Source organism: Hemicordylus capensis, chromosome 7 (assembly GCF_027244095.1).
Source record: "Hemicordylus capensis ecotype Gifberg chromosome 7, rHemCap1.1.pri, whole genome shotgun sequence".
Lineage (NCBI taxonomy): Eukaryota > Metazoa > Chordata > Lepidosauria > Squamata > Cordylidae > Hemicordylus > Hemicordylus capensis.
Window position 1 is genome coordinate 22,642,566 of NC_069663.1, and position 55,230 is coordinate 22,697,795.

A 55,230-nucleotide genomic window follows, 5' to 3' on the forward strand; every position below is an offset into this window, starting at 1 on the left:
GAGTCTTTCTTGGCTGGAAAAAAGAGGGTCATACTTTCTTCTCCCTCTGGATCCGTGCCACTTCCCCTCTTTGCCTCCACATAGGAACACCTAGATCCATGCATCATGTTGAATTTGCGGGTGCTCTCGGTTGACCAGTTTACAGAAGTAGCCGATGGAAAAATACTTATTCCCATGCATTTCGATGATAGTTTTTTCAAATATTTTGAAAATATTTCAAGGACTATTTCCACTGCTTGGGGCTTTGACAAGAACACACACACACACACCCCCTCAGGCTCTTAGTTCCTTGAAGAAATCTTTTTTCATCAGCTGATTTTGTATTGTTGCCGGAACCATCTCAGCTGACATTGAGCCTCTGTTTCGTTTTGGGTTGGCCACTTTCCCTGTCTACAGCAAGAGTAGAGAGGTAATTTTTGAGGCAGGCAGCAGAATAGATAGATAGATAGATAGAGAGAGAGAGAGAGAGAGAGAGAGAGAGAGAGAGAGATATTCATGACTATGGCATTTTTCTTAGCTTTCTTCCACAGCTGAAAGATTATAGCAACATAGGGAGCTTCTGCCTACGGAGTTGGACCACTGGTCCATCTAGCTTAGTATTGCCTACTCTGACTGGCAGTGGCTCTCCAGGACTTCAGGCAGGATTTTTTCTCAGCCCTACCTAAAAACGCTGGGAAATGGACCCAACGCCTTCTGCATGCTACAGAGCTACGGCCTCATCCCCAGGTGGCAGAGTTGCCATTCCCCCCCCTCCCCACCACCGAAATTCTAGGTTTCACCCGGATTTTAAGCATCTCACCCAGATTTGCCCAGATTTCAGATTTCATTTAATTTTTTTAAAAAAACAAACAGCTAAGCTCTAGCCCTTGTAGAAGCAGAGTTCTGGAGCAAAATGTGCTGTCACTATTCTGCTCAAAAATTATTTCCAAGCCAATTTACATAATATGCAAATTAGGCACCCAGATTTGGAAAGCCAAAATGTGGCAACCCTACCTGGTGGCCAGGTTAGAGACTTAAAGGGGTGGGATGGGGGGGAGTTTGTTTTCTTTTTTCTTTCAGGGGAAATATTAATCCCCCCCAGGTCCGTCCCGTGTCCCCCCCCCCCCCCCCGCCCCAGGCCTTTACATCTCTCGGCCAAGCTAGGAAATGCCTCTGAGATTCTGGAAAGTGATGAGACAGTTCTAAGAAAGGTGTGCCAACAGCCTGACCCTAAACCTTGCAGATTAATTATTGGACAAATTCTCCATCGGACTCTGGGCTTGGTTCCTTATCAGCCTGGTTTGAGCATGAAACAGAAGATTCAAAAGCATATTTCAAGACCAGCCCGGGCAAGTTTTTGAACACGAGCCGTTGCCAAGAAGGGCATGAGTCGAAGTGGACTGCGAAGGCAAAGACATCCAGAAGTCCCTTTGCACATCACATGCATTCACCCTGATCACAACTGGGTCATCAGCTTCAGTAGGTTCATTGCCAGAAAGCTGGCTGATGGTTTTGATCATCGGTTCCGGTTGTATTTTCTCCAGTTCAGTGATAGGCCTTTCGGGTCAAGGAGACTGGTGGTAGTGCCCACAGTTTCCTCAATACGGACACTCCTTAGAAATACTTCCCGATAAAACCCGGCCGCGTACCACAGAAGGCACAATTGCAATAGTAGAAAGTTTGGAATGGGTTTGTTTTTATTGTTTTTATTCCACCTTGTGTTTTACAGGTGTTCAATTTAATCTTGCTTTTAGTGGTTACGCTTTGAGCCACCCCGAGCAGTATTGTTCTGGGGGCGGGGGGAGGGGATATAAATATTTTAAATAAATAAATAATAACCCTTGTTTCCCCACAGTGGCCCACCTGATGTCCCTGGGTAGCCAGACAACTTCTAGTCAGATCAGGAAACTGAATCGAGACCATGGCCCCCACTCCAACCTAAGTCCTATCTCCGACACAGAAGCAAAAGGAAACACGTCTCTGAGCTTCTACCCCAAGCCTGCTCAACTTAGGGCCCCCCAGCTGTTTTTTGGACTACAGCTCCCATAATCCCCAGCCACAATGGCCAATAGCCAGGGATTATGGGAGTTGTAGGCCAACATCTGCAGGAGGGCCAAAGCTGAGCAGCCCCCAATCCATTGCCTCTCTTTGCTGAAGTAAGCAGAAGCGCATGTAACACAATGGCAGAACAAAATGGATTCACTGGCAACGACAGAATTGCAAAGGAGACTTTGAACTCATTGGGTATTTTATGTCAATATTGGTTTACAGTAAACACGATCCTCCTGGCTCATAAAAACACTTCCCCCTAAAAAGAAGTTATATAGTTTAAGAGGGGGGAAATACCGCAGTATAATTATGGCGTATACCCTGTTAAGGAATGGGAAAGGTCACTTTTTGCTCATTAGATTTTCCATCCTTCCCCCATCCTGGTCATGTGAAAAATGAAGTCATAATTAGACTTGCAAGAGATCACAGGCAAGGTTGATCATGTCCACTTGGCAATTCCACAGTCCGGGCTGGTTTTCACAATCAATCCAAGGTCGAAAGCCAGAGATCCAGGAGGCATGCTTGCTCCCGCAGAGAGGATGTCATGGAAACCCAGAAAAGGTCTCGCCGTCTGTTTGCTTATCACTTGTGCCATGTCTGCAAAGATTAGAACCCAACTGAAATGGCGTTTACCTGAGATCGGCAAGCAAGTTCAACTCTCAAAGGACTGATCTCAGGTAAGTGCTGGCTTGCTGCCATGCCAACCAGAGATGGGGGAAGATCCCTCGTCTCATTTCTTGAGAGTGAACCTGGCCCCTTAGTGTGACGTTTCCACAAAAACAGCCAATCCCAGCATTTTTCGAGCCAGTCAGCGCCATGACATTCCTAGTGATGCAGGTGTCCAGGAGAGAATGAAATGGAAAATGCCTTTAAAAACAACCTTTTGCCCCTATAGCTTGGATTTAAAGTAGGCCTGCTCAACTTAGCCCCCCCCAATCTGTTTTTAGACTACAACTCCCACAATCCCCAGCCACAGTGGCCAATAGCCAGGTATTATGGGAGTTATGGGCCAACATCTGCACAAGGACTGAAGCTGAGCAGGCCAGATTTAAAGAGATGGAAATCTTGAGAAACACTAGCTAAAATGGTAAAGGTAAAGTGTGCCGTTGAGTCGGTGTCGACTCCTGGCGACCAGAGCCCTGTGACTTTTCTTTGGTAGAATACAGGAGGGGTTTACCCTTGCCATCTCCTGCATGAGATGATGCCTTTCAGCACCTTCCTATATCGCTGCTGCCCAATGTGTGTTTCCAATAGTCTGGGAAACATACCAGCGGGGATTCGAACTGGCAACCTCTGGCTTGCTAGTCAAGTCATTTCCCCACTGTGCCATTAGGTGGCTTGACCAGGGCAGGGCGGGGGGGTTACTCAAGGGAGTTCCATTGCAATTAGAAGGACAAGTTAGGAATTAGAAGTTAATTAGAAACTAGCACCCTTTTAATGTCCATGGGACTGCTTTAACTCATTTTCCTCATCCTGGTCTTCCCTGAAATAGATTGATCTTTCTAGCTGTTGCCAATGTCTAGCATAATAGGATCATAACTGCACCCCTGCTGGGCCAGTCCAAAGGTCTCTCTAGTGGTGAGCCCGATGCCTTTGGGAAGCCCACAAGCAGGAGAGGAAGGCAATTTCCCAGCAACTGGTATTCAGTGGCATAGTGCTCAGCCATTTCAATCAGCCTTCATTCTTGGTGTCACCTTCCCATGTGCTAACCTGCGGCACGTGCTCTTAAATCAATGTTCCAAAGTCAGAACAAAACCTGCGGTTGCAGAAAGCAGGGTGTGTGTGTGGGGGGGGGGGGGGGATCAGCATATAATTCTTTTAACAGGGATTTTAATCTGCATCCTCTCGTTGCTATAAAAACAGGCTCCAACCAAAGAATTTACTTTTCCTGGATCTCGCTGTCCAGTGGGCTAGTGCCCCCTGGCGATAAATTTATGGCACCTCATTGGTAGGAAACAGAGAAGGGACACCGTGCCATCTAGTGGGCTGCAGAAGCCCTTGCAAGACACACTGACCACTTTAAGAAAAACAAACATCCGTGGAAACCGTAGGAATGGGATTGAGCCATAGGAACATAGGAAGCTGCCATATATGGAGTCAGGCCATTGGTCCATCTAGGGGTGGATAGGGCCAGTTACTCTCCCCCTGCTAAATAAAGAGAATCACCACATTAAAGGGTGCCTCTTTACCAAGTTAGCAGGGGCTCCATCCTTTTCCCAGAGCAGCTCCGTCCCCTAAGGGGAATATCTGACAATGCTCACACATCAAGTCTCCCATTCATATGCAACCAGGGCAGACCCTGCTTAGCTAAGGGGACAAGTCAAGCTTGCTAGATGTTTTCTTTGTCACTCAAGTGGAGCAAGGGGAAAGGAAGCCCTTGGGCAAATCTACGGCAAATCTAAGTCTCCCATTCATATGCAACCAGGGCAGACCCTGCTTAGCTAAGGGGACAAGTCAAGCTTGCTAGATGTTTTCTTTGTCACTCAAGTGGAGCAAGGGGAAAGGAAGCCCTGGGGCAAATCTATGGCAAAAAAGAAGGGTTGTCCTCAATTTGGAATCTGATACAATCAGCAAATCTGGAGCAGAAAATTAAGATAGAGACCAGCTTAACCACAGTTTGGAAATTTAGCTGATGCTTCAGTTTGGCTTACGGGCAGCAAACCCCTATGAGACAACTTTCTGTTCCCTTTTAAATGTTCCCTTTTTAAGATCGAAGATGTGGGGGCAGTCATAATGCAATCATTAACTGGATAGGAGACCTTTAAAACGAATGGTACTGTCGATCAAACAGGCTGGTACTGTCGATCAAACAGACACATGTACCGAGTGCACAGACACCCGGTATACCCGTACAACATAATGTCTGAATCGGGCTAGTCTGCTTGCAATCTAGACTGCACAGGACCAATGAGCAAGTCACAAAGGCAACACGCATTGAAGAATAGGCTTTTTATTGAATAAAAATACTCTGCAAAAAAAGGTATAAGGGCATATTCTGTCTTGCTGGTGCCACTAATAAGAGAGTGCCCTGTGTTATGACTCAGATGCCAAGCTTTGTAATTACACAGTAAGTTTTGGTCTTTTAAAAAGGCCCTAAGAGCCAGGTAATACTAACATGCTGTGAGAGTCAGATAACCCACAAAGGTAACTGTTCATAAGTTATCTACTCACATAGAGCAGTAAAAAGTCAGAAGAGAACTCGCAGACGATTACTAGATTCATGATCAACACGTACTGGAAGCCTTTTACAAGTGGCTCCTTCAGACTTCCATTCATACCTCTCCTGACAGCACCATTAACACCACTCACACAAGCCATTATTTATGCATCTGAGCCGGCTTGATTAAAGCATGGACCCACTTGCAATAGATGCCTCTGGCTTTAATGGGATAACTACTTCCTCCCGAGATGAAGTGAATGAGCACAGAGGAGTTCCAGAACTTGCAGGGTGGATTTGCACATTCATCACCACTCTTGCTACAATAACGGGAGACCCAGTCTGCCAGCCCTCCATTTAAAGGGCCCCTCCTGGTTTGTTTTTTCAACTGAAAACCTGCAGTTTGGCCAACCACAGAGTAGTCTTCAAGTTTCCTGACTCTACCCCTTGGATGGCCTCTCTGCCAATAAATTCCTTTCCATTAAATTCATTTAAAATGAAATCAGAAGCAAACAGAGCCTCTGTAAGTTATATTCTCTCCTACCAAAGCGGCCACTGAGAAAGCCGTACCTAGTACAGAGTGAGAAATATATGGTGCTTCTGTCCTACCCACTCTCCAGATGGCCAACAACAGCAGAAGCTGCTAAGCAGTTTAGTATCCTACCCCCAGATCAACCACTGCCCCATAAATCAGACAGGCACTTTAAATCTGCAGTGGTCTACTGTCACGATGGGAGAGAGCCATAAGAACCACCAAATGTAGAATTCTTAAACTGTTCCCACAGCATCCGTCAGCCACAATTAATTGAAGAAACTCTCCCAATAAAACTCCAATAATCCAATCCCACCACACCTGGGAGAAATACAGTAGGGGTGTGCAGAACGTTCCGCTGTTGGGACATTCCAACTGGAGATGGGCCGTTTTGAGTGTCCTGAGCTTAGAACAGAACAACCCCATCCTGAATCAGAGCGTTCTGACTGTTCCGAGAGCCATTTTGGAATCCAAAATGGCGCTCTTCTGGTCTCTGCGCATGCACAGTGGCCATTTGCATAGTCGGCAGGGGCCAAACAGATTCCAAAGTGGTGCTCATAACCTTTTGAGCGTTCCAAGAGCGTTCTATCGGAACAACTGGCTCACCCAGTTCTTCTGACGGAACGTTCAACAGATTTTGCGTTCCAACAGATTTTGCATTCCAAGCTAAAATACAGTCACACTGGGTTTTTTGAAGGCCTTTGTGCCCCAGAAGTTATCACAGGTAATTTTGGTGGAGTTGTTAACACGAGAAGCTCAGAGAGACTTAATAGCACATTAGTCTGGACGGGATGGGCCAGTACAACAGGAAACCAGGAGAACTGTGAGTGGAGCAGAAGGGAGCGTGTAGCCACCAATCATCTAAGGGTGCTTGGTGGTGTCCAACTTAATCATAGATGAAGCCCGGCTCTGGAGGGTAGCAGAGGGAGCCCTGGACCTCATCCTCCAACTCATAGGCTCTTCCGAGGACTCTCTGGGCATCTTGAGCGAAGCTGTCCAGGGCAGTATGTAGCAGGTAATAAGCCGCCACAAAAGAAACACCTCCAGCAACCAAGTTGTCCAAGAGGGGCACCTTGTTCTTCACCAACCGGGCGGCCACCTGCCCATATACAGCCGCTTGGCTTAGGATGGCCTGGACGGTATTCTCCGAGAGATCCTTCCCTAGAGCTGAGCACACCTGGTCTTTTAGTTCTCTGTGGGGCTTAGAAGCAGTGACGGCCAAGGCCCCCAAGGACTCGTCGTCCAAGCCGAAGCTTCTGTGGTAGGAGAGGAGGGTTCTCATGAGCATGGGGATGTTGAGGTGGATGGGGAGGCCCGGTAGTGCCGAAACAAAGCACGCCAGCAGGGCCTTCTTCCAGATGTGCCGGTGCAGCGAATCCTTCTTCTTCTGCACGGCGGCCGCGGTGACGGAGGGGAAAGAAAGCAGCAGGGCGTGCCGCTTGTGGCCCTCCAGCTCGTCCGCCAGCGTATCCTGCAAGCGCTGGAAGTCAAATTTGTGCAGCTCAAAGCTGGAGACGAGGAAGACCTTGGGGGAAGCCAGGCCTTCATTCCGGAGCTGGTGGATACAGTCGGCCTCAATCTCCCGCAGCACCTGGACCTCCTGGAAACGGGCCGGCCTCCGCCGCTGTGATGCCCGCAGGTCTTGATCCACTTTGGAACGGACAAAGTAGAAGCGCTTGCCCATGGCGCCCACGGCACGGGCTAGCTCGGCGTGGTTCTGCCGGAAGCGCTCCGAGGCTACGATGATGAAGAAGTCGTAGCTCTCAAACCCCACTTGCCGCAGGTACTTCTCTGCTTGGAAGCAGGGGGTGCCGGTGCCCGGCAGGTCCCAGAGCCGGACATTGGGCAGGTGAGGGTGCTGGTAAGGTGTGGGTGAGGTTGTGGTCTCGATGACACCTGTAAGGGCAGCACGGTGGTCACCATCATTCAGCCCCAGCAGAGCATTGATGAAGGTGGATTTGCCAGCGCCGGATTCACCCGTCACGGCGATCTCCAGCGTGGTGGTCTCTAGGGAATCCAGGAGCGATTGGACCTGACCAGAGACCTCCACAACCACACGTGATTGGATCATGGTGCCCATCTCTCGGAGGTCCAGCTCCGGGATCTCTAGGGCTGATGCTCTCCTATAGTGCAAGAGAAACAGAAAGGAGTAAATGCAATATCTGTTCACATCTGCTAGCTTTTCTGCCCCGCCATGAGCTAGCGGCTAAATCACAAGGCCCCAATTCCTTTCCAGAGCTCCTTAAGGGACCAGGAATCCTGACCAGCGTCCCCTCTAATAGGGAATTCCAGGCGTTGTTGACTACAACTCCTAGCATCCCCAGCTGCGATGAGCTTTGGCTGGGAATTATGGGAGTTGTAGTCAACAACATCTGGGACATCTACATGTATTAATTTCTTTGATCACTCAAAGAGCATTCAAAAGCAACCTACAACAAGTCTGACAGCACAGATTAACTAAAACAGGTCAATAAAAAAGGAAGATCAGCACACTGAAAATACAATTTAAGAAATGAGAGGACAGAAGTTGAAAATAGCCAAGAAATGTTATTCAGCCCTCCAACTGTTGCTGGATATAAAATTCCCATCTACCCTAACTACTGGTCACTGTTGCTGCGGATGATGGGAGTTGTAGTCCAACATGAGCCAGGGTGGTGTAGTGGTTAGAGTGCTGTATTAAGACCGGGGAGACCCGAGTTCAAATCCCCATTCAGCCATGAGACTTGCTGGGTGATTCTGGGCCAGTTACTTCTCTAACCTACTTCACAGGGTTGTTGTGAGGAGCAACTTAAGTATGTAGTACTCTGGGCTCCTTGGAGGAAGAGCGGGATATAAAATGTAAAAAATAATAAGTAAGTAAGTAAGTAAACAAACAAACAAACAAGAGCTGGAGAGGGGAAGTGGTGCAGTTGAAGTTGTTCCCACCCTTATTCCCCAGATGTTATGGGACTAGTCTATAACCCATCATCCCCAGTCAACATGGCCTGCAGGGGATGATGGGATTTGTAGTCCTAGACCCTCTGGAGACCCAAGGTTGGTCAGAACCCTTTCCTGCTAGACTTACCCCCCTGCAATCAACCCAAGGCATTTCTTGGTGCCAAAAAAGCAGAAACAGAAGCACCAGTAATAAAAATCCATTTTTCCTCCATGCCAGAGGCTTCCGCTGCCCTAAGATCTTACAGACTCATTGCGACATAAGCTTTCATAATAAGCATCTGATAATGACCTGGACTCTAGTCCACGAAAGATCAGGCCACAACCAATCTGCAGCCATTAAAGTGCCACAAGACTCTTCGTCGCTTTCAGGTCCCCACCGCCCGCCGGAAACCCCAAAGCTCAGCATTTCAGCTGCTCTTGGCCGATCCTTTCCACTCTTTATATACTCACAACATTTCCTAAATTGATTCTCTTGGCAAAGCAGCAAGATGAAGAACTGTAGGGAGAGGAGAACCTTCGCCCCGTCGGTAAAAAAGCAAAAGAGAAAGCATCTCATGGAGGGAGGGAGGGAGGGAGGCGGAGCTCTCAAGCAGGAAACGTTTTGGCTGCTTCAGCCTGCGTGGGAATCACAAATAGCAGCCTATGGAAGCAGCTTATGCAAAGGACAGGCAAGGCAGGGCTGGATCCGATCAGCTACGGTGCAGCCCCATTAACTATTGTGAGTCAGGTCACAACTGCTGCAAACAGGATTCCAGGAGAGTCAGCCTATCAGAGAGAAAGAGAGGGAGGTCACTATGATAGATACCAGACTTTGGAATGCTCTCCCAGTGGCCATTCGCTCCTCGGACTCCTCCACGGCTTTTAGGAAGCTTGTTAAAACTTGGCTTTTTCTCCAGGCTTTTGCATAATCGTTTTTACTGCTGCTTCTGTGTGTTTTTACCTGTGGTATTGTTTTTATGCTAGTATTTTATAGATTTTAAACTTGGTCTGTTTTTATGTATTTTTAGCTTAATATTTTTATTGTATGTTTTAACTTTTGTAAACCTCCTTGGGGTTGTCTTTTAACGAAAGGCGGTGTATAAATGCAACAATAAATAAAAATAAAATAGTGACAGTGGCAGAGAGGGGCTTGAGGTTCACTAGGTTGCCTCTGTCTTCTAAATGCTTTTTCAGGTGAAAGGGAGTTGGAACCCTGATGCTCTTAAATCATTTTTAAAATTGTAACGTGTTCTTATCTGTTATGATTTTTTACTTTTTATGAATTTTAAATGTGCTAGATTTTGTAAGGTAAGGTAAAGTGCGCCATCAAGTTGATTTTGACTCCTGGTGCCCACAGAGCGCTGTGGTTGTCTTTGGTAGAATACAGGGGGGATTTGCCATTGCCTCCTCCGCGCAGTCTGAGAAGTTGCCTTTCAGCACCTTCCAATATTGCTGCTGCCCGATATAGTACCAGCAGGGGATTCGAACTGGCAACCTTCTGCTTGTTAGTCAAGCATTTCCGTTTTAATTCTGTACACTGCCTAGAGATTTTGATATTAGGCGGTATATAAATTCAATAAACAAACAAATGTCAGCCCTGCTGGATCAGGCCCAAAACCCATCTATACCTCTGCTAACTGAGCAAAAAAGAGACACCTTTCAAAGTGGCAGTGAGTTCCTATTTTATTTAGCAGGGGGAGAGCAACTGGCCCTCTCCAGCTCCAGCACATCATCCCTCCAGTGGCTGCTGCCTTGTGTTTCTGTTTAGATTGTGAGCCCCTTGGGGACAGGGGACCATCTTATCTTATCTTATTATTATTATTATTATTATTATTATTATTATTATTATTATTATTATTATTTTCTATCCTGCTCTTCCTCCAAGAAGCCCACAGCGGTGTACTACATACTTGGGTTTCTCCTCACAACAACCCTGTGAAGTAGGTTAGGCTGAGAGAGAAGTGACTGGCCCAGAGTCACCCAGAAAGTCTCATGGCTGAATGGGGATTTGAACTCAGGTCTCCCCGGTCCTAGTCCAGCACTAACCACTACACCATGCTGGCTCACTTCTGAACTGTTTAGAGTTTATCTGAGGAGTGGGCCTGGGTGCAGGTCCCTCGAATGCAGGGTACAGATCGGGTGTTCTACTGTTGAAACTAATGTCCTTGCAGGTATGTGTAACTGTTCACACGTACATGTCTGGACCTGCGAGCACTGTATGCAGATGGTGCCGCATGTAACACAGAGTGTAGGTAGGACAGGAGAACAGGGCGTGTGTGTACGTGTTATTTAATCATAGGTATTGTGCATTGTATTTCTCAACTTGGCACGCTTACTTGCGAGTAAGCCACCTTGAATTAGGAGCCTCACTCCCAAGTAAACGTGCAAGGGTGATCCAGAGGCATCATAGCGCACCAACAGGTGAGAGGCCCCCACCCCGGGCCCTGCCGTCGCCATGACTACGCGGCCTGGCGGGAAGCTCAGCGAACGGAGAGAGAGAAAAACGAGAGTACGTGACAAGGTTCTCATACGCCTGAGTGGGCGGGCCCGGGACCTGGGGAGGCGGGGGTCCTTTTTCATTGGAGGACAAAGCGCCGCCTCCGTTTCCTACTGGCTGTTCCGCATCGAAGATCAGCTTGGGCGGCAGCGGAAGGAGAGGCTGTTGGAAAGGAATTTGCTGCGTGCAGAGGCCTTTGCAGTATTTTGATACGTTCTTGCAACGGAGGGAGGATCCAACGTAGAATTAGCAGCCTGATTACTCCGGAGTAGTCCTATTGATTTTAAAAGTGTTATTTCTGAGGTTCCTAGCCTATACTCAATTTACTCATGTATTGAGAGAAAAATATAGTCAGTCTCTCAATAAAAATTTCCAGGATGGAGAATCAGCATAGTCCATAAAATAACAATCATGAAATCCATAAAATAAATATTTTGGCCTTTGACCATAATAAACGATGGTGGTCATAAAACCATTAAATCAAGCAGTAGCACCGAAGTGCTAATTGCAGCTCTGATGGGAATATATAACCGATTTAGTGTGCGTGTGTTTATTTTAATTGCACTGTATATGTTTACGTTATCTGCCTTGTAGAATGTACTGTGAAAAGGCAAAGTGTAAATATTCTTTGGCGTGTGTTCCACTGAGTAAACAGCTTTAATGGACTTGATCACGACAGCAATTAATGCACCACTGAGAGACCTTAAAGGCCAAGTTGAAGACAGATCATCCTGGAGAGAATCTACCTGAGTGGTTGCTAAGATTCGACACCGACTTGACAGCAATCAATCAATCAATCAATCAATGGCACTTTGAATTTGGTGATAATAAGCTACTTGCAAACAGGGGAAGCAGTTTAGTAAATATCAGCCCTTTGAATTTGTCCGGGGTCTACAGCAGGCTTTACTGTGGGATTACTGTCAAGTCAATTTCAACTCCTGGTGGCCACAGAGCCTCTTTGGTATAGTACAGGAGGGGTTGACCATTGCCTCCTCCCGCACAGTATGAGAGGACGCCTTTCAGCATCTTCCTATATCGCTGCTGCCAGATATAGTACTAGCGGGAATTCGAACCGGCAACCTTCTGCTTGTTAGTCAAGCATTTCCCCGCTGCACCACTTAAGGTGACTGTGGAATTAGGAGGGCTGAAATACTGCAAGTTACGGGGCAGATCGGATATTTTGTATTTGCCCAAAAACCCGATGCAAAAAGTGGAATTTTTTTTACCCCGGACATAAATCAGACTAAGCTCTATTGTGCAATGAAAAACCCGAATTGTGTATGGAGTGCTCCCCGATACCTCGCAGGGACTTTGATGTAAATCTGCACGATATGTGAACGCACACCTGCCCTTCCAAAATAAAATCAGCATCTGGTAGGGCTCCTGGAAACAAACTGGCAACCAAAGAAGCTCACAGAGAATTATCTTTCCTATAATAAGCTTGGGAATAAGCCCTGTTGTGTGAATAGGTCGCTCACACAAACACGTGTATGAGTGTACAGACATCTGTACACTCATACAGCATAATGTCTGAACTGGGATTTAGAGTGAGTCAGTTTGGCACAGTGGCCAGCATCTCACAGCACAATTGTTGGGAAACACTATTTGGAGTGGGAAGAACAATACCAGACTCCAACATGTTCACACTTGAAGCAAACACTCAATGTCACAAAAGGTTCACACAACAACTTTGGGTTTTTTAAGTGAAATATACAGGTGGCAAAAAACTGATGTTCCCCTCGCCTGAATCTGCAGCTGGAAGCAACGGCTTCATGTTTTTTTCATAATAAGGCCAGCCCAATCCGCGGAGACAACAATTGAGGGGTGTTGTTTGTGTCCAGAGTGGAAAAGTACAGGAAAGGACACACCGTCATCAAGAGAGGCATGCTGCCAAACGAATGTCCTGGCTTTCTCCCCCCCCCTCCACCTTTCAGGCTTATTGCGACACTTAATAGATACCCGAATGCTAAAAGGAAACTTATGTGTTGATGGCACCCATAAAATGCATCTAATAGTAAGAAAACAGATATAGAGAGTCATGAAACGAGGTCCTTCAGCATCAAATCACTCATCTCAAGTTCTCTGACCACCCACCGCTGTTTAGAACTGGTCAGCTGAAGGTCTGTATTCACAAGATGTGTGGTGTGTGTTTTCAAAATAGGGATTTATTTATTTGGCACATTTCTAGACAGCCCCATATACAAATCTCCAGGCGGTTTACAGTTTAAAACACAACAATAATTAAAACAGTAACACAATTAAAACAATTTGAAATACTGAGAAACACTTTTAAACTTTAGATTAAAAACCTGATCGCACACAGGTATGTTTTCAGATTTTAAAACATTCAGAGAAGGGGAGGCTCTAATTTTGTTAGAGCCTCTAACTAATACTGGGGGGGGGGTATTTGGATTGAGGCTGCAGGCGCTTGGGGGGATGGTTATAGCCTTTATCCCACGCCATTTGCTTCTGAATGTCTGAATCGGGATAAAGAGAGGGTGACCAGAGCAATGCTGGCAGATGGGGAAAAGGGCAGGGCTCCAGTTTTCCCTTGAACTGGGATTCCCAGATGTTCACTACAACTTCCAGCATCCACAGCTTCAATAGCCTCTAACTATAAGAATTGTGTGGGAGAGGGATTTTAGCAGGCACAGTTTTTCTTTTCCTTGCATGAGAAATTGCACCCAGCAAATTATCTTTCCTGTGCAACTAATCATGGGTACAGAAGGGCACATCTTCCCTTATACACCATCCCCACCTTGCAGGTTCTAAAGGTGGCTTTTACAGCTGTGTGGCAGACAGAAATTCAAACGGTGCAGTTTTTTTCCTGACTTGGTGATGCTGCATTCTTGAAGAGAGTTTCATGGAGCACACAGCTGTTAAGTCTTGGGAGCAATGGTTCTCAGACCTGGGATGCTGTTGGACTGCAGCCCCCATCATCCCCCACCACCACTGCTTTCAGCCAGGGTGGCAGGGGGTGATGGGAATTCTGGTGCAACAAGAACTTTAGGGTAACCTAAATTCACTAGCCAGTATTTTTTTTTTAAAAAAAAAGCTCATACTTACAAGCTTATACTCTAAAGCAAGGACTCTCAAACGTGGGTCCCCAGTTGTTGATAGACTACATCTGTTGTGTTCAGGGATGATGGGATTTGTAGTCCAACAACATCTGCAAATAAAAATAAGCATGTACATCACTCTGAGCTCCTAAGAGGAAGAACAGGTTATAAAAGTAATAAATAAAATAAATAAGTGATAAATAAAGTTGTGAACCCTTGTTCTAAAGCAGGGATGGGCAACATGTAGCTGTCTAAATGTTGATGAACTACAATTCCCATCATCCCAGCACAATTTTTTACAGTTGATGATAATGGGAGTTGTGGTACAGCAACATCTGGAGACCCACACATTGCCTGCATCTGCTCTATAGTCCTTATGCAAACATAGGAAGCTGCCGTATATGGAGAAAACAGCTGTATGCCAGATGAGGCCGGAGGTCACTGTGGCAGGGGATGATGGGAGTTGTAGTCCAACACCTGGCGACCCAAAGTTGGGAACCTCTGGATTCAGCCTTGGCAATGCCCCTTTGAAAAGTGTTCACAGCTGAACTTTGCCTCTTCTTTCCTCCAAGCCTAATTTTAGACCACAGCTCCTTTCTCCCATTGACACGAACGGATCCGCTCCCAAAATAAACTGCGGGTACGTTGCCTCACTTGCTCCTGCCTTCCTCTGCCACACCTGCTCTTTTGCCAAAAATAATCACCCCGCAGGGTAAAATTAGAAACTGAACTCATGGCCAGAGAGCAGGTGAGGGGAACTGTGGCCACAGAGAGGTCTTCTTGGTGAAAAGGAGGAGGGCTGGTCTTGTGGTAAAGTAAAGTTGTGCCATTGAGTCGGGTGTCGACTGCTGGCGACCACGGAGCCCTGAGGTTGTCTTTGGTCGAATCCAGGAGGGGTTTACCATTGCCTCCTCCTGCTCAAGGTGAGATGATGCCTTTCAGCATCTTCCTATATTGCTGCTGCCCGATATAGGCATTTCCCATAGTCTGGGAAACATACCAGTGGGAATTCGAACCTGCAACCTCTTGCTCCCTAGTAGGGGTGTGCAAACAGGCTCAAAACTGAATCAGTTCGATGTCGAACCAGTTCAGTTCGAAGGTTTGGGGTCGAGCCAAACCCCACCAGGTTTGGCTCGACCCCAAACCGAAACACACACACCGCATTTGGGGGTTCAACGAGCCTTTAAAAACAATTTTTTTCTTTTTAAATTGCACCCTCCAGGGGACTTCTCCACACTGGGGCGAGGGGATTCCGTGGAGGTTCCTCCTCCCCACCGCCGACCTTCCTCCCTTTAAAATTCACTCGGTTCAGGCAACTTCAGTCGTTTCCGGGCCTATTCCCTGGCGCGGTGGCCATTTTGGAAGTGATTGGACCCTGCATACTCAGGTCATGACCCAGGCCACACAGGGTCGGCAGCCTCCAAAATGGCTGCCAGGCAATAGGCCCAGAAAGGGCCGAAGATGCCCGAACCGGGCAAATTTTAAAGGCTGGCGGGGGGAGGGGGGAACCTCCACGGCCATCCCACCGGAGAAGCCCCCTGGAGGGGATAAGTTTTAAAAACTTTTTTTTTTTTTTTTAGGAAAAGTCTCATCAAAGCTGACCAGACCAAACCAGGGGGGGTTGAAGGGGGCCAAAACCAAACTGGCCTGGTGCAGTTTGAGTTCGGTTCGAACTCGAACCGGGCCAGGTAGTTTTGTAGACATCCCTATTCCCTAGGCAAGTTACTTCCTTGCTGAGCTATTAGGTGGCTTCAGTCTTGTGGTAAAGGTAAAGTTGTGCCCTCGAGTCGGTTTCGACTCCTGGCTTCTACAGAGCCCTGTGGTTGTCTTTGGTAGAATACAGGAGGGGTTTACCATTGCCTTCTCCCGCTCAGTATGAGATGATGCCTTTCCGCATCTGCCTATATCGCTGCTGCCCAATATAGATGTTTCTCATAGTCTGGGAAACATACCAGCAGGGATTCGAACCGGCAACCTCTTGCTTGCCAGGCAAGTCATTTCCCACTGTGCTTAGCAGCAAGCATGAATTGTCTCCTCTGCTAAGCAGGGTTCACCCTGGTTTGCATTTGAATGGGAGACACTTGAGCAGTACGCTGTGAGATATTCCCTTAGGGGATGGGGATGCTCTGGGAAGGGCAACCCCATCACACGCAGAAAGGTCCTAAGTTCCTTCCCCGGCGGCATCTCCAAGACGGGGCTGCGAGAGACTCCTGCCTGCAACCTTAGAGAAGCTGCTGCCAGCCTGTGAAGACAACACTGAGCTAGACAGACCAAGGGTCTGACTCAGTATACGGCAGCTCCCTATGTTCCGATAAGCGGACGTCACTCCCCTTGCGTGTAAACGCGCCGAACGGAAAGACACCCCATTCCCTCTGTTCCATGAAATTTCCAGACGCGGCTCAAGCCCGTCCAGACAGAGAGTGGCAGCGGCAGCAGCAGCAGACAGTCAGCCCCGCCCCCAAGCCTCATCACTCCACCCTCCTGCGCGTTGACGGACAAGCCCAGGCGAATCCGGATTGGGTAGCAGAGCCCAGCCAAGTCGAGAAGCTTCTGCAAAGTGTCAGCGCCCTTGGTGGGCGGGGGAGGAGAGTGCACCAGCGGGCAGGGGGTGGAGTGGGCTGGGATTGGAAGCCTATAAAGTCCGGGGAGGGGGGCGAGGAGAGCCAGGAGGACGTGTCCGCCTGCACGGTTTGTAAATTGCTCGATAAAGCTGACTGCGGAGTGGAAAAGGTACACAACTTCTCTTTTTTTTTCTTTTTGCGTGCATGTGGAAAAGGTCTTGGGAAAGCACCAGTTGTCCCCTTTGCTAAGCAGGGCCTGCCCTGGTTTGCATTTGTATGGGAAGCTACGTGCGAGCATTACGAGATATTCCCCTTAGCAGAAGAGGCCATAGTTCCGTGGAAGAGCATCTGCACGTTTACATGCAGAAGGTTCCAGGTTCCCTCCCTGGCAGCTCCAGATAGGGCTGAGAGAGACTCTTGCCTGCAGCCTGGGAGAAACTGCTGCTGCTGCCGCCAGTCTGGGTTGGCAGTACTGAGCTAGATGGACCAATGGCTTGACTCAGTAGAAGGCAGCTTCCCTAGGTCCCTAAAAGCCAAAGTTCGCTTTGCTGCGTAGTTGCTGCTGCTGTGCTGACTGTTTTGTTTGTGCTTTCGGAGTTGGGCGGGTTCCACCGGATCCCGATCCGCTTTCTGCTCGGTGGAAGAGATCTAAGTGGTCGCAAACGGTTTTTGTTTTCGAGGTTTGAGCCTTGCCGTTCTTAAGCGAGGCTGTTCTCGCTTCTTCCTTCCTTCGGAATGGCTGGATTCGGACTGGCGCGGGAGCTGAGCTCCTTTAGAGGAAATAAACGAGTAGAGCAGAAGAGTGCCTCTGAGCGTAGTGCAGAGTGCCTTCCTTTCACCGCGGAGTAACTGCGCCTCTGGGACGAGGAGTAAAAGCTTCTAGGGTAGAGAGTGAATGGCTGAGCTCCGGCGCCTCTCGGGTGTGTGGAAACGAAGCGCTGGATTTGCTGGATGGGAAGATGCTCCCCTTCCCTCCTCCCAAACACACACAAACAACCAAACCCGAAAGCGTGGGGAAACGTCTGCGTCACTTTTTAGAAGTGGGGTAGAGAACAGACACTGCCCACCTCTTTGGCTGCTTCTCTGGGGTGCTCAGGGCAGTACAATCCGAATCGTGTTTAATTCGAAGTGAATCCTATATACTCCTCTAAGGTTGAGGCTGCGGTCCTGTGCCAGCTTTCATGAGAGAAGAAGATCCTCTTCTTGCACACAGTGGGACTGCTTAGGAGTGAACACACACCGGACTGCAATGCTATGCGTCTAATAGAATTCCGTGGAGCTTGCTTACTCTCGGGTAAACAAGCTTAAGATCGGCTGCGATCGTATTCGCCTTGCCTGAGGAAGGTGCACCACTGAGGCTCGGAGCTCCTCCGGTGGGTCTGATTACTCACAGCCTAAGTAATAGAGGGAGGGGCCGGGGAGGAGCCGGGACTCCTGGGTTCACGCCCAGCTGTGCTTATCTAAAGTCCAAGCATTCCGTTCCCCTCCTCGATTATTAACCCTTCCAGTTCTGGGCTGGCTGCAAATCTTTGGAAAACTTCAGGCAGAGGCAGCCTATCCCAAGCCCATCCTCGATTCATTCCAAAGATGGCCTTGGAGGGGCAGATTCGAGTTGGGCCATGTTTAACCCTTTCACGCCCTGCAGGGAGCACAGTAGCTGCTTAGGAACCAGGGGGGTAACTGGTGCAGAAATGATAGTGCTCTGCCTCCCCGTCCCATGAGCTGAAGAGATGTGTGTACCTGCAGATCCATAAATTGCCTCTTCCTACATTGGTTCATCTGCTGCCATACCCTCAGTCAGAGTGGAGGGAAAGGGTGTGGAAACTTCTCATTCCCACCCATTTAGGGGTGAAGTGAAGATGTGGGAGGTTGCCAACTGACTTGAGAAAGATACCCCGTTGTGCTTCTTAAGGTAGCCAACTTACCAGCAGTCGGTAGCTGGAGTCTGGCTTCAGAACAGAGAAAACCGGACGCTCCTCTGTTGATGTCTACAAACTGAGCGGCTGTGAAAGGCACAGTTAGAGATGCTGGTTGAAAAGATGGCAACTGAGTACAGAAGCGGTGGCGGGGGGGGTGATAGGTGGGTTAACCCACAATCGCATGGATTAACCCCAAATCCCGTGGATTAACCCACAATTCGCGACAGGTCTATTGACCCTGCTTGAACAGGCTTCAGATAGTGGGGATCTGGTTTCCCCAGCTGTGGGTTCCATTCTGGTCCAGCAGTTCTTAACATGCTTTTGCAGAAGGAAGCCTCGCTGTGGGCTCCACCCTGCTAAATATTTTGTAGTGCTGTTGCCTAACTCTGCCCTTCTTTTGGAGGAGTGTGTGGTGGTATTGCCCCGTGGGGCATGGATGGGGCAATAACTTTCTCCCCTGGCTGTCAGTTCTCCTTTGCCCCAGTTCATGTGGTCACAGGCGATGGCTCAGTACTGCTCTGTAATGACTTGGGGGTGTTCAATATAGTGGATTCCACTGGATTCCGGTGGGTGGTTGGGTGGACACCTGGCTCTTAACTTGATCTTTCTACCATTTGGAAATGGATCTGCTCTCTCTTGAAAGTTCAGATTTCGTTCCACCTCCAGCTGAAAACATAGGTTGGGGTTCAGGAGCAGATTTGCTGGGAGGGCGGATTTAAGTGGACCCGCCCCCCAAATAGGAGTAGAACTTGTTTTTCTAGAGTGATGTGTGGTTTGTTCTTCTTTTTTTACCCCACCTTTCTAGCTCTCGGGGTAGAAACCCACCATGGCACAACAAAATCACATTTTTAAAACAAACAAACACCACCACCAAAGGAAACTCCAAGGGAGAAATTCCTTCCCACATGTTTATTGGCAGAATGAAGAGGTGCTGGGGCTCAGCTCTGCCCAGAAGCCCCAGGCAACCCAGAAATCACATTGTGGAGAGTGGGGTGACTTGCTGGGGAGAGGCGGGCACTCTGCTTATGCTCAGAGGCTCTTTTCCTGCATGTGCCCCGAGCATCGTTCTAACCGGGTCCTGACTGAGGCTGCTCAAATTGCATGTCTTGCTTTTTCTGCTCCCTGTGGCCGTTGGGGCGCCTGGGAGGGGAAAGAGAAGCTGGCCAGATCAAGTGGAAGTCGCTCCTTTGGCTGCCTGCTGGTCTCCTCCTGGCGTTCTGTGGCTGCTGCAGTCTTCTGGCGGCCTCGGCTGCAGCCCTCCCAGAAGAAGGCTTCTAGAAACATCGCTCTCCCCAAGCAGGGTGGGGAGGGAGGGAACCGCGCCATCCGGTGCTTCTTGGAAAGGCTGGCTGGCGGGCGGTCTTCACCCCCAGCTCTGTGGCTCTCTTGCGGACATGGGCACAGCCAGGCACGGTGCTGGGCGGGGGCTTATCTTGGGCAACAGCTGTGCCCTTCGGATTTCCCGGTTGCCTTGTGCCAGGCGCTTTCCCGGATCCTGAGGATAGAAGCCGAGAGCGTGATCCACCCTAGCCACCCGGGGGACTTCTTGCACCCAATCTCTGTGGCCCCTTCCCCTAGGTGTGGAAACTTGGGGCTTTGTTAAAGCGGCTCTTTGGGCCCCAGATCTTGGTCTGAGATGCAGATTCTCGCCTTGCCAGCCGCCAGGGATCTTTGGGGCTGTGGTCGGGAGCCTCCTCCCACAAAACGTGCAGAAATGAGAGCAATTTTAAAAACTGGCTTAAAGAAAAGTTTTTGAATACTTGGTATTTTCGGTTTTGGATTGTAATTTGTGTGCCAGTGTTGTAACTGGGTATTTTTTTTGGGGGGGGGGTGTTATGAGCCACCCAGAGGACAATTTATTATGGGGTGCCTAAACAAATTTATTATTATTATTATTATTATTACTACTACTACTACTACTACTACTACTTCTTATTGCTGTGCACAAGTCTGCCCCTGGGCCAGGAATACACAGCCATCTCAGTTCGGTTTTGGTAGCCCGAATCGTGTTTCCAGCTGTGAATCTTCTAGCATTTTATCTTCAGGGGCTGGTGTCTCTTCCAAGAGCCAGACCTTCCCCCGCCCCTTACTGCGGATATCCTGGCTAGAGCGAACTCTTGCTAGCCCGGGGTTCTTGACCTTGGGTCCCCAGATGTAGTTGGACTACAACTTCCATCATCCCCGGCCACCATGGTGGCTGGGGGTGGTGGGAGTTGTAGCTGAGCAATATCTGGGGACTCACGGTTGAGAACACCTAGGCTAGAGAGACTAAGCATGCGCAGAGTGTTTTTCCGTTGCCAGACTCCTTTACGTCTGGTTTGGGATTTTCAAGTTTCTTTAACATGAATGTAGGGTTGTGACATTACTTTCCTTCCTTCCTGCTGCTGCTGCTGCAGTTAAAATGTGAAAGTCCTGGCTGCTCTAGCCCTCTCTGCTTCCAGATTCTCTGGGCTCCAGCTGTGTTCCCTGTAACAGGGATTCCCAGATGGGGTGGACTACAACACCCATAATCCCCAGCCAGAGGCCATTGCAGCTGAGGATGCTGCGAATTGCAGTCAGTCACAGCTGGGAATCCCTTTTACAGGGAATACCAGGCTCCAGTTAGCTGAGGGAGGAGCCCCTTTTGCTCCACCCCACACAGTTATGGGGTTCTGCCTTCTCTGCTTCTAACATGCTATATACAGCAAGGAGCCTATCTTGCTGTGAGCTAGCAATGGTTGACTTCTAGGACTCTCTCTCTCTCCTCTCTCTCCCATCCCAGTCTTAGGAAAGACTTTGCCCTCCTTACTTCAATTGAGTGGTTTTTAACGTGGCAGAATCTGTTTTAGATCTTGTGCTGTCTTGGTTCCTGGGGGGGGGGGCAGTTTGGGGTTCAGGCAGAGGCTGGATGACCCTGTGTGGGCAATGGAGTATGAGATTCCTCACCTAGACCTGGGGGTGGACTAGATGACCTCAAGGTCCTTTCCAGTTCTGGCACTCGGTGTGATTGATTCTGTGACTACACTACGAGGAATATTTATATCCCGCTTTTCAACCAAGGCTCCCATAGTGATTTATGTAGATATATATAAATAAATAAATATGGCTCCCTGTCCCCAAAGGGCTCACAACCTAAAAAAGAAGTATAAGATAGACACCAGCAACAGCCACGGGAAAGATGCTGTGCTGGGGACGGATAGGGCCAGTTGCTCCCCCCCTGCTTAATAAAGAGAATCGCCACTTTCAAATGGTGCCTCTGCTCCATGGCGCAGCGGGGAAGTAACTTTCCTAGGGAGCAAGAGGTTGCTGGTTTGAATCCCCACTGGTATATTTCCCAGACTGTGGTAAACACCTATATCAGGCAGGAGCGATATAGGAAGATGCTGAAAGGCATCATCTCATCCTGAGCAGGAGGAGGCAATGGTCAACCCCTCCTGTATTCTGCCAAAAACAACCACAGGGGTCTGTGGGTGCCAGACACTGGCTCGATGGCACAACTTTACTTTGCTCAGTTAGCAGGGTAAATGATCCTATCGCATCTTAAAGACTAACACTTAGAACCAAGGACACACACACACACACACACACACTCTCTCTCTCTCTCATCAGATACAGGCATAATGGTTAACACTGGAGAGGGTTTTTCTCCAAGGGTGGGTTGCTTTTTATTGCTTTATTCTTTCTAAAATGGGATGCTTTAGGAGAGAACCTGTGTTGATGGAAGCGGTCCTCTGGAGCATGGATTCTCAACATTGGGCCCCTAGATGTTATGACTTCAACTCCCATAATCCCCAACCAAAGGCTGCTGGGGCTGAGAATTATGGGAGTTGAAGTCCAATAACATCGGGGGGGGCAACATTGAGAATCCCTCCTCTGGAGTACTCTGCCGTGCCTCAGTCTACCATTCCGTTGCAATGGGTCCAAGAAGCTGTGGCTTTTTAGAAGCATAGTCTGCAAAAGAAATCCCTCTCTTACGTGCACACGGGTCTCTTCTCCACCCCCACATGACCTGTAGGATCTACAGCAGCCTGTTCTACTCCCCCCCCCCAAGCTCTTTTTGGCATACAACTCCCATAATCCCCACCCTCAGTGGCCAGTAGCCAAGGATTATGGGAGTTGTAGGCCAACATCTGCAGGAGGGCCGAAGTTGAGCAGCCCTGGTGTACAAGCTGTCCCTTCCTGCCATATGGCAGAGATACTTGAAGGACACTCACAGTGATGCCCAGGATTGTGGCCCGTGGGCAGGGGCTGCAGCTTGGATTCCAGCCCTCTGAGCTGGCTTCTGGCAAGGGGTGTGTGTGTGTGCGCGCGCGCGCACGTGTGAGCTATGTCTGCAGCATCTGGCTTCCAGCTGTTTATTCACAGCTGGGTGTGCAATTCCAAAACCATCCAGTAGGGGGCTACAGGAAATTTTAAGACGCCATGCCTAAATCCTCTGCATTTAGGTCAATTTTCAACTGCCTTTGCTGATCTCTCTTCCTTCTTGCCCTACCCTGCAATTCCCCCCACCCCACCCTGCCGCAAATCATGTGTATTTTTTGCAAATCTTTTTGTTTCCTAAAGCTCAAGATAACATATGAAGTTGAAAACTCAATGTTACCCCCAGCTAGTATCAAAACCCACTTTCCCTTAGCATTTTGCACTCTGAAGCCCAGACGTGGTTGGAGGGTGCCTCTTTAAAGGCACAGGAAATGCAGTATGATGATGTAGACATCAAACTTTGATAAAAACGTTCCTATAGCCCTAAGTAAAGGTAAAGTGTGCCGTCAAGTTGATTTTGACTCCTGGTGCCCACAGAGCCCTGTGGTTTTCTTGGGTAGAATACCGGAGGGGTTTCCCATTGCCTCCTCCCGTGCAGTGTGAGATGATGCCTTTCAGCATCTTCCTATATCTCTGCTGCCCGATAGTAGCAGTGGGGATTCGAACTGGCACCCTTCTGCTTGTTAGTCAAGCATTTCCCTGCTAGTGAGCCTGAAATGCAGATGTGCACATAGCTTCTTTCTCCAGCAGGGGGCACCAGTTCTTCCCGTATCTTGCGGGGGGTGGGTGGTTTTTTCCATCTCTGGGGTCCTTATTAACGGACTTTCCCGTAGTGGGGCTGAAAAGATTCTGGTCTTTCTCCCCACAGAGTGGGATCAGTGTTGGATAACTGCGGCATTCTGTGAGTTTTGTGTTTAATGTGTGTCTCTCTCTCCCCCCCCCACTTTTTTTGGCAGCCAAAATGTCTAAGGGTCCAGCTGTAGGCATTGATCTGGGGACCACCTACTCCTGCGTGGGCGTCTTCCAACATGGCAAGGTGGAGATCATTGCCAACGACCAGGGCAACCGCACCACCCCCAGCTATGTGGCCTTCACAGATACGGAGCGCCTCATTGGTGACGCTGCCAAGAACCAAGTGGCAATGAATCCCACCAACACGGTCTTTGGTAAGATTCCGGGGGCGAGTCCTTCTCTTGGCCTCCAGGGGGCGCTGTCCCCATTCTGGGCTTAGGTAAAGGATGCTGATTCTTTGCTGAAACCCAGGAGAGGCATTCTTCCCTCCACAGAAACAGGCTCTATTCTGTCTCTCGGCAGTGCTCTTTATAGGAATATGAATACGGCGAATATTTATAAACCGCTTTTCAACAAAAGTTCCCAAGGTGGTTTACATAGAAATAAATAAATAAAATGGTTCCCTGTCCTCAAAGGGCTCACAATCTAAAAAAGACACATAAGGTAGACACTGTCAACAGCCACGGGAGGGATGCTGTGCTGGGGACGGATAGGGCCAGTTGCTCTCCCCCTGCTAAATATAAGAGAATCACCACTTTAAAAGGTGCGCCTATAGCCTGGGGAGGCGTACTATATACGAATGAGACCCCCCCCCCCGCCCCGGCTCTAAGCATCCTGTAGACCCTTGGAGAGCAGGTCCCATACTCCCAGCGCTCAGGAGAAGCACCTCTCTTGATGCTCCCTGCCTCTCTTCTTCCCAGATGCCAAGCGCCTCATTGGCCGCCGTTACGATGACCCCGTGGTACACTCCGACATGAAGCACTGGCCTTTCCACGTGATCAACGACGGCGGGCGTCCCAAAGTCCAGGTGGAGTACAAAGGCGAGACCAAGTCCTTCTACGCGGAGGAGATCTCCTCAATGGTCCTCACCAAGATGAAGGAAATCGCCGAGGCCTATTTGGGCAGGGTGAGTACCCAGAGGAGCCCAGGGGGTTGCCTTCTGCGGAGTCAACCTCCCATCACCCCCTGCCATGCTGACCTTCAGGCAGGGGGCGATGGGAACAGTAGTCCAGCAACATCTGAGGGCCCCCGTTTGAGGACCACTGTGAGACTGGGGGTGGGATCGCATCGAAGGCCCTTCTGCCTGTACACGTCTTCTGTGTGTGCATGCACCGGGCCATGGGCTCAGCCCTTCAGTGCCTTGCAGAGACTGTGGGTGACCCTTAAATAGGACATTAGCACTAAGGGCAGTCCTTTTTCTTTGCCTTTATCCCATTGGTGGTGGTTTCGTTAGTCCACAACAATCCAACACCTGGGGACTCGGGGTTGGAAGCTCTGTGTTTTGCGAACATAGGAAGCTGCCATACTGAGTCAGACCCTTGGGCCATCTAGCTCAGTATTGTTTACCCAGACTGGCAGCGGCTTCTTCAAGGCTGCAGGCAGGAGTCTCTCTCAGCCCTGTTTTGGAGATGCTGCTAGGGAGGGAACTTGGGAACTTTTGCATGCAAGCATGCAGGTGCTCTTCCCAGAGTGGCCCCATCCCCTAAGGGGAATAGCTTAGAGTGCTTGCACATGTAGTCTCCCATTCAATTGCAAACCAGGGTGGACCCTGCTTAGCAAAGGGGATAATTAATGCTCACCTCCTCAGCTTGGTCTGCACTAGAGCAATGCAGCGCAAAATGGGAGCGTCGCGGTATATACTGTGCTGTAGCACTTACATTTATATACCGCTTTATAGCCAAAGCTCTCTAAGCGGTTTACAATGATTTAGCATATTGCCCCCAACATTCTGGGTACTCATTTTACCAACCTCAGAAGGATGGAAGGCTGAGTCAACCTTGAGCCCCTGGTCAGGATCGAACTTGTAACCTTCTGGTTACAGGGCGGCAGTTTTACCACTGCGCCACCAGGGGCTCTTACCACTGTGCCACCAGGAACTGTAGAGTTCTATGTGATTGGTCCCTGCCCCAAGGAGGCTCCAATTTACATTACGATATGCACTGACCTTCCTTCCTTCTCCTCCTCCTCCTCCTGTCTGCCGCAGACAATCAACAACGCGGTCATTACGGTCCCGGCCTACTTCAACGACTCGCAGCGGCAGGCTACCAAAGACGCTGGCACCATTTCGGGCCTCAACGTCCTCCGAATAATCAACGAGCCTACAGCAGCTGCCATTGCTTATGGGTTGGATAAAAAGGTGAGAGGGGTTCTCTTAAAGGCGACCCACTTTGGCCAAGGTCCCAGGAGATGGATGGAGGGGGCAGGCTGGGAAAGAAGCGCATTCGGAATTCTCGGCACTTCCACAAAACCCGAATCCCGGGATTCCGTAGGAAGCGTCTTGAGAGTCCTGTAGAGAAGCGGTTTATAACAATACTGTATTGATCCAAATAAAAAGTGTCTCTGAATTTAAGATGACCCCCTTAAAAAGTCACGGTTAAATACTGGTTATGCCTGCATTTACTGGAAAGGAAAAGGACTCTGAATTCAAGGCAGCCTCCCGATTTCTAATATTAAAAAAAAAATTGTCAAAACCTAATCCTTGGAGGAAGAGCGGGATATAAATGTTAAAAAATAATAAAAATAATAATTGGCGGGGTCCTCAGAGAAGGGTCTCCAGAGAAGATCTCAAGGTCTGGGTAGGGACATATGGGGCAAGGCGCTCTCTCAAGAAGCCTGGTCCCAAGCAGTTTAGGGTTCATCTGACCCAGTTCTTAACTCATTGGCTAACCCCCTGTCCCCGTTTTCTAGGTGGGGGGCGAGCGCAACGTCCTCATCTTTGACCTGGGCGGTGGCACCTTCGACGTCTCCATCCTGACCATCGAGGATGGCATCTTTGAGGTGAAGTCGACGGCCGGCGACACTCACTTAGGCGGAGAGGACTTTGACAACCGCATGGTGAACCACTTTGTGGCAGAGTTCAAGCGCAAGCACAAGAAGGACATCACCGATAACAAGCGGGCCGTTCGGCGGCTGCGCACGGCCTGTGAGCGGGCCAAACGTACCCTCAGCTCCTCCACCCAGGCCTCCATCGAGATCGACTCCCTCTACGAGGGCATCGACTTCTACACGTCCATCACCCGCGCCCGCTTTGAGGAGCTGAACGCCGACCTCTTCCGCGGCACCCTGGAGCCCGTGGAGAAGGCCCTGCGCGACGCCAAGCTGGACAAGGCCCAGGTGCACGACATCGTCCTGGTGGGCGGCTCGACTCGTATCCCCAAGATCCAGAAGCTGCTGCAGGATTTCTTCAACGGCCGAGAACTCAACAAGAGCATCAACCCCGACGAGGCTGTGGCTTACGGAGCAGGTAAAGAGCCGTCCTGAACGTGGAATCCCGGATGGGGGTTCTCCAGCTGAGGTCCCCAGCAGTGTTCCCTGTGACAAGGATTCCCAGATGTTGTTGACTCCAACTCCCAGAACCCCCAGCTATTGCTTGGGGATTCTGGGAGTTGTCGTCAACAGCATCTGGGAATCCCTGTTATAGGGATCACTGGTCTCCAGATGTTGGACTACAATGCCCATCATCCCTGTCCACGGTGGCCAGGGAAGATGGGAGTTGTAGTCCAACCCATGGAGACCCAAGTTTGAGAACTTCTGCCATATGAGCTTTGGAGCAGATGTATGTGTTTGTTTTTGAGTATGTTTGTCTCACAGCAGGATCGTTGAGAAACAAAACAGCTAGCAGCAATGTTCCCTCGAACCGGAATTCCCAGATGTTGTTGACTACAACTCCAACAATCCCCAGCCAAAGGGGATGCTGGGAGTTGTAGTGAACAGCATCTGGGAGCCCCTGTTAGCAGTAACACTGGCTAACAATGGAACAGTATTTCAACAGCCAACATATGAGATGGAATTACAGTTTAGAAACTCCAGAAGCCAATCTTAAACAAACAAACAAAAACTAGTATTAGGCTAGTCCAAGAGTCCCCAAATCTTGTTGAACTACAACTCCCATCAGCCCCATGCAAAGACCACTCTGGCTGGGGTTGATGGGAGTTGTAGTCCAACAACATTTGGGACCTCGGCCTTCTGGAAGAGCCGCACCTTAGCTCCGCACTGAAAGGAAAGGTTGTGCCCTCGAGTCGATGTCGTATCAACTTCTGGTGACCACAAAGCCATGTGGTTATCTTGGTAGAATAAAAGAGGGGTTTCCTATTGCCTACTCCCATGCAGTATGAGATGATGCCTTTCAGCATCTTCCCATATCGCTGCTGCCTGATCTAGGTGTTTCCCATATTCTGGGAAACACACCGGTGGAGATTCGAACCAGCAGCCTGTGGCTTGCCAGTCAGGTCATTTCCCCGCTGCGCCATTAGGTGGCTCCCACACTTAAAATATGGGTAGTATTTGTGGCTGGCCTAGGGGTCCTGCCGAGAGGGCCCTTCACAAAACATGGGGCCCCTGCTTTAAAAGCCCGGTGGAGTCAGGGAGAAGCGAGCGGCTTGGAATACTCCGAGATGGCCTTCAGGAAGCCGGGACATTAAGGCCCTTCTGCTCTCTGCCGGCAGTCACAGGGATGGAGGCATTTCTTTTTTCCCACTCTCCTCTGGCCAAACAGGTTTGGGGAATGCGGCAAAGCTTGCCCAACCAGTGTTTGGCCCGACAAGGCTAGGATGAAGGTGCAGCAACCCCTCTTCTGAAGTGGGCTTCCGTTTTCGGCACTCTGGGAAGAGCAGAAGGTTCCAGGTTCCCTCCCTGGCAGCATCTCCAAGACAGGGCTGAGAGAGATTCCTGCCTGCAACCTGGGAGAAGCTGCTGCCAGTCTGGGAAGACAATCCTGAGCTAGATAGACCAGTTAAATTAAAACATTGGTTAAAATGAATGACAGCAAAAAGTTAAAACATTACAACAACTTAAAGCCTTAAAACAATATTTTAAAAGCATGTTAAACTATTAAGATTGATTGATTAACAGTAATTAAACTGTTAACAAAGATGGCCGCAAAGGGCTCACAGTCAAAGAAACCTTAGGTAGACACCAGCAACATCCACTGGAGGGATGCTGTGCTGGGGATGGATAGGGCCAGTTGCTCTCCTCCTGCGAAATAGAAGAGAATTGCCCTTTTAAAAGGTGCCTCTTTGCTGAGTTGAGCAGGGGTCTGTTGGCTTGGTTGGAAGTTGACCCATAGCACTTTTCCTCCTCCAGCCGTCCAGGCGGCCATCCTGTGCGGGGACAAGTCGGAGAACGTGCAGGACCTCCTCCTGCTGGACGTGACGCCTCTCTCCCTGGGCATCGAAACGGCCGGCGGGGTGATGACCGCCCTCATCAAGCGGAACACGACCATCCCCACCAAGCAGACGCAGACGTTCACCACGTACTCGGACAACCAGCCCGGAGTGCTCATCCAGGTCGATGGCTGGGAACGTTGGGTGGGCAAGGGAAAGGGAGCTTTAGTGCAAGAGGACGGGGCGTCTGGCTGCTGGGACGATCATGGGACAATAGCTGAACCACCATAAAAAATAGTTATTATTTAACATATTTATATACCGCCCAAAACGCAAGTCTCTGAGCGGTTTACAGCAAAACAGTGATTAAAACGTTAACAACAATTCAGAATTTTGAAACAAAGCTATTCGAAACCATCAAACCAGTATCTAATTAAAAGCCTGGGTGAAGAAATGCATCTTGTCTGCCCTTTTTAAAGTTGTCAGAGATGGGGAGGCTCTTCTTTCAGCAGGGAGCGCGTTCCAAAGCCTCAGGGCAGCAACGGAGAAGGCCCATCCCCAAGTTGGCCGTGTAGGAAGTTGCTTGATCCCCCGTCAGATCATTGGTCCGACTTCTCAGTCTTGTCCACACCAGAGGTCCCAGCTTTGGGTCCCAAGAGATCGTTGGACTACAGTTCCCATCATACTTGGCACTTTGGCCCTCGTGGCTGGGGATCATGGTAGCTGTAGTCCAACAGCATCTGGGGACCCCTGGTCTAGACTGACGGGCAATGGGTCTTCAAGATTTCAGGCCGGAATCTTTCCCAGGCCTGTCTGGAGATGCTGCCAGGGGTTGAACCCGGCCAGTCAAGTTTCCCCGGTCAGGCAGTGCTTGTCTTACTCTGGGGAAGAGGGCTGTTGGGCTTTGCTTCCTAACTGCTGGGCCATCCTTTGCAGGTGTACGAGGGGGAACGGGCCATGACCAAAGACAACAATTTGCTGGGGAAGTTTGAGCTGACAGGGATCCCACCCGCCCCTCGCGGCGTCCCCCAGATCGAAGTGACCTTTGACATTGACGCCAACGGCATCCTCAATGTGTCTGCCGTGGACAAGAGCACCGGCAAAGAGAACAAGATCACAATCACCAATGATAAAGGTGAGTACCCCAGGGGCATTGGGTGGAGGCATTGTGCCTTTCGCCTCTCACGTGCTTGGCGTTTGGTCTCCGTGCCTTTTGAGCTTGGCTTCGGGACGTAGGAAGCTGCCTTATGAGTCAGACCATTGGTCCGTCTGGCTCGGGATTGTCTGCACAGACTGGCAGCAGCTTCTCCAAGGTTGCAGGCCGGAATCTCTCTCAGCCCTATCTAGGGAGGGAACTTGGCACCTTCTGCATGCAGGTAGGCAGGTGCTCTTCCCAGAGTGGCCCCTTCCCCTAAGGGGAATATCTTCCAGTGCTCACCCATGTAGTCTCCCATCCAAATGCAAACCAGGGCAGACCCTGCTTAGCAAAGGGTATGATTTCATGCTTTCCTGCCACAGCTCTCCTCCTCCTCCTCCTCCTTCCTGACTTGACATCTCCTTCCCCCCCCCCCCACACACAGGCCGTCTCAGCAAGGAGGAGATTGAGCGCATGGTCCAAGAGGCGGAGCAGTACAAGGCCGAGGACGAGGTCCAGAGGGAGAAGATTGCGGCCAAGAACTCTCTGGAGTCGCTGGCCTTCAACATGAAGAGCACGGCGGAGGACGAGAAGCTCAAGGACAAGCTGTCCCCGGAGGACAAGCAGAAGATCTTGGACAAGTGCAACGAGGTCATTTCCTGGCTGGACAGGAACCAGGTGGGTTTTTCTAGACCGGCTGGCTGGTGCTGGTGTGGGGGAGACCTTGCAGGTTAGTCCCCCTAATCTGGTTTCTTTCCAAACAGCAAAGGCCAAGAGCTGAAGGCAAATATCACTCCACGAGACCTTTAGTGTAAACAGCAAGGCTGTGTATGGTATTGAAGAAGATCTACTTTCAGGCTATCAGTAATGTGCACCCCTTTTTGGCATAGCTGAGGAGTGGCCAGCTGTTGGACTATAACTCCCATCATCCCCAGCTGCAATAAATTGAAAGCCTCAGTGTGGCCATGCCTGGCGCAGCAATCCGACCTCCTGTGCAGCTAAGAAACAGTCGTGGCCTTGTTTACTACCGGCATCTGTCATGGCTGCTTCTCCCCCAGTTTCCTGGGAACTGCAGCTTCAGAACTTAAGACCCCACAATTCCTTGGTAAGAGGAACAGAATTATTACTGGGTTATTACTGACCCAGTCAGTAGCATCCGTGAGCTTCCAGAGTTGGCTAGTTGAAGGCAGGTCTTGGCTTTCCGTTCAGTCCCACCAGGGGGCAGCAGAGGCAACTAAACAATGGACCTTGCGTATGGCGCTTGAAGATAGAATTCACAGTATATGACTTGAAGGTTGGCTCGGGATACCTGATAAGGAGGATGTCTCTGGTTGGCCAACAGGGAAACTAATTCTTAGCTCCGTGGCTGCTCTTACCTTGCAGACAGCACTGCTTGTTTGAATTCTGAATCTCGCCCATTATTCCAAAGGCCAGTGATACCCAAACTCTGAAACTTGGATCAGCAAGACTTCTTTAGAACATAAGAACATCCCTGCTGGATGAGGCCCAAGGCCCATTTAGTCCAGCATCCTGTTTCACACAGTGGCCCACCAGATGCCGCTGGAAGCCACAGGCAGGAGTTGAGGGCATGCCCTCTCTACTGCTGTTAATCCCCTGCAACTGGTACTCAGATGCATCCTGCCTTTGAGGCCAGAGGTGGCCCACAGCCCTCCAACTAGTAGCCGTTGATAGACCTCTCCTCCATGAAGTGATCCAAACCAAACCATGAAGTGATCCAAGAATGATGTATGCTGTCCTGAGTCCTTGGATGAGCAGTTGGATACAAAGTAATAAATACAGGAACACAGGATGCTGCCAGACGGAGTCAGACCCTTGGTCCATCCAGCTCAGTATTGTCAACATTGACTGGCAGAAGCCCCCAAGGTTTAAGGCAGAAGCCTTTCCCAGCCTTACCTGGAGATGCCAGGGATTGAACCTGGGACTTTCTGCATGCAAAGCAGATGCTTTGCCACTGAACTGCGGCTCCTCTCCCATCAGACCACTGTTTAAAAGAAAGGTGTGAGAGGTTAGTTTCCTTCTGATCTGGCAACTGCAGGAGTAGCCCAAGAAGGCCCATCTAGTCCAGCATCCTGTTTCACACAGTGGCCCACCAAACGCTGCTGGAAGCCTACAGGCAGGAGTTGAGGGCGTGCCCTCTCTCCTGCTGTGACTCCCCTGCAACTGGGACTTGGAGGCATCCTGCCTTATTTGGTTGGGGCAGCTTGTCCTAAGCCTCAGGAGAGCTATTTGAGAATCTCTGCTGTTGCCTCTCCTCACAAGAGAAAGCTTGGCTTCAAGAGCTGTCCAACAAGCCACTATAAATACTTGTGGATTGCCAGTGGGTATTTTACAGCTGCTTAAGGCAGGTGGAATTACAGATTTATGTTAGCGGTTGTGTGGGCAAAGAACCTCCCAGACTTTGAGACAGGCATTTACCACGAACAAACTGAATGAAGAGTCATTCCCTCTTCTCCGGGAACAGTCGTTCTGTGAGAAGAGTTGGAGAATCTAACAGAATTCTGAGCACCCTTGCCAAACGACGCTTCCCAGGGTTCTTTGGGGGAAGCCACGGCGGGTCTGAAGTAAGATTCTTATAGTGTGGTTGTGCCCTTAGTTTGTAAATATAGGGAAAGTGGAGCAGTGTTCCCTCTTAAGGTGTGTGCTCGTGCTCACATGTTTTTTTTTAATGTGCGCTCAGTTAATTTTAGATCCCGCTCAGGTTTAAATCGGGAAGGTCCCACTCTGAATCTGTGGGTGTGCACATTGCCTTAACACTGCCACCCAGAACAAAAGTCATTACGCACACAGATGAGACAAATGAGAGAGAACACTGAAGCGCAGTCAAGGGGAAGCCACAAAGATGTTGGTTAGTAGCCTTTGGGGAACTGGGTCTTGCGTAGGGTTCCAATCCTGACAAAGCATAAGAGAAGTCCGCCTGGATCAGGCCAAAGGCCCGCGTGGTCCAGCATCCGCTTGCGTGTGTTGGCCAGCCGCTTGGGAAGCCCACGTCGGGTGGTGGGAGAGGGCAACCCATCCCTTCCTTGGTGCTCCCTGGTGTTCCGGGACATGCCCCTTCAGATCCAGATGGAAGTTGATAGCAACCAAGGCTCATGGCCATTGATGGCAAAGTCCCTTTTGGGGCCGTTGAAATCCGCAGCAGAGTTCTTGTGTGGCTAGTGCCCAGGACTACCTGCCACATGAGCCTGGAGGCTGCTAACGTCTTCCCCTCTTTCCCCCCCCCCCACCTCCCTCTCTCTCCTCTCAGATGGCAGAAAAGGACGAGTATGAACACCAGCAGAAGGAGCTGCAGAACGTCTGCAACCCCATCATTACCAAGTTGTACCAAGGGGCCGGGGGCATGCCGGGCGGGATGCCAGGTGGCTTCCCAGGGGCCGGAGGGGCTGGCAGTGGAGGTGGCTCCTCTGGCCCCACCATTGAGGAAGTGGATTGAGCCCGGCATGGCGATTCAAAGGAAGGCGCGTATGCAGTTCTGCTTCTCTCCCGACCACCGCCTCCTCCCCCCCCATGAGTCCATGGAGCTTCTGCCCTCTTCTTCTCGTTGCTCCTCCCCTTCCTGCTTGTCTCCTTCCGCCAAATAGAGACCCCCTTGGTGGTGGTCACAGGAATAAATTATTGCACTTTTGACATCTGCCTCCTCGTTGCCAGTGTGATTTTTTTTTCCCCCCTCTGTTGTAAGGCAGCTTTGCGTCAAAAATACCAGCTCACAGATACAAGCTCACAGGCCCAGATGCTGGTTACTACAACTCCCAGTATCCTCAGTGGCAGCAGTCTTTGGCTGGGGGTTATGGGAGTTGTAGTCAATCATACTTCGGAATTCCTGTTGCAGGGAACACAGGAAGCTGCCATATACTGAGTCAGACCATTGGGCTATCTAGCTCAGTATTGTTTACATAGACTGGCAGCAGCTTCTCCAAGGTTGCAGGCAGGAATCTCTCTCCGCCCTATCTTGGAGATGCTGCCAGGGAGGGAACTTGGAACCTAGATGCTCTTCTCAGAGTGGCAGAGTGGCTCAATACCCTCAGGGAGTGGCTCCATCCCCTCAGTCGCTTCTCAGAGTGGCTCCATCCCCTCAGGGGAATCTCTTCCAGTGCTCACACTTCTAGTCTCCCTTTCATATGCAACCAGGGGGGACCCTGCTTAGCTAAGGGGACAAGTCATGCTTGCTGCCACAAGACCAGCTCTCCTCTCCTACAACTCCCATAATCCGTGGCCAATTGCCAGGGAGTATGGGAGTTGTAGGCCAACATCTGTATGACCAAAGTTGAGCAGCCCTGGTTTAAGGAGTTGTAGTCCCCAGCGCAGGGGTCTGAGTTCGGGGAGTGTCGCGATGGAAATTCCCCAGAGCGACATACCCCTGTGGGAAAGCAGTATAATATTGCTGTCTTGCCTGAGGGCTAGGTCCTCTCCTCCCTACTGTCCTTCAGAGAGATGCGTCAGCCTGTTTCTGGCACACCCAAGCACAGATCTCTGGTTCTGTTCCCAAAACAAGGTGTTCTGCCGCCTTGCCCTCCAGCTAACCTGCGCCTTGTCCCTTGGAGGCAAGGGCTGTGACCCAGCCGAGGGCCAAGAAGGGGGAAACACCTTTCCCAAGAACATGGCTACGAGAAGCAGGGAACGACTCGGTCTTGCAAGGCAAGAGGCGGAAACATCTTTGTCTCGTGCCATGTGGAGTCCAAACTGAATTGGGCTGTTGGTGCAGAGGTCGTGGCTGCTTAACCGCTTCTCGGCCACTTTCCCAGAGAACACCTGCCCCCAAGGCCTGTGACCCAGCCAAAATGGGGGAAAGGCCCAAACAGGGCCATTTTTGGAGGAGGGAAGGTCAGTGGGGGGAGAGTGTACCTCCGCAGACACACCCACCCCAGTGTGTGCCTCGGAAAACGCCCCCCAGGGGATAAGTTTTTTAAAAAATGTTTAACATCTTTTCCCCTCTTGTGTGAGAACCCCCCGGACCAGACCCCGGCGGGGGGGTGGGGAGATTTGAGGACCGTGCCAGACCAAACTGGTCTGTTTTGGAGTCGAACCGGACCAGCCAGTTCCATGCACACCCCTAATGGACATAGCTGATATATCAGCCAAAGCTGATAAAAAGTGTTCCTCGCCACTGCCTCAACCTGAGAAACCAGGGAGAGCTTTGGGTCCAAGAGCGCTCCCAAGCGACGTACCTGATCTTTCAAGGGTAGTGCAACCCCAAACAGAACAAGCAGATCTAAACTATCGCTCAGGTCCTGCCTACTCCACAGTCAGTCCCTCCGTCTTATTTGGATTCAGCTTCAGTTCGACTAGAGCCAAAGTGCATTGGAAGAAGCAAACTGCAAACTACATCCCCCATGCGACGTGCCTGGAAGTGAAAGGCTGGCATATTTGCACACGAATGTCTGAAATGCTGCTTTTTCTGATGGAGCATAAATTGCTTGCATGGTGATGTGGGTAAGTGCAACCCTGTCCAGATTTGGTGGGCGGGGTGTGGAGTCTGCAAATAGATGCAAATCCTGCTTGTGGGAAAGGGTGTGCAAGGAGAATCAAATTGAGGGGAGAGAAAGGGACCCATGGTATGTGGAAAGGTGAGTGAAAGTGGCAGGTTGAGGCAAGACTTTTCTCTTGGCACATGATGGGCTGCTGTGAAGCAACAGCGGCGGCTTGCCCAAGCACAGTGTTAGTTGCAGAACCCACAACATTGTCGTGTTTACTTAGGAAAGGTCCTGTGGGGTGACCGCTGAGCTGCACCCTCTGCCGAGAGGCCTTTGAAGGGCGTGGGGGTAATAGATCAGAGCTGGTCTTGTGGTAGCAAGCATGGATTGTCTCTAGCTAAGCAGGGTCTGCCGTGGTTTGCATTTGAATGGGAGACTACGAGTGAGCCTCCCCTTAGGGGATGGGGCTGCTCTGGGAAAAGCACCTGCCTGCTTGCGTGCAGAAGGACCCAAGTTCCCTCCCTGGATCTCCAGATAAGGCTGAGAGAGCCTCCTGACTGTAACTCTGTAACCTTGGAGAAGCCGCTGCCAGTCTGGGTAGACAATACTGAGCTAGGCGGAGCAATGGTCTGACTCGGTAGAAAGCAGCTTCCTATGTTCCGTATGCAGATGCCCCCAATGTGGGTTGGTTGTTACACTTATATTCCCTCTCTTCCTCCAAGGAGCCTAGAGCGATGTATGTGGTTATGCTTATTGTCACAACAAGCCCTTGATGTAGGATAGGCTGAGAGAGAAGTGACTGACCCGCCCGGTGAGTTTTGTGGCTGAACGGGCATTTGCACTCGGGTCTTCCTAGTCCAACACGACCACTATGCCACACTGGCTCTTGTGACTCTTTCAGGTCACTGCGTGGCCTGTGCACTTGGTCACTGCGTCACCCTCTTGTGTTTGTCAGTGGGTCAAAAATCCTCCAGATTTCTGCATTGCCTCTTATGTAGCACATTTGATTGCAAGACCATATCCTGTCCTCCTCTTGCCTCCTTCCCTGGGCTCTTTTCTGCTCCTTTCCAAGCAGTGAAATTTCTTGAAATTTGCAATATGGGTTCTGTGATGAGGGCTCAGAGAGCAGAGGATCAACAGGACTTTGGCTTGAATTTTTTAAAAAACAAACAAACCTGAATGTTGATTTTTCTCTGGCCTAAAATACCCAGTAGGTACTACACTTTTAAAACAAGGACAAAATGTTTTGTGATATCTTAAAAGATTAAACAGATTTATTGCACGGATAGGCAGTGTGGTGTAGTGGTTCGTCTCGGAACATGAGAGCAGCCCTGCTGGATCAGGCCCAAGGCCTATGTAGTCCAGCGCCCTGTTTCACAGTGGCCCATCAGCAACAAGACCGGGAGGGCCAGGTTTGCCTACCCATGGCTTCACCAGAAAACAATGGAAACCTGTGGAGTGGAATGCAAATTAATGTCACAAATGGCGCAGCGGGGAAATGACTTGATTCGAATCCCCGCTGAAACACCTATATCGGGCAGCAGAAGATGTGGAAAGGCATCATCTCAGACTGCGCAGGAGGAGGCAATGGTCAACCCCTTCTAGATTCTACCAAAGACAACCACAGGGCTCTGTGGGCGCCAGGAGTCGACATCGACTCGATGGCACACTTTACCTTTACTCATAGTAAACCAGAGGGGCATCTTTCAGTTCACTTCTAAATTCAAGGATATTTCCAGAAGGGTGGAGCTGAATCTAGCGTCAAAGAACAAACAGTTTGGAAATGGATCGTAAAGAGAAATTTGTGTGTGTGTGTGTGTGTGTGTGTGTGTGTGTGTGTGTGTGTGAGAGAGAGAGAGAGAGAGAGAGAGAGAGAGAGAGAGAGAGAGAGAAGTTATGCCAACCTAATGTCATGCCCACAAGGCAAGGCAATGCAATGACTCATGGCAAGAACAGCCAATCAAAAGATAGGTTGAAGGCCTAGAGGTGTCCATTGTCTGGCTACGCAACACACCCCTCTGAGGAATGGCCATCGGAATTTGAGTGGGAGGGGGCCCAACATCCCCTGAAAGCCGGATGTAGCTGAGAAAAGGCCATCGGAGGCATGAAAGTGAGGCTGGAATGAGGGACATCAGCGACCAGCCCTGCCTGATTCAAGACACCTCCAACGGCAGCCTCCCATTTGTCACCAAACAATAAAGAAACACAAGTCAGCACTTTATGGGAGCCGGGTTCTAATCCTGCTCGAGCATCTGCTTTTCAAACGCCTTCCAGCAAAATTACGGGCTTTACAGCTAACTTGTTGACTTGTTAGCTATTTTTAATATTGGGTTCTAAATGTTTTAATGTTTTAAAGGATTTTAATTGTAAACCGCCCAGAGATGCAAGTTTTGGGGAGTATAGAAATATGACAAACAAGCAAACAAAATATAGAGAATAGTAGCAACCATAAAATGCATTTTCAACGCCATTTTAAATCCACACAACTGGTATTCCATGTAATTGCGTCTGGCCTACAGGGAGGAGAGCTGGTCTTGTGGTAGCAAGCATGAATGGTCCCCTTTTGCTAAGCAGGATCTGCCCTGGTTGCATTTGAATGGGAGACAACACTTGTGAGCACTGTAAGATATTCCCCTTCTTTGGGGATGGGACTGCTCTGGGAAGAGCAGAAGGTTCCCAGTTCCCTCCCTGGCAGCATCTCCAAGACAGGGCTGGGAGAGATTCCTGCCTGCAACCTTGGAGAAGCCGCTGCCAATCTGTGTAGACAATACTGAGCTAGATGGACCAATGGCCTGATCCGAGATATGGCAGCTTCCTATGTTCCTAGACAAATGCATTCAGTTCAATACATGAAATTCAACCCGCTTCAGCCTTCACGGGTCCTCCCCTCCATAGGGCCTTTTCCCAGATTTACTTTCTTCCCAGCTCATTTTCTCAGTGGCCTCCCTCCTTCTGCTCTTTTGCTCTTGGGCCTCTGTCTCTCCCATCAATCCGTCTGTCACCTCAGCTTATCCCATCTGCTTCAGGGGCGGCCCTTCCATGAGGCAAGGTGAGATGGTTGCCTCAGGCAGCAGATGATTGGGCACCAGCAGGGTGGCAAAATGCCCCCTCCTCGGCAACCCTTCAACCACGGAGCCCTTCACCTCCTCATCTTCCTCCTCTTTGCCACTGCCAAAGCCACCTGCCTTGGTGCAGGGCAGACGTAAGGATCAGAGGGAGCTGCCTTGATACCGAGTCAGACCCTTGCTTCACCTGGCTCAGTATTGTTTACTCTGACTGGCACTGGCTCTCCAAGGTTCCAGGCAGGAGTCTCTGGTGGAGGAGTGTGCACATGTGTGCATGTGCATGTGTGCATGCACAAAAAATAAAACAGCAAATATTGCTGCCATTTGGTGGGGGGGAGAGGAGTAAGAATAGGGTGCAGAAAAGGTGGGGGGAGCACCTGCCTACCTGCATGCATAAGGTTCCAAGTTCCCTCCCTAGATAGGGCTGAGAGAGATTCCGGCCTGCAACCTTGGAGAGTTACCTAAGCCTTCTAGAAGATTCTAATGCAGTGTTCCGTGCATTCGCATCATCTCCAAGTGGGAAACTGTGTCAATGCTAGCAGGAATAAATACACAATATGCAAACTAACTGTTTGGCATCATTTATTCTCATTGCATCATTTCCGTTTCCTCATGGAGACCAGGCAACAGTTGTATCATGGCAACCATTTTGTATGTGCACAATTTACCCAGGTAGGGTCAAAGCAAGTTGCTTTTTATTCCGCCCCACCCCCACAAAAGATAAGTTTTATTCAACTTTTTTGTTCTTGTTGGGAATTCTCTCTGGTAAGAGAAACACTTTTTCATTATAGCAGAGTGCACAGAGGCACAACACAGCGGAATTTAGTTAGGCGTGCGTGTATGCTGAGAGTAAAGTAACTTGGAGCCAGTTCATAGTTCCAAATCAATATAAGCAGTATTTATTAGAGAACTCCATTCTAGATAGGAAAGTGAGTAGATAGACTCTCCAGTCTATCTATCTAGCTGCATGCAGAGGGATTCTGCATCTCTGCACACATGGTGCAGGGGAGAGGAGCTTGCATGTTGCAAGGAAGAAGGAAGGGGAGAGGAAGTGGAAGGAAGGAAGTCCATGAGATTAGCAATCTACATATCAAAGGGATAGCATCAGAGTAGTGGAGAAGAGATGACCAATGTCTTGACCTCTAGCCCTCTGACTCACTAGTCTGTCCTCCTTTGTCACTGAGACAAGAGACAGCGTATAGTCTTTCACTTCCAACAGTTCTAACTTAGGAACGGATTTCAACCCGATCAAGCAAGCTCCAGTTCTTCTTTTGAGGTCTTGCAAAATCTCCAGCCTCTGCTGCATCCTGTGGCTGTGTGTTCCGCAGCTTAATTGCACACAGCCAGACCAGTCTTTTCCTGGCATTACATATTGACTCATATAGATGCCTTCCTCCAGTGATTAGCAGCCATTGTGATGTTTGTGTAGTATCTTGTTGTCCTAGTATTACATCATATCTCTGTTCTGAGCAAACACATCTCACCGAGACAGATTCTCTGACACAAATACTTTGCAGTTTGTGCTCTCCTATATACACAGGCAAGAGCTGAGGGCATGTACTCTCTCCTATTATTACTCTCAGCAGTTGGTATTTAGAGACATCAGACTAGTAGCCATAGATAGACCTGTCCTTCATGAACTACTTGCTGAACTACAACTCCCATGATCCCCAGCCACAATAAATTGCAGCTGGGAATGTTGGGAACTGGAGTTCAGTGACATTTGAGGGTGCTTTTAAACTTTGTGTTTGATTTTGGATTGAAATAAACACTGATTGATTGTCATCTGGTGGTGCACCGGATAGGAACCTCTTGCAGCGCTCACATGTGGTCTCCCATCCAAACTCAAACCAAGTCAGACCCTGCTTAGCAGAGGGGACAAGTCAAGGAATCAATTCCTGTATAATGGTCACAGACCAGCACAGACAGACAATTCAAGCTTGCTGCCACAAAGTGGACGGGCAAAAGGAAATGTGAATTGGCAGTATCCGTGCCCGTAGCAATCTGCTGCTTCTCAAAAATTAAAGATGGAACACAGGAAGCTGCCATATACTGAGTCAGACCATTGGTCCATCTAGCTCAGTATTGTCTTCACAGACTGGCAGCGGCTTCTCCATGGTTGCAGGCAGGAAACTCTCTCAGCCCTATCTTGGAGATGCTGTCAGGGAGGGAACTTGGAACCTTCTGCTCTTTCCAGAGCGGCTCCATCCCCTAAGAAGGGGAATATCTTACAGTGCTCACACATGGAGTCTCCCATTCCTATGCAACCAAGGCACACCCTGCTTAGCTAAGGGGACCATTCATGCTTGCTACCGCAAGACCAGCTCTCCTCTGTGCACACAGATCCAGAACAACCCAACAGGATTCCTCTGGCGGCACTCTCATGAGCCCTGCAGCGCTCCTTCGCCCACTTCTTGCCACCTTAAGAGTAGGAGGAAGCGTAAGGCAACTGGTCTTCCAATGATGCCTTCATTTGTTTTCATCTACATGCACGCTGTGTTCCATGCCAGCCATTACCTCACCCATTGGTATGTCTGTGCCTGGCATCTTCCTGTCATTAACGCCCACGTCGCTCTCAGATTGAAAGATCTGATATATGCAATGGGTTGTGTGCATCCCCCACTCCGTGGGGGTTTCTGGTGTTGGTAGTATTCTAAAATACAGATAGGTACATAGGAAGCTGCCGTATACTGAGTCAGACCATTGGTCTATCTAGTTCAGGATTGTCTACCCAGACTGGCAGCGGCTTCTCCAAGGTCGCAGGCAGGAATCTCTCGCAGCCCTATCTTGGAGATGCTGCCAGGGAGGGATCTTGGAACCTTCTGCAGGCAAGCAGGCAGAAATCTTGCATACAAAATGGCAAGCCGCTGCATGCTTATTTGGAAGTAAGCAGCCTGCCGCTGGCTTCAAGATCTGATCCTGGGCAAACTGTGGGCCCTCTCCTACCTGGGGTTGGCTACAAGAGAATCACTCCACCGCCACCCACCACCAAAGGCAGTGGGCACAACAGTGGTCCCAAGGATTAGCAGAACACTTTGGAAGGCTTTGGGTCCCCAGCTGCTGTCCATCAAGGCTAACACCCGATGCCATTCCAAGGTCCTATGGAACTCAGTGGGACTTGAATAGCTAGCCTTGCGCTCGTTCTCCAGTTTGCACATGGAACATTCACGCCCAATTCCCCAGATTTCACATAATGGATTCAAAGAGCTCAACAAATCTGAAACTTAGGTTTCCTTAATTTTCTTCCATTTTAATTTCTTTGATTTTCTTTACTTTTAAATTAATGGAAATCTTTTTTTTTTTAAACTTCTGAATGATGAATCTTCACTTTGGGGGAGCTGGCTTTAATTTAGTTTCAGCACTTTCTCCTGGTAAAGAAGAGAAATATAAGTGGAAGGGCACTTTGCCACCCCACTGGTGCTCCAATAATCCGCCGCCCGAAGCAACCGCCTCACCTCACTTCCTGAAAGGGCCGCCCCTGTGCTCCAGACACAGAACAATGCCCTAGATCAGAGCTGCACAACTTCAGCCCTCCTGAAAATGTTGACTACAACTCCTGTTATACCAGGCTATTGGCCACAGGGGCTGGAGAAGTTGGGAGTTGTGGTCCAAACATAGCTGAAGGACCAAAGTTATGCAGCTCTGCACTAGATAGATAGAAGAATCTGATTACAAAGATGTGTTTTCCAGCTTTTTTTGGTGCACGTTTACATGTAAATAGTGGCCTAGCCAATCCACATTAGTGCCTGTGTGCCTGAAGCTGGGGGGTGGTTCCCCCCCCCCCCCCGGATTAATGAATGCAGAATATGAGGATTTGTTTTTCTTTATGAACTCTTCCATAAACTAGGTGTCTGCAGAACCAGTTCGGTTCAAACCTGGTTCGAATAGAACTGGCCTGGTTTGACAGGTTTGGACTTGAACTGAACTGGATTCGCCCAAAGGGGAGCCAGTCATGGTTCTAACAGAACTGGTTCAGCGGTTCCAGAGACATGCCTGTAAAGGGGAATCTGCTGAGATTTCCCTATACAAGCAAAGTGGGGGAACTTGCCAAAAGCCCGGTTCAACACTCGGACCGAACCAAGGGCCGGTTCAACTCAAACACGCTCATGGGCCAGCAGGCTGGTTTGAGTTCAGCTCAACCTTCAACTGAACCTCCAGAACTGGTTCCATGCACATCCCTACAATAAACTGCCTGTCTGAGACTGCAAAGGATATCTAGCCTGACCTACCATCTCACACGTGCCTCCTTCCTGTTATCATAACTAAACTGGATCTGGCAGACAATTGCAATTTTAGGAAGGCACCCAGACTTAATTGTGTGGTGTTTGTTACTAAAGGAAAGGCCCGCACCCTTTCTTGGCAGCCTTTCCATTATTAATCAACTCCTTTAAAAAAAAAAAAAAAAGTCCTACGTCATTTTATTTCTAATTTGATGTCAACTTCTCGTCAGTGGATGAGAGAACGTTTGTTCTCGTTTGTTGTATGAGAGCACCATTCCCATATCTGACTTTCTCTGCTGAAAGTCGGATTGCAGGAGGCCTGTCTATTTCTCAATCCAATGTGGTGTAATGACTACAGCAGCAGCAGCAACAACAACAATTTATACTAGCTGGGCCAGACGCAGAGCATCTGTGCTCATCTGCCGGCCCACCCACCGCCCCTGCCCCCTCGCCACCACGCTGGCATGCCCGGCTTTCTGGCTGGCCGCTCTCCCTCCCCCCACTTCTGCCCCCCCTCCCGCTTTCTGGTGGGCTGGCTGGATGGCCAACCTCGTCTCTCTCCCACCCCACAGCTTTTGGCTTGCGGGCCAGCTGGAAAGCTGGCCCGTCACCTCCTCCCACCCCTCCTCCTGCCTCCTTCTCCTGCCAGGGCAGCTTGCCACCTTCTCCTCCAATCAACCAGCGGCCGGGCCAGGGCCAGGCCAGCCTGCCTAATTCCCTTTCCCAGTTTTCTTCCTGTCTCCGAGCCATAATTCATGTGCCCACCCTATCCACACAAAAAGTGATGTGTTTGTATGCAAGGTTTCCAACCATCGGCTCCCCAGCTGTACGTGGACTACAACTCCCATTGTCATTCCCAGTCACAATGAGCAAAGGATGATCGGAGCTGTAGTCCAACACCATCTGGGGACCCAAGTTTGGGAACCTTTGCCTTACTTGAAACGACATAGGAAGACCCTCGCTTGGTATTGTCTTAGACCATAGCTCGGTATTGTCTTTAATGGCAGCCAGTAGCTCACCAGGATTTCAGGCAGGGGCCTCTCTCAGATGGGAGAGGTTGAACCAGGGATCTTCTGCATGCAAAGCAGCTTCTCTGCCACGGAGCTACAGTCATTTCCATCTATCCCCATTCAACCATGAAACCCACTGGGTGACTCTGGGTCAGTCGTGTGTCTCTCAGCCTAACCTACTTCACAGAGTTGTTGTGAGGATAAACATAGCCATGTACACCGCTCTGAGCTCCTTGGAGGAAAAGCGGGATATAAATGTAAAAAGATAGATACGATATGATACGATACACTGCTCTGGACTGTATTGATAAATAATAATAATCCTTGAATGTTCCTCTCTTCTCTCCAGAATCAGAATGCCTTTCAGATTCCACCACACTGCAGGTATGCTGTTTACAGGTCCACCTTGGCGATGCCAGCTATTGAAAGGAATCTCACCCGCCCTGCTTGCTGTGCGGTTTTGGTCTGCCTCAGGTGGCAGAGGCAGGCTGAGTGGGAGGGCAGCTTTTCCACGCATGAGATCTCAATTTGGTATCGGGGATGCTGATGGGAGAACTGGGGTTGCTGTTGGTGCGCAAAAGAGAACACGATCAGAGCACATGAGGGGAGGCGAGAGCTGGGGAGGGAGGCTGGTTCTGTGGCAGCAAACATGAATTGTCCCCTGGGCTAAGCAGGTTCTGCCCTGGTTTGCAGTTGAATGGGAGTCCGCACGTGTGAGCACTGTGAGATATTCCCCACAGGGGATCGGGCTGCTCTGGGAAGAGCACCTGCATGCTTGAAGGCTCCTTCCTGCCATCTCCAAGATAGGGATGAGAAAGATTCTTGCCTGCAACCTTGGAGAAATCTCTGCATTGTGGGATACCTGGTGGCCCGACTTTCTTCTCAACACTCTGGATCGCTGCTCGCCACGCCACTCGTGTGGGTGCGTGGGTGGTGGTTCCCTGATCAGGCTCTGGTTGTCTGGGGAAGGCAGGTAGGGTCCTGCCTTCCTCCCAGCCCACCCCATTGTGGTTGTGTGAATGACCTGGAAAAAGAAGCGCGTGTCCTCCCACGTCGCACCTGGTTGTGCCCGTGAACGTGGAACTTGCAGCTGCCTCATCCTTCTCAATGTATGGATTAATCCTGCATCCCAAGGCGTGATCTTGAGTATGCAGCCTGAGCGTCTCAGCTTCTCTCACATGTGCCGTAGCCAGTGCCTCAACCCACTCAGTTTCAACCTCCGACGCTCCTGTTTCTTGGCAAAGCCTGGGAATGCCCTGTGGGGCTGAGTGCCCAAAGCAAGAGTCTGCAGCATGTAAACAGCAGGGAGGGGGCAGGAGAGGCTGGGAAGGGGCTAGGTCTCAGACAGTGTGCTGAGGAATGGAAGCATCAGTCTGGAGGCAAGGGGGAAGCATGCATCCGCTTTCATCAGCTTCCCCAACCACACGTTGCTCAGCAGCATCAGATGGAACTCTTTGCCCCCCCCCTTTTTTTTGTCCACTCTAGGAGTCAGATTTCACAACTCCATGGTTTAGGAGCCAGGTGGGCAAACCTGGCCCTCCAGCTGTTGTTGACTCCAGTGGTCAATAGTGAGGGATGATGGGAGTTGTAGTTCAATGAACAGTTGGCGGGCCAAGGTTGCCCACTCCCACTGCAGGCCAATTTGACAAGCCATTCTGCTGGTTGCCAAAACTGGCAAGAGAGCTTTGTATGTATTATGCCGGATTGACTAATGAATGGCTGTCAGGCCAAAGAAAGAAGGGCCTCCAGAAATAAGAGCCTCCCCATCGCTTACAACTTTTAAAAAGGCAGTCGAGACACATTTGTTCACCCAGGCTTTAAATTTAGATATTGGATTAATTGTGTTTTTAATAGTTTTGACATTTTAAATTTTAATTGTTGCCATTTTCATCTGTTGTTTTTATTGTTTGGTTGTATATCGCCCAGAGACTTGCATTTTGGGCGGTATACAAATGTGATAGATAGATAGATAGGAGAGCTGGTCTTGTGGTAGCAAGCATGACTTGTCCCCTTAGCTAAGCAGGGTCTGCCCTGGTTGCATTTGAATGGGAGACTACATGTAATATATTCCCTTTAGGAGATGGAGCTGCTTTGGGAAGAGCATCTAGGTTCCGAGTTCCCTCCCTGGCAACATCTCCAAGATAGGGCTGAGAGAGATTCCTACCTGCAACCTTGGAGGAGCTGCTGCCAGTCTGTGAAGACAATACTGTTGCAGGAAAATCCTCTGGAACCTTGCCCTCCTTTTTAATTCCGTCCCTTGTGTTCATCCTTCCATCAAGATTTGACAGAGAATGGGGCGTCTTACTGAACTAAAGAGGATTAGACAAGGTTCGCACAAAAGAGCTCGTTGCCTGACAGAATTGAGTCAAATTCAATGAGGTGTGTGTGCTCAAATTAGCTTTATATTCATTATCATGAAGGCACAGTACAAGTCAAAAGGTCTGACAACCACTCCACCCCGAAGGTACGCAGTTGCTAGTTTATGGAGATTTTAAAAAGCAAGCCAACAGCAAATCCTACAATACATGTCTTTGTAATTAAACAGATGTTTTCATGTGGTGCCAGTTAGCCTTGAACATGAGCTACTGTTTGGCCTATCTGCCCTCCCTCCTCCTCCTTATCGGTATCTTCTGGTGCCAGCTATGTTCCTTTTTCTGCTGAGTGGGGAATTTGTCTCAGGACCTTGATACAGTCAGTATCTCTTGTCAGGCTCTGGTATTCTTACCTCTTGGCCAAACGACCTTACATCCTTGACTCGAACAATTCATTCTGGCCCACTGGCCTTACATTCTGTTTAGAAGCCTGAACCAAACCTTTATACACTTATTTGTAGGCCTGGATTAAACATTCCATTATCAATACTGAGATTGCAGAGAAGCCCAGGGTGGAGGCAGTCGGCCAATGAGAAACAGCAGAGGAGAATTTGGAGTGGGCATTAAAAGAAATCATGCAAGAGTTTCCCGAGGGAGGTAACAGATCCATGATCTCGTTCTATTTAGACTGAGGCTCAGCGAAGGAGAATTTTCAACCAATGAGTGGCAGGCAATGCTACAACTGACGCGCGAGGTGTGTGGCATGTACCTGCAACTTGACAGCTCACAAATTACAGGGACTCTTTTCCCACCACATGGTGCTAGAAAGGGCATTTGAGCCTCTTCCTCACTCTTTCTGCCATGTGTAGATGTCGTTAGACTATGAAACTCAGGTGGTAGCGTTCGTGTGCTGTCTCTTCAAGAGGTGAGTCCAGAAGGCCTCAGGATGAGAAGGCCATGTGAGAGAACTGGGGGGACCATCTTCATTTTGCAGCAGATGTCTCTGAGTGGTTGGGCCTGTATGATCTTTCAAGAGTTCAGATTAGTCCTAGGTCCAAGTGGAGCAAAAATTAGAGACAGTCCCCAGATAAACTGTGCTGCTTTTTTCAACCGGTTTTTATGCACTGGGCTTTTCCTGTGAGTTATTGCTAAATGATTAGATTAGGTTTAGCTTAGGTTTAGATTTAGATAAGATAAAGTGTATTGTACTAATCATAGGCCATGACAGTACAGCATCAATATGTTTATGGCAAACCTTATAATCAGTGACTCATTCATAAGCCTTTATTATTATTTATATCCTATTCTTCCTCCAAGGAGCCCAGAATGATGTACATGCTTATGTTGATCCTTACAACAACCCTGTGAGGTAGGCTAGGCTGAGAGAGAAGTGACTGGCCTAGAGTGAATTTCATGTCTGAATGGGGATTTGAACTCAGGTCTCCCGAAACCTAGTCCAACAGTCTAACCACTATACCACACAGCCAGCTTAGCTATTAGAAGAGATCTCTACATGTTGCTGTTCTCAAATATCAAGTATAAACTGAAATATCTGCTCCCTTTCCGTTTCCATCTTTGAGCAAAAATTGAAAATCTGATGCAACTCTGAAGCAAAACTCCTTGCTTGAAGCCTCATGTTTTGAATCTGCATTGCAAATTCTTAGGTGGACTTTCCGGTTTTGCCATTTCCATATGGCTCACTTGCTCGAGTCATACAGAATTGTTTGGCCCTACTGCTGGCAGCAGTGCTGGGTATGACACATTATGGACTAGTAGAATGAACAGACTGGTATCAGGGAAGCCTGGTAGTGTGTGAACGGTTCTGCCTCTGGGGCAAGGGGGCGGGTTTATGTGGCCTTGTCGGCCTATCCGACTCTATTATTTCAGAATTGACATGTTTGTTTTCTTGAGCAGAATGACAGTTGCTGGACGTCCCCAGAATCTGGCCCAGAACATGCTTCTAGCCCATCTTGCATACAAATCTCCACTAGATGTGATTAGAAAAGGGACTCAAAATAAAACTGCAAGTATTTATGTATTTATCATATTTTTATACCGCCTGGTATGTACATCTCTAGGCAGTGCATTGTCGTGCCCTTATATGTGTCTATGATGCAGCGGTTCAGCTTGCCTCATCTCAAGAAAGAGATCATGAAGCTGGGAAAGGTGCAGAAAAGGACAATCAGAAAGATCAGGAGGGTGGAGTGCCTTCCCCATCAGGAAAAGATTGAAAAAACAACCCATGACTATAACTATTGACCACTCTAAAGGTAAAGTGTGCCGTCAGGTCGGTGTCAACTCCTGGTGCCCACAGAGCTCTGTGGTTGTCTTTGGTAGAATACAGGAGGGGTTGACCATTGCCATCTCCCGCACAGTATGAGACGATGCCTTTCAGCATCTTCCTAGATCGCTGCTGCCCAATATAGGTGTTTCCCATAGTCTGGGAAACATACCAGCGGGGATTCGAACCGGCAACCTTCTGCTTATTAGTCAAGCATTTCCCCACTGCACCACTTAAGGTGACACTCTAGCTCAATGTTATTTACACAGTTTGGCAGATGCACTCCAGAGTTTCAGGTGGAGATTTTTTTTTTTCAGACTGGTAGCAACTTTACAGGGTTTCCCACTCACCTCGAATAGTAGCAGCCTTCCGGCTTCAAACAGGAGCCTTTCCCAGTTTTACCTGGGAGTTATTTGCACATGGCTTCATGCTTCGGGTGTGTGTGGGGTGTGTGTGTGTCAGGATGTTCATCAGGATGGCTGTATAGAACTTGCATATCCAGGGGCAGTCTACCTCTGGAATACTAGCTGCCGGGGACCAAAAGGGGGACTATTGCCTTTTTGCCTGCCTGTGGGCTTCCAAGAGGCATCTGGTAGGGAGCAGGATGCGAGACTAAAGCTTTTGGGTTAGGAACATAGGACTTAGGAAACTGCCACATACTGAGTCAGACTATTGGTCCATCTAGCTCAGTATTGTTTACACAGAATGGCAGTGGCTTCTCTGAGGTTGCAGGCAGGATTCTCTCTCAGCCCTATCTTGGAGATGCTGCCAGGGAGGGAACTTGGAACCTTCTGCTCTTCCCAGAGCGGCTCCATCCCCTAAGTGGAATATCTTAGAGTGCTCACACATCAAGTCTCCCATTCATATGCAACCAGGGCAGACCCTGCTTAGCTAAGGGGACAAGTCATGCTTGCTACCAGAAGACCAGCTCTCCTCCCCTTAATCTTGCAGAACCGTTTTGATCCTGCAGAACTGGTTTCCATCATCATCCCAGGGATCATCATCCCATACTCATCATCAAAATCTAGGGATCGAGAACAGCTGCAGCTGCTGGATTTCTGCCAGATGTGGGGATGGGGCTGTAGCTCAGTGGCAGAGCATCCAGTTTGCATGAAGGAGGTTTCAGGTTCACTCTCTGGCATCTCCAGGTAGAGCTGGGAAGGACCTCTGCCTGAAACCCTGGATAAGCCAGGGCCAGTCAGTGTAGACTGTACTGAGCTAGCTGGATCAGCAATACGGAGCTAGATGGATCAATGGTGTGACCTGGAAGACAACAGTGTCCTCTGTTTCTAATCATCTAAGTTTCCCCTGATATTTCTCTGTGGAAGTAACCCTGAAGTTCCTCCTTGAATTTCAGACAGCGGTCTTTCCCACACTGCCAGCAGTTTTATGGGCATTTCCCCCGAATGCTAGTAACTCTCCGGGATTTCAGAGAGAGATCTTTCTCAGCCTATCTCCTTGAAGGGACCCTGAAATCCTCCTTTGAATTTCAGTTTGGAGGGATTTGGGTTCTTCTCCATTAAATGTGCAGGCCCTGGAGAGGAAAGTGGGTGGCAGTTCTCCTCTGCCCCTGCCACCTGGAATACTGCCTCTTTCATCACACCATCCTACTAGGATTGCTAAAACATTAATTATCCCTCCCTGCTAGCCTGATGCTTCCCTTCCTTGCCATGTGCCTAGAATCTGCCCTGCAGTCAAAGTGGAGTGTCCTCTGGCTTGGGTTTGGATCCAACCATGGGCCTGTTTATCCCCATCAGGGACTAAGCACGCCCAGTTCAATCAGAGAGCAGACACAGGCCACCAAGACCAGAATTACTCTGTCACAACTGAGAGAGAACACAGATATCTATTGTGCTTTAATGAGCCAGGCTCTGCCCAGTCCCAGAGCTGGGGACAAGAGAACAGATGTCTGTACACCTGCCAATGCCAACCACTAGACCACGCTACCTTCCAGGAACCTAGCAAAGAGTCCAGGGTGTCCTACCGCCCACACTGGAATCCAAACCGAACTCTAAGGCGATACCTTTTGAGCAACAGAGGGAGATCATGCACTTGCCCATTTCTGTACAGGGACATCCTTCCAGGCATTTCTCTGGTCATGTACTGAAATAAAGTTTCATGGCATGAACTTCCAGGCTGGTTACAAACAGTGTGGAGTGAGCTGCAAGATAGTGGGATCCTTATGCATGGACAGCGCAAAAATAATCTATGGAGTTCTTTGCCATGGGATGTGGGGATGACCACTAGTTTGGATGGCTTTAAGAGCAGAAGAGGGCAACCAAGATGATCAGGGGCCTCGAGCACCTTCCTTATGAGGCTAGGCTACAGCCTCTCTTTACCTTGGAAATGAGGTGACTAAGGGGAGACATGATAGAAGTGTATAAAATTATGCATGGAGTGGAGAAGGTAGACAGAGAAATGTTTCTCCCTCTCTCACAACACTAGAACCAGGGGTCACTGCAGGAAACGGAAGGTCTGGAAATTTTGGACTGACAAGAGGAAGTAGTTTTTCACACAGGACATAGTTAATCTATGGAATTCTCTGCCACTGGATGTGGTGATGGCCACCAGCTTGGGTGGCTTTAAAAGGGGCTTAGGCAAATTCATGGAGGACAGGTCTAGCAAGGGCTACTAGTCTGGTGGCTGTGGGCCATCTCCAGCCTCAGAGGCACAACGCCTCTATATACCAGTTGCAGAGGAGCAACAGCAGGAGAGAGGGCATGCACATACCTCTTGTCTGTGGGCTCCCCAGAGGCATCTGGTGGGCCACTGTGTGAAACAGGAGGCTGGACTAGATAGGCCTTGGGCCTGATCCAGCAGGGCTGTTCTTATGTTCCTTGTAGGCAGGAGTCTCCCTCAGCTCTATCTTGGAGATTGCAAGCATGCAGACCCTCTTCCCAGAGGGGCCCCATATCCTGAGGGAAATATCTTCCAGTGCTCGCACATGTAAGCTCCCATTCAAATGCAAACCAGGGTGGACCCTGCTTAGCCAAGGGGAAAATCCACGCTTGCTACCACAAGACCAGCTCTCGCTTTTCCTCTTTTCCACTCTCTGTTTTCTCACTTTTCCCAGGTGGTATTCATGGTTATCTTTATCCTCACAACAACCCTATAAGGTAGGTTAGACTGAGAGAGAAGTGACTGGGCCCAGAGTCACCCAGTGAATTTCATGGCTGAAGCGGGATTTGAACTTGGCTCTCACTGATCATAGTCTAACCACTACACCACACTGGAACTCTATTTAAATTTTCCTGATTTGTGTGTCCCTTTCCATTTGTGTTGTCCCTTTCCAAGTCTAGCTTATCTTCCTCTCTTTCTCTTTCTCTCTGGTTGCTTTCTCCCTCTTTTCTTCTGTTTCTCCTCTCTCTCTCTGTCTGCCTCAACCATGTTCTCCCTCCCATTCCGACTGGATCGGTTGGATTCCTGAGACCTGATACACCCACCTTCCATCCTTTGGGATGTTCCCAACGGCTCCCTTTAAAATCCTGGCTGTGACTCATGTTGATACCGGGTGGTTCCCGTACAACATGCCCTTGTGCGCTAATATTTTCGCTCACATGCCTAGCCAAGTTAATTAATACTGTCCACTGCCACTCATTGGGGAAAAGGTGGGTCGCTTCCCAGACCTGGACCAATTGGAGCTGAAAGAGACAGCTTGTTTGGCCCTGGTCCCAATGGGAGGGTTTGGGTGGGGGCATTTAAGAGGTTATTAGACAGCTGGTCAGAGACAAGGACCCAGGAGGACACCCAGGGCAAGCCTAGATGTGTCTCAAGATGGCCAGGATCCTGGCAGTTTTGCTGCTACCTGCTCTTCTCAGCCAAGGTAAAGATAAACTGCAGGATGCATTGACAGAATATTGATGATGATGATGATGATGATGATGATGATGCATGTGCCACCTTGAATTGAGAGATTGCACTTAGCTTCTCAAATGACTTTGCTTTTTCTCACTGTTCCTCAGAAGTTTAGCCCACTGAAGAATCTCCAGATTTGCTTTAGAAGTGTGCATTCAGCAATACTGGGTGCATATCTAGGGCTGTGCAGACCCTCTCTTGAGACCTTTTTTGGCTTCTCTCGCAATGACTCTGGCAGACTAAAGTGAAGGCCCAAAATTTGCTTCAAATGCCATTTGCAGCGAATTTTCAGCTGCAACTCTCCAGGTTACAGCCTGAACCTCAGCAGGCTTGCTTGGACCTAAGTCTCAATTATGGAAAGAGAATTTAGTTCTAGATACACATTTGAGGACTCCCACTTTTAGCAATCAAAGTACAGCTACGAAAGTGAATCGGTGGTTGAAATAAATCAACTCAAGCTTTCCTGTGTTAGGAACATAGGAAGCTGCCTTATACTGAATCAGACCATTGGTCCATCTAGCTCAGTATTGTCTACACAGACTGGCAGCGGCTTCTCCAAGGTTGCAGGCAGGAGTCTCTCTCAGCCCTATCTTGGAAATGCTGTCAGGGAGGGAACTTGGAACCTCAAATGCTCTTCCCAGAGCAGCCCCATCAATATTTTGCAGAGCTCACACATGTGTCCCATTTAAATGCCAACCAGGGCAGATCCTGCTTAGCAAAGAGGACAATTCATGCTGTCTACCGCAAGACCAGCTCTCCTTCTGAGTTGCTAGTAACTCCACCCCCAAGCCGACGTAAGCTCACCAGCCCACTTAGAAAGATGCTGAGATAGCTAGTGTTCTATCCATTGATTTGATAAGCTTTCTGATTTTTCAGCCATTTATCGGAAAAAAGGCGGTGGGGGCGTGTTGAGCATATCAGGCAACCGTCCATAACTGAGCAACTGTTTTCCATTTGGACTGTCCTGGTAGTTGCAGATTAAAATGTGCTCCCCTTCAAATAATCTGTGGAATAAGTAACCAGCAAAAACTCTGAGCCTTGGGATGCTTCAATGCATCAGTTAGCTTCATCCTCCTCAGTCCAAAATTGGCCAAAAGAAACTAAAAAGGGGTCTCTCTGCTTAGTTTGTGTCCTGAGATAGCAAGTCCTCTGAAATGCGCTAGTGCCTTCGTTCCTGTAGAGCTTTCCCTAAGAAGATGTGATAGTTTTTAAGGTACCACAAGATTCTTTGTTATTCCTGCAGCTGCTGCTGCTACTGATGATGATATGGCAACCCCTCTGGAAGTGGTACTAGTCTTGAAAACTCAGATGAAATTTCACGTCCATTCAAATCCTGGCCAAAACATTTCAAAGTTTGCTTTTTGAAATATAAACTTGAACGGAAATTTTTAGAAAACTAAGCTGCTGATGAATTGGAAGGCAATAGCAATGTGTATCAGCCAGCTGATTGTAAAAGCACAGGATTTAGCCCTCAGCTCAGAATTCAGTGTCCTGTTTTCTTTTAAGAACACACCACCATGTTTCTAGCCCTTATGGCCACAAACTTAGTGTGTGGAAATGCCACCCTTACAGAGGATTTGGATCACCTCCATCAATGTCTGAATTATATTAAGTCTTAATAGGACCAGTTTTCCATTTGAGAGGCATGTTGTAATTTTCAGGAGTGTCTCAACAGCTTCTCAGATGCTTTCAAGTCAGCTGTTGCAGGAGTCACTATCTGACTGCTAAAATAATTTCAGCTAAACATGGATCCGTTGGACATACAAACTACAGCCAAGTCAATATTGTTTCTCAGGGTGCTCAATGTATTCGACTGGTATCAGGACATAGGAATATATGAAGCTGCCTAATGCTGAGTCAGACCATTGGTACATCTAGCTCAATATTGACTACACTGACCGGCAGCAATTTTCCAAGGTTTTACACAGGAGTTTTTCCCAGGCTGGCAGCAGATCTCTAGCATTCCAGACAGGATCTTTTGCAGCCCTACCTGGAGATGCCAGAAATTGTCTTTGGGAGCAGACCTTCCGCACATAAAGCAGACACTCTGCCATTGAGCTATGGCCTAAGGAATGGGCCAAGATTGGAGACCATGAGACTCATGGAATATCTGACAGTCTCAGAGACCAATGAGATGATGAAACTGCCTGAGGAGGTTAAAATAACAGTGGCTGATTACTGCTCTTGAAGGGCCAAGAGCCAATGCAAAAAGGGACCATCTTGACCATCCTTAAGCATGACCAAACGTATGGCCTCCTGTCCCATAATGTCAGTTTGTGTAGCCAGTCCACTCCCGGTTGACTCAGATACCAGTTTGGCCAGATGGATGATGGAATATCTATGCGATATCTCCCTCCTGTCCTAGTTTCTTCCAGGTTTCTACCTGCCCAAGCCAGATAATGGCACAAGAGAACTCCACCCTGAAACAGGCTCCTCTCTAAGGTTAAACACCCAGCCATGCCGAGAACAAAGAATTTGCAAAGCACCCTATATGTAAGGAGAGCAATTAACCAACCCAAGAGACTCTCTTCTTTCCCTTTGCATTCCTGGATTCTCTTGCCTGGAAATTCCAGAGTATTTGAATACTTAATATATGAGATGCAGTCAACCTATCATTATCATTATCATAATCATTGTGTTTTTGTTTTGTGTTTTGTTTTGTTTCTTTATTTACAAATCTGCAGACTGCCCCAAACTAGGGATGTGCACAAACTGGATCAGAAGTCTGGCGTTTGAGCCGGTTCAGAGGTGGGGGGTTACCTTCCTTTAAGGAGTAGGGAGGGTGCCCTTACCTCCGTTCATGTGCCCGTTCATGCACATCCCTGCCCCAAATTTCCATCTATGGGCAGTTTGCAACAACATAAAACAAATTAAAATGAAAACCACTTAAAACAGTTTAAAA

General features: G+C 49.2%; 2 protein-coding genes across 6 annotated transcripts; one reads left to right on the forward strand and one right to left on the reverse strand.

The window, feature by feature from the left end:
* Positions 1–4,962: 4,962 nt before the first annotated feature.
* LOC128332899 (interferon-inducible GTPase 5-like) lies at positions 4,963–17,887 on the reverse strand. Of its 5 annotated transcripts, none has more exons than XM_053267675.1 (4): positions 17,818–17,887; positions 14,197–14,299; positions 9,105–9,419; positions 4,963–7,840 (listed from the first exon to the last, which is right to left on the reverse strand). In XM_053267675.1, the coding sequence occupies exons 3-4, from the start codon at positions 9,107–9,109 to the stop codon at positions 6,604–6,606; spliced, it is 1,242 nt and encodes a 413-aa protein (XP_053123650.1). In that variant the 5' UTR covers positions 9,110–9,419; positions 14,197–14,299; positions 17,818–17,887; the 3' UTR covers positions 4,963–6,603. The 5 variants fall into 5 exon arrangements, with proteins under 5 accessions (XP_053123650.1, XP_053123651.1, XP_053123649.1 ...); XM_053267676.1 differs by lacking the exon at positions 17,818–17,887 and adding an exon at positions 16,142–16,642; XM_053267674.1 differs by lacking the exon at positions 17,818–17,887 and adding an exon at positions 15,472–15,537.
* On the forward strand, positions 16,763–33,808 carry LOC128332898 (heat shock cognate 71 kDa protein-like). The gene is made up of 9 exons (XM_053267671.1): positions 16,763–16,919; positions 23,865–24,074; positions 24,621–24,826; positions 25,904–26,056; positions 26,608–27,163; positions 29,002–29,204; positions 29,958–30,156; positions 30,602–30,834; positions 33,422–33,808. The coding sequence occupies exons 2-9, from the start codon at positions 23,870–23,872 to the stop codon at positions 33,605–33,607; spliced, it is 1,941 nt and encodes a 646-aa protein (XP_053123646.1). The 5' UTR covers positions 16,763–16,919; positions 23,865–23,869; the 3' UTR covers positions 33,608–33,808.
* Positions 33,809–55,230: the final 21,422 nt, after the last annotated feature.

What these genes read in the sequence shown, in the direction of transcription:
- LOC128332898 (XM_053267671.1), top strand. Translation starts at nt 23,870, where the DNA reads ATGTCTAAGGGTCCAGCTGTAGGCATTGATCTGGGGACCACCTACTCC. An exon ending in TCCCACCAACACGGTCTTTG is followed by an intron (nt 24,075 to 24,620) that starts GTAAGATTCCGG and finishes TCTTCTTCCCAG; the next exon opens with ATGCCAAGCGCCTCATTGGC. An exon ending in CCGAGGCCTATTTGGGCAGG is followed by an intron (nt 24,827 to 25,903) that starts GTGAGTACCCAG and finishes TGTCTGCCGCAG; the next exon opens with ACAATCAACAACGCGGTCAT.